The following is a 72089-nucleotide window of genomic DNA, read 5'->3' on the forward strand; positions in this document are numbered from 1 at the left end:
CTTATATTAATGGGAAAATAAGATTTGAATTGAATTGAATTCAGCTGAACTTCAATCCCTCTGCTGTCCATTTAACAAGTGTGTTATTTTTTAGGCGTACTGTTGTGTGGTCTGTATCATTCCCCATCCTTAAACAGGAAAAATAAAGATTTGATTGATTCTAATGTCTTTCCTATTCTCCATATCTGTCAGTCTGTCAGTGCGGCGTAGTTTTTCACCTCTCAGAGCTGTCAGTGCAGATGACTGTGCTGTTGTGAATTGCGTCACTCTACTCACCAGATAAATCTTGTCAAAAGCACAGGTGTGCATGTGACTGTGTGTGAGAATCTATGAGTGTATAGAGACTAGTGGCGTCAAACTTGTGACCCGGTGTGTTAAACTCATTTAGAAAGTGGGTGACCAGACCTGAATCTACTGTGTACTGTCTAACATAGTATAGCCCAGTTCTTGTATTCCTACATTTTGATTGATAAGGTTGAACTTAAGAACATTTTGTCTTTCTTCTCATATCTACATTTCTTTTCTTTCAGACCGACTCTTTCTATGTTTCACTCTGAACTTCTCTCTTCCTCTCTATTGGGACTCACTGTTTTCTTTCCTTGGTCCTGTCCATCTGCTTCTTATAACACTGGGGCAGTCTGATCTGGTTTGCAGAAACCCCCTCTGAAAAATCAGACATTTATTCACATACAACCAAAATAGTCCCTTTTTTCATCAAAATAAGCCCACTAAAAAAACTGTCTGAGCGCTGTTTCAATAGGGTGGTCAAATCTGGACCCAATTAAAATGGGGACCCCCTAAATTTCCTTCACACCCAGCTTGAGGAAGACCCCAGATTAGAGGAATATTTTCCTTATTGCCGACTTTACTTTTTGCGGAATTCCATGGGATAATAATTGAGCCCATGTGTGCTTGGTATTCTGGGGTGTTACCATTTTGGTGGAGTGTGGATAAAAATGGCACGTTGTTACAGACATCAGGGCAGGCACAGTTTTGACAAATCCTTATTTTTTTTTCCCTCTTCCTCCTCTTCCTCATCTGGGTTTTCACCACAATCCTTGGATCATTGCTTGGAATTAATAGAAGAAGGGGATTTTTTCCTTTTTTTTTTTAAAGTCTTGGTCAGATTTCCATATGGGGAAGAGGCGGAGGCTTAATTGAGATCAAATAAACAAAGTCACCTGTGAATGATTTCAGCTTATAATGAGACACATGTTCGCTTGTTCGCACGTGTGCACAAGGCCGTGGGCACCCATACGCACTTGCCACCTCGATTCGATGAGCACTAAAGCAGGTGTTTGTGTCACTCTCTTACTCAGTGAAATCCTGCTTGTACCATATGCCTCCACACAAACATACTGGCAGAACCTTCTTGTCTAAACACATGCACGCACACAGACACAGACACCAAGGATTAGCCAGGGCTTCTCATAAACTCCATGACTCAACAGGGAGAGCTTGTGTTCTGCTCCCCTATGCAGTGACCCATCATCATCCTGCTCCCTTCTGGCTTTGTGAGTGCTCTGTTCTAACCAGGAATGAATAGCCACTTGTTAAATAAACTCAGGATGCTGCTTAGGTATCATAGTTGTCCGCACGGTATTATTCTAAGTGGTAATAATAAGAAAAGCATCAGGATGTTGTCTGACTCTCCACTATCCAGCAGACGGTTCTCTACCTGTGAGTGGTCTGTGGAGCACTGTGGGAGTTGGACTTTGATTCATGTCTTCCTAATTGTAATAGACCTGAATCCTCTAAAAACAACATGTGGATAATTCTTATGACACACACTGACATGCACGCACATGGGCACACACACACACACACACGGACACACAGAGGCTTGTGTGCACTCAGGCTCAGAAATACACACATACTCTGCACACAGGTAATTGTGCCCACCTGGGAAAACATCACTTAGTCGGGCGCCCCTTCCTTCTACTAACACTGCTCTTACAGCATAGTGTGTGTGTATGTGTGTGAAAGAGTGACCTCCTTTACCCTTTGCTTGCTCTTTTGATCCCAAATTGCATTTGACGATCAACACTCCCCAAGCCTGAAACCATCCAATTACATTACTATATTTTATCAGTTTAGCAGTTCAAGGCTTTGAAGGAAATGGCTGTGCTTCTTTATGTAGCCCTAACAACCAATCATGTTGTCATGAAATTGACCATCCATCCTTAGACTCTGCTGCGACTCGGACAAAAGCACAGGAATTTGAATGTGCTTGTACTTACATGTACCTGTGCAAATGGCAAATAAACTCTCTAATCTAATCTAATCTAATCTGTGGTCTTTCAGATAGATAGATAAATACTAAGTACTGTCTCACTTGTATTTTTGGACCCACAGGACTCTGAGTGCCATCTCCAGCTCCATGTATATTAGTGATTTTAATTACTGTAATGTAAGCACCAAAGCTGACAACCACCATGTTTTCCTTCAAATTCCTTCACAGTCTGTTGAATGTGAAGTACAGCAAGCGACATAAATCTGTGTGTGCAAGCAACAACTTCAAGGCAAGAGACACAAACACCTCTTTGAGCTTATGTTTGGGTTTCACTGTAAAATTTATCGTTTTCCACTTATGCGCTGTATAATGGCTTAGGAGGTTGAGGAGGATGGTTAAAAGCGCCCAAGCAGGATGGATATTCATTTGTTCTACTTGTCTGCCTAGCAGCTATGTGTTTGAGAGTATGAGCGAAGTCATGTTTTCTGAGCTTTGATGTGACTGTGATGAGTGACAGGCTGTGACATCACTTTTACACATCATAATTTATGTTTAAGTGTTTTTCAAATGAAAAAAAATCATTATCTCATGTTATGAGCCCATATGCTGTAGGATTACATGATTCAAGGAATAGTTTGACATTTTGCTTTCTTGGTGAGAGTGATGATACAACTCTAATTTCTGTCAAATATGTTATATATGAAGCTAGAGCCAAATGAGAGCTAGCTTAGTTTAGCATAAAGGCTACAAAAGATCCACTTCCCAGCACCTTTAAGTCCAATAATCAACTCATGTTTTGTTTAAAATGCAAAAACCAAATCTTGCCATCTTGGGGGTGAGTGAGCACATTTCGTTCTTTCTTGTTATTTGTCTGACCTGACCCTTTAAGGCAAGTTTTAATGCAAAAGGCTGTTTTCTGAGACAAGCATGTGGGAGCCGGGGACAGAGAGTTGGCTCCATAGATGTCCCCAGCATTGACGTAAAAGCCAGGAGTCTTATGGCAGACACCTGCTGTGCTCCTTTTAATAATCACTAACTTGATGCCAACAATGACACACACACACACAAGTGTAAGCATGCCAATAAACATGGGTAGGTGATCTGGGCAGGCCCCAGCTATCTTTGGCATCTCCTCTGCTCTGGTGGCTGCTGTGCCAGGCTGCCCAGGCAGCGATGCCATCTGATACGAATTGACACCACTACCAGCTGTTCCCCAACCTCAGTCATGTTAGTATATGTGCCAATTTTTTAAATGCATGATGAGCATGGAGCTTTACATCATTTAAAGCGGCACACTGATGTCCAGCACTTAACTGTATCTAATTTTTTAAAAAGCACCAGAGGCAAATTTGTCACAGCAGTCAGCACTCTTTCACCAAAACATTTAGTGTTGCAGACACTTCTCTGCTGTGATCCTCAACAACCTCCCGACCCCTAGCTCAGCTCCAGCTGTGCTCCATTTAGTTGCTGTATTCCATCATCATCTTACAATATCCCTAAACCCCTTCAAGATCCATGCAGAGCCTCTTTATTTCTCACATTGCCCTCCTCTTACTGCTTTCCTTCACATTAACAACTATTAAGTATAGGGTGTCCTCTGCTGCCATCTACTGGTTAAAATTGATACTGTTAGCAAGTTCCTGAGAAGTGTTTTAAAACACATTTTTGTCCACAGTGGACATTACTAAATAGTTGATAATGGACGCTTGTGTGCCATCGTAGATTATGTCAAGCTACATGCCCATTGAGTATTTAAAAAGTTTGAATGAGGCTGAGAAAAGCTGGTGGTGGTATCACTTTATATCAGACAATATATTTTTCCATCACACGTTGTACTAGTATTGTAAGGCTGCCATCCACAGGTCAAAATATGAAACCAACGTTTCTATGTCTATGGTGAAAATGGGCTGCTGCTCCTACAAGACAGGATGGATGATGTGCAGGCTCAGACCACCGTCCAAGATACTGAACGTTCATCTGTAAAGTACAAAACAAACACTACTGAGCACCATGTGGATACTCTTACCAAACAGAGTGCAAAGGTGGCATTTTATGCTGCTTTGACAAACTCAGGAGATGTAGGGCCTTACAATACTGCAACAGTCCTAAGGTTCAGCAAAGTATTCACCAACATTGGCAAAGCATAGAGTCCAACCACCGGTTTCTTCACTGCACCTGTGAAAGGGGTGTACTTTTTTAGATTTACAGTATGTGGTCACAGGGAGGAGGGAATACGAGTGTAAATTTTCCATAACAAAAAGTCCATAATATACAATGTGCAGACCTGGCCATATAATTCAAAGAGCCATTTTGAGTACCAGTCCAATGCTGTTATTCTAGAGCTGAATGCTGGTGATGAATTATATTTGGTTCTCCCAGAATGGAACACCATGTTTGATAATCTTAACAATCACAGCACCTTTAGTGGCTTCTTGCTTCTCAGTATATGAAATCAATCCAATACAATCTGGACCATCTGATAAAATGTAAAACAAATGAAAAATAAAATATCAGAAATCTGTATCATTTTGCAAATTGTTGCTCAGACTGCAAAGTCATTGTAAAATGTTTACCATGTGCTGGAGTCATCAGCATGTCTTTATAATCCTCCAAATAAATATGTTTTCTTGATCTGTTGTGTGCTGTGAATATTTTTATTTGTGTTTTATCCAACAGTTGACAAGTTTTTTCAGTGTATTTTCCTCAACACATGTTCAAATTAGGTCTATTCTGAGCAAAGTTTGCAATATAAAATGACATGTCAAAATAACACTTCCATGAGTATTAAATAGATGCCTAGAAATGACTTCAAAGATGTTCCTAAAAATACCTTATTTGTCCAGGAGATGGCAGACTGAGGATGTTATGTGCACAGATAGATGCATTAGGGAGGAGCCTGTGGAGAGATGTGGGGGGTAATGAAATGTGATGTATTTAGTGATGTAACCTTTTCTGTAGAGGGCTTGAGGGGATTTTCAAAATCACCATTTCAGTAAGTTGTTAAAAAAAAAACTGAGCTATAAATATCTCTCCATAAGTTGAAATATCTGTCTAATATTTGTGTGTACAGGAAGGGAGAGATGTTGGAATGTATAACATAAACTGTTGATTGTAGCTTACACACTATTATACTGCATTGGTCATTTTACCACTGACAAACAGCCATGCCAATATAAAGTTAAATGATTTGAAGGAACAGTGAGGGCAGATGGGAAACATGATGGGATCAGCTGGAACACAATGTGATTTCTGTCCTCCCCTCAGTCTGTGGACCTTTTCCGCATCACAGTTTGGGCAGTTGTCCAACAAAACAATTAGCAAGTATGGGAATCCCGGCCCTGCTCTCATACAGACCCCTCCCTCCCTTCCCTATCTCTCGTCCTCTCTCGCTCTCTTGCAGCTGGCCCCAGGAGAGAGGCGGCCAAGTTTATTTTCTCCACGGTGGTCTCTTTGGGGTGGTGGCGAGGCCCCTGCCATGCTGCCACTGATGTATTGGGTGAGGGTCCTTTAAGAGATGTTGGTGGGACTCTTTTATTACTCTGGCACTCAGTCTTATTGGCCCTGTTGGAGGATGTTTGGTACTGCCCTTTTTTGCATGAAGTGAATGTTGTGTTAAGTCTGCCAGCCTCATCCCTCCTGCTAGTCACTGGAAAATAGCTTTAATGACCAATAAAGCAACAGCACAGTTTGACTAGACTTAGCACATGAGCCTCCACACTAATGTATATATCTGAATGAAAACGGAGAGAACTCCTGTTGGCTGAATGTATAAGTGAAGACCAAGAGAAGCTGAAAAAAGCTAATAAGTGAACCTTGAGGGACTATTTTCCACGGTCAAGAATGAAACGTCACGTTCAGTTCAAATGTAAGTGATGTTACAAACATGAATGACTGTAAGTGAATATGGAAAAATTCATTCAATTAAGTCTTTTTGTTTACCACTGCTGTCAGATGTAGTGAGTTTTTTTTTTACTTTGAAAAGCAGCAATATCTCAAAGTAAAAGTAGTGCTTTCAAATTTTTCTTGAGTAAAATTGCAGACATACTATGGGCAACATATCAAAAGCAAATACTCATTTAGAAGCAGATGGCTCAAGTAAGTATATTATTGGAATGTCACCACTGAGGCATCACTGTAAGCAGCAATTTAATGTTGTTTCAATGCACATAGGTGACCCAGAGCTGCAGCTGCCATTTACTGTGGTGATCTGGGGGGGGCAGTGCTCTCACTAAGGTAATTTTAGGCATAGTCTAGTAGAATATATTTAAAGTGAACCACATATATATGGATAATGTAGTCAGTTAAATATAATGAAGTACAAAATAAAAGTATCTCAAAACTGTACTTAAGTAATTTGAGCAACTACGTAATCATGACTTTTGCGGTGGTGCTGCATTTGCATGCACTCTTACATGCAAACTTATGCATTAGACATGTATTTCTTAAAAGAGGACAAATCTTTGTTTTTCATAGCGCATGACCTCTGAATGTGAGGTGAGTCATGCTTTCGTTGTACCAAACCAGAACATGCAACAGACGAGAGGGAGAGATAGATAGAGACAGATAAAGAGGAGGGAGAAAGGAATGGGATTCCGTGTTAAAAAATAAAAAAAAAAAAAGTTGATCCGCCATGTCCACACTTCTTTACTTTCATCCCAATAAACCACAACGAGAGAGAGAGAGCGAGCGAGCGAGAGAGGCCGTGTGTCAGACTGCATAAATAACTGTCGGCTTGATGTAAACACAGCGGTCATAACCCGAGCGAATTAAAACAACTGGTCTGGGCGGGATTAAAGCTCAGCGCGCAGTTTTCCTACGACTTAAAAAAGTAGCTTAAATGTCCTCTGACAGCAAACCCAGACGGCTCTCTTCTGATTGGCTGAATCTGAAATAGTCCATCCAATCAGTGCACTGAATGTCTTAATTAAACAGGACATCCATTTTTGTGATGTCGTTTTAGAGAATGTCTGTAAAATTATTAAGTTGTGTTATTGTTGTAATCCAATAAGCTTTACTCAACGTATGCCCTTACAATTAGATGCCATGTTAAGACATATTAAAATAGTATGATATCTCTCAACTTTGACTTGAATAAATTACAAGAGCACTAGCTGCCTTTTAGGGGCCCAAATCATCTTAGAAGACAAAAGTTTGTTTATATAAAGACAATCACGTCTACTGTTATCTGTTAGAAACAACAGAGAGAGACTTATCTGCGCTGGCGCTTTGTTGGTGCTCAGGTTCTGCTATTCTGAAGGAGTGGGGGTGATAAGAGAGGTTACTAAAGGTCAAAGCACTGGCCCACACACGAAAATAATAATAAAATAATACATTCAGTACACAAGGTGTAAAAGTGATACAAATATATTTATATACATGTATAATCTGTACAACCATTGGAGACAGTGGAGACGTGTCATGTGCACAGCCATCCATCATAACGCAGCCGCCAAAACAGGTCCTGCACGAGTAAAAAAAAAATGCATCTGCAGAATATAAAAAAGCAATTGAAAGCACGCAGTTTATCTTTGGACCAGCAAAGACAACAATGTGTGACAGGATGCATTTAAATAAAATTCAGCTTGTCTTTACGGGAACGAAGGAGAGAAGACGCGCTCCCTCCGTTATTCCCACTCAAAATCTGCGGAGATGAGACGTGCATTTCAGTCACTATCTTTTTTTTTCTCTTTTTTTTTTCTCTTTTTCTCGGAAAATTATTGTTCCCTCAAGAAAAACCGTGGCTTGTAGGCTAGAGGTGTTCCCGTATGGATGCATCAAGACGCCGTCGTCCCACATAGCCTCGTTGTGTTCAGCATCTCCTTCAAATCGTTCTCCGGCTTACCTGCGACCATGAAAGGCCACGTCTGCGGAAGAAAATACAGTCGATTAGACTAAACAGCTTCTTAAAACAAAGCAATGAAACCATCAACTCATCCAAAATCAATCTAAAAATTCAGACCGATGATATATCATAGAATCACTTGAATTCCAGGCAGCTTCCAGGAACAAGCATTAATACCAGCTCTAATGCAGTGAATTAAAAAAGGAGTTTTGCCTTTGCAGTTCTGAATGTTTTAACAGAGAATTTATTGTGTTGTTACCTTTATAATTCTAAAACATAAAGGTTATGTGGTGTTCTGCTGTGATATTTCAAATATTGCTGAATGAATTAAATTATTTTGATCCATCATGTGGTTGTGCATCAGCTACATTATTTTGAAATTATTCCCTGATAAATCAGATGCTTTTATTTCTAGGACTGTGTATTGATCGAAACATATTTAATCGTGCAACTCGTTGTTTTTGGCAAATGAGTTTGCATACATTTTGCATTTATGCACCTGCTTGTCATGGCTATCATCCATATTTGTCACCTTATTGGTGCTGCAGCATACAAGGCCTTGTGTTGCGTTTGCAGGCCAGAATCAAATCCGGATAACTTAAACTTAAACTAAAGTTTTGTTTTTTTTTCACATGAAAAGTAAATGGCACATATCATAAGGCAAACAATCATTCAACATCATTATGTTCTAACAAAATTATTCAATAACTTGTACTTTCATAATACTGGCCAACATTTCTTAAATTTAAAGAACTATAATTTCGTATGGTAAATTTTCTGTTGGGTTTTCCTCCCACTGGATCCCCAAATCTCACCAGGTTAACAGGGTGGATATATCCGTTTTCGTATTTGTCGTTGGCTAGTATCTGCCGGAGGTGCGCGATGTAGCTGGACGCCAGGCGCAGCGTGTCCAGTTTGGAGAGCTTGGTGTCCGGTGGTACCCAGGGTAAAGAGGTCTTCAGCCGGGAGAAGGCTTTGGACAAGACTCGCATCCTGGCTCTCTCCCGAGCGTTGGCCGCGTTCCTCTGCACCTGCTTGCCCTCCTGCTGTGCCACACCCTTGGGCGCCGTTTTCCGGGACGCTGTCTTCCTTTTCTTGCCCGGCGCGTCTCTCCGCTCGTCGTTCGCGCACGGGCCCTCGCAGTTGGAGCTTTCCTCTGTGCTCTCGTTGGAGTCTTTACCGGAGGAGCCGAACTTCAGGATGCCGTCCAGGAGCTCGTCGTCGACATCGCTGAGAGACCCGGTGGACATGGTGAACTGTCTCCTGGACTGGAGCGGGCTCAAAACATGGGAGCAGGGAGCTTAGGCTGGACGGGAATGGACAGGGTGGGCAAACGCACGCCTGGGCGATGTGCTCATAAACCGCTAACTGTGCGTGGAGAGAACAGAAAGAAACTGACTTTTTATCTCCATGACTAGAGAGGGCGTTACCTCATGCTGGGAGGAGACACTGGTACTGATCTCACTTGCTGTTTCCCAAAGGTTTCCAGGACCCCAAGGGACCTTAGATGGGTCTCCAGCAAAATATAGAATATATAGCTTATTTTAACACAATTCAGCTCTATTATTCTCTCATTCTATTAGACAGTGAATAATGAATGAATTAAAGAATAAAAAGATTTTCTGTTTTTTGGACCTCCCTGAACTTTTTCCAAGAAATCCAAGGGACCCTGAACCTAAATTTGAGAGGTTTTTGAATGACCTGTATATTTAGTAAGAATATATATGAAAAAGGAAAGTAAAAACATTGAAAAACACCAGCATTAAAAATGAGTAAAATTCAAATTTCTTGTTCTCTATTACATCTTATCATCTCTAAGAGGTTGTGTTTCTTCTTAAATTCAAAGTTGTAATTGTAAAATATTGTGGGAAAATTTGCTGTTTTTACTATATAATAAATCCTTTGATTCTTACACAATAATATTTTAGACAAGAGGGTTAGAGTGTTCAGTATTTAGCCTGTTGCGCTTACAGGGCCCATGTAACTTTCAGCACATCTTGCCCAGTTAACAGGATAAAGTGCAAGGACAGGGGGGTGTCATGTCTCAAATGGCAAACTGGCGCCTTAGTCCCCTCTGATGTAATGGATACCCGGCACCCCACAATCCCCTGTTTGGCCTTCCACATCATTCCACACCGATGCTCCATGTGCTGGTCCGCTCAGGGCCAAGTCCAAAGAACAAAGTCTCTGGAGCTGCTTTGAGTGGAAAAGGGTGGGGCGCACCAGGACAGGAGTTTATATTCGTGTGCACCTTGTTCACTTACCTTTTGTATAAATTGATCATTGTGAGTGATGCTGAGAGACTGAAACATGTAGTGTGGAAGCTGCAGATATTTCTTGCTGCGATACAGGATTATGTGTGTGTGTGTGTGTGTGTGTGTGTGTGTGAGAGAGAGAGAGAGACAGAGTGCCTTTGCCTGCACAGCTGAAGCGTATGCAAGGATAAGAGGTGTGTCTCTTGAGAGATGACCTTTAACCCCTTTGCTTCCGTTGTCACACAGTGCATCTAAACGGTCACCGCTGCTACGTTTTATCCACTAGAACGACACAGTGAAATACCACAATGTTTGTCGAACTGCATTGCCACAGTTGGAAAGCTATAAAGTTGTGACAAGAGTGGAAGAACAGATATTACAAATCTGAGAGTAAGACATTTTGCACAGATGTTCACATGACTGAGCTACAAAGGAGAAAGATAGCACCACACAGAGCAGCAGACATAAAGAGAGAAAGGAAAAGATAGGTGAGGGGATGGAGAAAGAGGAAAGAGAGGAAGGAGGGGCTTACTCTCCTGGGTGGGCTGGAAATCAAAGCACTTAGTGGAAAAGTAATAATAGAGTCTGCTAGATTGATGATCACCTCTGAGATACATGGATCCACCAGAGAGTAACAGAGAGAGTGAGAGAGAGTAAGATGAACTAAAATAGCTCATGAAAAAGACATGCACGGGCCTTTTTTTCTCTCCCTTGCGCTTCGCTAAAACACAGACCCTGATGTAATACCATCATTGCTAATATTTGTACTTGCTAAGACTTTAATTCTCATAATAAAAAGGCATGTTTCAATGTTCCCAACTGTGTCAAGCCTGTTTAGTCTTTCTGTAACCGCCCTTCATGTGAAGGATAAAACAAAGTACAGCAAGTGTGAAGGAAACCAGTTTTTTGGTGACCTTTTTTCCCTCTCAGAGTCTTGGTCACACACACAGTGACATGAGGCAACAGGTGGAGGGCGGGGGGGAGGGCAGAAAGATGGAGAGAGAAAAAAAGAGGGGACCCTGGCAGTTATGGAGGGACATGCTGCTAATTAGCCGGTCTGGGGTCAAAGGCTAGGCTGGTTGTGTGATGTCACCACAAAGGGACGGCTTCCAGATGTTGCTTGCAGGGCCACCGAGGGGGACACCTGATTCCTCAGGTCATTATCATTTCTCACACACATGCACACAAACACCTTTGTTAAATGTTTGAAGTGACTGCATGAAGTGACTGCATGTGTTGAGAAACAGAGAACTGCATTATCAGCCGTTTGAAAATCAAATGATCTGTTGTGATACAGTGATCAAAATGGACAAAATCTGTACACTTCCTCTTTAAGTTGTTTTGACTTGTGTACTTATTTAGTCAAAATTGTAATACCTGCAGTGACAGTGCCCCCTTCATTCATGCTGTAAAGGGACTGTCCAACCCATAATATCAGTACTGATTTTTTGTTTGGTGCAGTACAGTATGTGTGTGTGGACGAGCACTAAATAATATCACCTCAGTTGAACACAATGAACACAACAAACACAACTCCATGCCTTCACTGGGCAACATACAGAATGCGGCAGTCACAGGTGTACCTGTTGTTGTGAACTCTAGCCTCTGATCATTTGCTATCAGTATCATTATAATGTTTATTTTCTTACCAGAAAAAAGAGTATTCCACTTTCAGCTTGACTATAACATGTAAACAGTCAGCACATTACATGAGGAAGGATTGTGAGAGGAAATACTCCTTTTATTTAAAATGGAGCAAAATAAATAAATAAATAAAATAAAATAATAAATGCTGTCATTAATGCTTAGGGTTACTGTGTCTTCATTGTGACTTCAGGTTATCAAAAATGTTCTCCAATGAGCCACATTTAAGTTGGTTACAGAGAAAACATTTCACTTCAACTTCACTGGAAAAAGTTGACTAAGCCAAGCTTCACCTTCATGAAAATAGTTTTTCTCATTCCAGCTTTTTCCAATCATGTGAGTGTTTACTGAAAAATGCAAAGAAACATGGGGACAATACATTACATTGTGGAACAACTGACTAATGTTAGAGAAAGGGAGCATAATATGAAGGAAAATACAGTTTTGTTTACTGGAAAAACATTCCACATGTATTTTTTGTAACTCGAATGAAATGAAAAACAACCAATTTTTTTTAAAACAAGATGCTGGGTTGCTGTACAAAAAACAGAATGAAAAAAAATGTAATCTTGGAGTGAGGCTTAGGGTGAGAAAAACATCATCCATCTATGTCTAAGCACTCCAGTTCCCTGTCCCTTATCACAGCCATACTCCCCCAACACACACACACACACACACTCACTCACTCACACACGTATGCACAAATTGCTTTTTGCCTCAGTTCAAGTACCTCTAAAAAAAGAAGAAAAATCAAAGCAAAATTACTAAGAAGAGAGGTTGCAGAGAGTGCAAAGATACAGCGGGGAGTGGAGAAAGTCGTTGCAAAAGGATGTGGCGGACAAACCCCGGCAATAAGGGAGAATTATGAACATGTTTATGGGAGTGGAAATATCATATTATATTTCAAAAAGTCTACAATCCTTTGATATTCTGTGACAGGAACATCCGGGGGGAGGCAAACAGTGATTCTGCAGAATAAGACTGATATTCTGTCAAAGTGTAGGTTAACGACCTGGAAGTCTTGTCCTTACACTGTGAGGGAGTTGGAGTGTATTGGTCTCTGGAATGCACACACACATGCACACTTATCTGTGTAAGTGTGTGCATCTGTGTTAAATGCATTGGGTTTCACAATGTATGTGACAGATGGATATGGACGTTGTGGAATGGATGAAATTGTGTGGTAGCATGGTGGAATGGTGGAATCTGTAAAATGTCCATATGAGATTGGCTAAATGTTCTCCTCCGTCACCTCACCAGCCAATCAGATGAAACGGCAGCGGACTGTTTACTAAGACCAAATCTAGGATTCTGTCACTGTACTCAAAGAACTTGAGTTGTACCAAATAAAGGAGCATTATGGAGGGCATTTCCACATTCGTACCTATTCACACACCAAAGTTACATATGCTCAAAGTTAAATTGAATGCAAAGACATGCACCCACACTAGTATAAGTCTAAGTTAACAAGACAAGGTAAAAAACCTAGTAAATGACTGGAACATATATGGGTGTGTGGAGTGTCTCTACTGCTGGGCTGCTGACAGTGACATCAGCTGGTGATAGCTGTGGACATGATGCAGTTCTCAAGAGGCAGAACTCTGCAAACATCTGACCATGGAGTTGAAACTATCGGAGCGGGCAAACAGAAATGAGTTTCACTTCCGGATGACGCAACAGAAACTGTTTGTGTGAAATCATTTTGACAGAGTGGTGGCCAATGGGAAAAGTCCTACAGCTGGCTGACCATTGGTTTGACCCTATCACTCGCTCAGTCAGTCCTGGACATTTGAGTGCATAGGGCTGGTCCCACTGTTGCGGTCCAGCCAAAAGCAAAGTCAAATTTTATGCATTTTCAAATTTAGCCAGATGAGTATGTGAGACAAAGTCTTTGTGTGCTGTTCTTCTCTTTATTGGTCAGTTGCCTTGTAACTGATCGTTAAAGACAAAAGAATAAAAATAGTCATATCAGAACCACACAGATGGTGGTCAATAACAAATCAAGGGTGAGAAACAGACGCAAGTACACATTTACATAGAGCATCTTGGACTGAGTTTGGTGCTCAAATACCCATCAGGCCCTGCTGTCTTGATGGTTCTACCCAGAGTACACATACACACACAGTTACTTAAGTTGTGTTGGCTTGAAGTTGAATTGGCTTGGTGCCCAAAGTGTCCTGTCGGAAGTAAGTGAGATGTGATGCAGCTGCAGTTTGAGTGTGTTTGTGTGTGTGTGTGTGTGTGTGTGTGTGTGTGTGTGTGTTCATGTGTTCTACTCCAGTATACGACACTTCTTGAACCCCTACCGCAACCTCTGTTCTAACTTGTGGCCTGGTGATTGGATGAACAGATAAAAGCAGGGTGTGTGCGTGTGCGTGTGTGTGTGTGTGTGTGTGGACTGGGCAGTAGGGCAACATAGGACAGGGATTCAGAGTTAGAGGTCTGGTCTCTGTCATTGTGATTGAGGCTACAGTTTATAAACAGTGAGGGAGAGGGACACTGCTCAGCTTTCTATCTCACACTGTGGTACCGTTTGGATGTGTGTGTGTGTGTGTGTGTGTGTGTATATGTGTGTGTGTGTGTGGTTTGCCTCCAACAGGCAAGAGCTCCCAGCACCCTACTAAATCCTTCACAGCAGCCGTTTGTGCCCCCCACCCCACCCCCCACCTTCTTCCTCTCCTTCACCCAGATTTGCTCCCCACCTCCACTGTCCCCACTGCTGTTGTTGGATGTCTGGTCAGTTCAGTCTAGCCAAAACAAATAGAGTCAAAACAGTTGAGAAAAAAAACAAGCTATTTAGTGAAGATGCAGCCACACACTTAATGCTGATTAAATACTTGTATTTCAAAGTGGTATTCAGCTTTAAGTTTACCGTCACACAAAAAAGAGTAAAAGCTGCCACATTAATGTTAAGTACATTTATTCAACTTGTGAATTAATTCATTTACACCATCATTTATACAGTTTGGTCCAATTCCACTGTTTTTGCACTGGCGCCTTGTGCACACAGGAAGCATGAAGAAAAACAACAAGATTAAAGAACAAATGAAAAGGGTCATGGGGCATTTTCAATATAATGCACACACATAATAACCACCATCTCAATTTATCTTCAACCAATAACAAATTCTATTAATTTTTTTCCTGAAAGATAGGGTTATTTTGTGAAAATACAAGGTTGTTTTTATGACTGTGATTCATTTAAAATAAGGCTTCTAGCCATAACAACAGGAGAGACTATCCAAACTTTGTGTAAGACATTTCATTAAGTTGAAATTTAGATTAGAAAGGTTGACATTCAGGTTTAAATGTTTTCACTATGTATCAGTCCTTGTATTTAGTTGACATTGGATTTACCTCCTGATTGCTGCGGGCTTCCACAGACCCCAAAGCTTTATGTGTTGAAATAATAGTTTTTTGCAAACCAAGTGTTTTTCCTGTATTTTTTAATACCCTGACCTTATCTAAACCCAAAGTGTAGAGTATTGAGGTGGTGACCTTTCTCTTTGCCGCATTTTGGACTGCACATTCGATGAACCTCTCTGGAGTAAAACTCAAATAACAGAGCATAGGAAAATCCATAGTATTTAGCCATGTTGAGAAATAATGCATCACTTTTAAACATGTTAAAATTACATTAATAGACAAATTTCATAAAATCATGAAGGTGAGTTTTTTTTAGTTGTTTAAGATAACCTGGGGCTTCTGGATCCCAAAACAGAATTTTAGGTTTAAAATGAAAAATTAGAATTGAGTTGCCTCATATCAGATTTTAATGTGTATCCAAAGTACAATTTATTGTAGACCAAATCATACAGGTCTAATCTCTGACTGAATCTCTGTAAATCGAGGGAGATGTAATGTCAGGATTATCATTACACACACCTAATTAGCAGTGTAACGCTGGAACGTCGCTGATATTATTCACACCTGATTAGTCAGGCCGTTGTTAACATGGAGGGCGATGATGGAGGGGGATGATAAACAGTGCTGCACTCCTATTGGCTGGATCAGGTTCTCTGCTTTGATCTTCTTCCTCCTCATTACTCAGGGGCAGAGGGATGACAGGTGTGTGTGTCTGTTTATGTATGTGGAAATTTTTGTAGTATGTTAAATAAGGTGCACAAATTCCTAAGTTGTTACCAAGGCGGGAAATCTGTTTATTGAGCAGCCTGTGTTATATTTATTATCAACATTTTTACTCCTTGCAGATGCTTGAAAGTGCAGCATCTTTATTTTATTTTGAAAAATGAAGCCCCTGTGCTCCCCTCCACCTCTCCTGCAGATGAAATGATCTCACCCCATCATATCTCCTCTGTCTCAGCAGTCTGGTTAGCTCATAGTTGCACGCTCACAAACAGGCCACTGATACAGTCAGACACACACACTGATTATCTATAACTTTCTATGGAATTTGGTGGTAATTACTATATCTTATGGAGCAGAGGGATAGAGGGAGTATTATCCAACCTCAGGAAGAGAGATAGGAGCGGTCCCTGCAGACACCACACAATCAGGACTAGTGAAACACACCCAAACTCCACTATGGGCAGAGTGTGTGCTTTAACATTTATGTATTTCTTTGCATGTGTCTCTGCGGACAGAGCTGGGTGTCAACCTGCTCTTGTCTGCATGAACAAACTCCAGGCTTAAGCGAGATACACCCACATAACCTGCCGATATCTCTGGATAAACCGTCCAGAAACGCTGATAGCCAGGGACGTGTTGACTGCCCCCAAAAAATGCAGGAAAAACCTTTTGCCTTGCCTGGACGAAGACATTACGCATACACCCCTTCCTCCCTGGCTGCTTCCACTCCAGTCCTACAGTCTCCCTCCAGGTCCCTCAGGGAACCACGGCCTCTCAACAGACCAAGGATCGAGGCTCCTCCTGGGCTATTCCGCTGATACTCCCCCCTCTTTAGGAGTGGGTCTGATGCACAGGGAGGGAACTTGTACAAACATTGCACATTTGACTGATGTGCTCAATCCTTTACACACACCCTCACACACTAACATACTGTACACACACAGAAAGGCAAGCATAGAATATACAACAACAAATCTCCTACACTTGTAATATAAACATGAAAAGCCTTTGGTTATATTTATGACAGAAAAATAGGACAGCAGAGAAGGAAAATTGAAAGAAAGACAAAGGAAGGAATGTGAAATTATGAAATGGACCAGACATTCTTGGCTGTTTAAGACTTTTGATTTGGCATATCATTGGACTAATGGTTCTCTCTGTGTGTGTGTGTGTGTATGTTTTAAAATGGCTGACCTTAGCAGCACCTTCTCACATCTCATTTCAGCCTAATCTGTGTTTTGAACCAGCATGTGTATCAGTTCTCCCATGAGACACAGGCATAATGCTACCGGAGGCTAACAGGAGATGACAAAGAGGTGAGATGTGAGTTGTGATAAAAGTGCCCCCTCACACACACACACACACACACACGCACAGACGCACACGTCTAACATTAAATCTCAAGAGACCACTGAGATCCTCTGAACCCCAAATCCCAAGGCAGGAAGCAGACAAGTGTGTGTGTGCGAATTAGCTCATTAGGATGTGCACATGTTTGTTTGTGTGTGTGTGTGTGTGTTTGGGTGCGTATGTGAGAGAGACTCAGCTCCGCTGCAGCTACACAGACAGGTCCACTTAGTAGCAGAGGACAAACACAACAGCAGCTCACCTTTACGCTTTAATCACAAACAGATGTCTGCTTACCTCTCCATTAAATGCTAGCTAGCTGTAACATTTGACTATTAGATTTTCAGCCTAAACGCTGAGTGAAAGTGCATGTTTGTGCATATTTCTTTGATGACACCACGGCAGGAAGTTATGAGAAAACTCAGCACAAAAATATCTGTGAAATATTGCTGCCAGATAAACTGACATTTTAAACTCTTAGCGTGAGCTGCCGTCTGTTAGCATTTGAAGAGTTTCATCTAAAATATTGCACATCCATTGAGAAAAAGTAATGAAATCTATCTAACTGTAATAGAAGTTGTTGAGTCAGTTTATAGGAGCATCTGTGCAAAAATACGATTCATAGCTCTTCATCACCTAATGACACTTGGATGGTGCTTAAACATATTAATAATGCACCCACTGTTGCTCTCTGTTGCTTTTAACGCCTATACTGCAACAGTTCCTAAAACATCTAAAGAGCCTCTAGTCTGAGCCAAATAGCAGCATCACTGTTTGTATTTGCAGTGATTATTTCATGTGAACATTACTGTTGGGATTGATCTCAAAATCTTAGGGGATATATTTTAGAGTTTGTTTGATAGAAGCTAAAAGCTATGTCCTCAGTTGTTCTTGACCATCACACACAGTACAATACTAAACACAGAAGTCAGATGGACAGCTTTGCACCAGTGTCATATTCCAAAGAAGTGATGTTGCTTCTGAGACACACACACACACACACACATATGTTAACAGTTTGCACACATTCATGGATACGTGAATATTTCTTTTTCTTGCTTGTCCTTTCACTCTCCATTGTCAGACACACACACACACACACACACACACACACACACACAACACGATTACGCAAACTGGCTCTATCCCTGTGGTGTATCAGCTGTTGTCCAGCTGTTTGATGCATATTTACTTTTTGGCTTATTTATTTGACAGCAGCATCTGCATCTTAAGAGGTGAGAAGTGTGTGTGTGCCTGTGTCAGCTCTGTCTGCGTGGGTCTGGATTTGGGGATTCAGATCACTCAGTTTATAAGGAAAATGTTAGTCTACTATGTGTCATCACCATCACAGTCACTATAACCATTATCTTCCTTAATTATAAAAGTTTGTTGGCATGTGTTGACAGTGCTGACCTTCGGGGGATGGAGCATGTAAAATGAGAGGCTATTGTATCAGTTGTGTCTGCCTATCCACTTTTATCAAACCCTGCTTTGCCAGAGTATTAACTGTTCCATAAAAGAGATGCAGCATGGTTTGAAGTTGTGATGGATGTTGCTAATTCGTTCCATTGTGTCACTTACTGTCCAACTTGTGACCAAGAGCCCAATAAATCATTACAAGGTTTCAGCACCAGCTAATTCACAAGACACAAAAATTAATTTGTACTAATTTCTTGTGTGACTTCATTTTAAACATTTACTATTCACATGAATGCTCAGGTATGTATGAATAATTACACTATGTATATGTGGAGATTGCCATCCAGGCTATGGTAAAAAATAAAGGCATAAGTGGAGGCATCTGGGCTTTTCCACAACTGATGATACCTCGATCAGTCTTTCCTGCTTTTTAACTACACTGCTTCTTCTTGGTTTGGGTAAAAAACACAAGAGTAGATCCATCAGCGAAATGGTGGTCCTTATCTATCTCTTTCTCCCTGGATGCTAATTAAAGATAATAAACCTTGCAGATCATTTCTCTGCTGCTCCAAACTCACCGTCACCTCTGCTCCTCTCGCACCCACACACACGGTCAGCTAGGGTGAGAGCTCTCTCTCTCTCTCTCTCTCTCTCTCTCTCTCTCTCTCTCTCTCTCTCCCTCACACACACACACACACACACACACACACACACGTCTCAGCATATGTTGACTGGCTTTCCCCAAGGCGGCAGGTGTGTGTAAATTCTGCTTGTGTTTCTGTACATGGAGAGTTCACATAGGCAATACACTGAAATACATGTTTAAAAAAGCACTGAATGATAAAAAATAGTGTCAAAGGCTTTTAAAAACACACACAGCTACATCTTTCAAACATGTGCCTGCATCCACACACACACACACACACACACACAGATTCATTCCTCTGTATGTCTAAGTTTAAACCCCTCGTTTATCTTCAGTCCACGCCTTAAACACAGGTGTTTGGAGAGTTTACAGATGAGAGCCTGATGCCAGATATCATGATATCATGTAACTATGTTCAAGTCCGCTCTTTTACACTCACAATTGTTTCCCACAGAAAATTCCCCTCTGCTTCACTTATCAGAAATGAACTTTTTTTCCCACTCGCCAGCTCAGTCAATACACAGATATTTATTTAGCCCAGAGACAGAGAGTCTCATGAGCAGACTGGCCCTAAGATTTTTATTGAGACAGAAGATAAAAAGGCCGGTTCTGCTCTGTGTCCATTAGGGCTAAAATGGCCAGAAGAGCGTCTGATGAAATGGAATAAACTGTTGTGGTTATCTTCCTTGGCTGCTGCAGTGGAGGAGAGCCAGAGAGAATGAGAGAGACTATGAACTCACAGAACTGCACATTACTACACAGACGCAAAATCATTCACACACACACACACACACAAATCTATCCCTCCTTGGTATTGCCCAGGTCTGTATTTATCCCTAACCATAACAGAGCAGGCAGATAATGGCTGATGGGACCATCGTAAAAATAACCTGGCACAGGTCTGTTTGGATTAACCTCCTCTCCTCACCCCTACTCCATCCCTCCATCACATTTTATGGCTCTCTATCTATCTATCTATCTATCTATCTATCTATCTATCTATCTATCTATCATGAAGAAACACTGGTACTTAGGAAAAACAGACTTTGATTACACCATAATTTCCATGAATAACACATTCTTTTCCATCTCTATTACTAATATGTTGCATATTTATTTTGGAAGAGCATGAGCAGCCTTATCAACAAAAAAGCAACAGGGGCTGCTTATTTTCCCTCCAAACTAACCTCTTTGTTTGAGTAAGATATGAAATACTTGTCCAAATATGTTAAAAACTGAATCTGAGAGGCAAAAAACAAGGCAAACAGAGAACAAAGAAACAGCATATATCATCACAAGTACTTCCCAATTCACTCACATGCACCCACTGTGTGTGGGTTCATGTCCAAACGTCCAATATTCACTCTCCTTTTAGCTCTATTTTTGGTCTCTACCGACTCCTAGGAAAAAAGATCTAGCTGCTAATGCCACTGTGTTTGCCAACTAGTTGCTGACTTTGCCTTGACATTTGCTGTTGTGCAGGTAGAGTGAACAAAGGAAGTCAAAGGGAAAAGAAAACTTGCATGCTTTGAAAATCAGAACAGAAAGCTGAAAAACACTAAAATATCATTCCCATAGAAGGGAGCTGCAGAGTCAGGTAGTAATTCTCTGAGTGTTTGGTTTTTCATTAGCGACCTGCTTCACATCCAAATAGTGATGTGATCAATTGTTAACATAAAAATGTTGTTTGTAGCAGCTTTAAACGTAAATCAGTAGACACCGAAGTTGTCTTTCAAACCAAATGACAGAATCCAAATCACCAGAATATAATACCTGAAGGTCTGTCACACACACAGGTTACAGTTACAGTTACATTTGGACTTCCGCTCACTTTGATATTAATCAACTTCTTAATGTTAAAGCTGCTACTATAAATATTTTTATAGAATGGATGATGGATTAAGTCATAAGGGGTCGCTCATTTTGTAATAACAAACCCATAGAGAATTGATTGTGTCAGCGTTTCAGCAAGTTAACGTAATAGTGCTGTGTGTTTCATAAATATTCAGGCAATAGCAATTTTATGTTAAAATAACATCCATAATAATCATTTTGAGATATGGTGGGATGTGTCAGCTTGTTTTGATCTTTTTCTGCCCCCTAGTGGCCACAGATTAATTAATGCTGCTTTAAGTTTCATGTCATGGCAAATAAATAAATAAATAAATAGAGAAATCCCAGATTTAGCTTGTTCCCAAAATTGAATTATTTGTTCTTTTAATAGACAGAAAAGAGATTTTAAGACCCAGTGCTGAAGTCACTTAACATGTTCCCACATTTCAGTCCTTTCTTATGAGTCACGTTCATTAAAACCGGAAACAATTATGTTGAAACCCAATAACAAGACAGTTGATAACTTCAGGAAACTCTCTGAACTCCAAAGGAGGACATTGTGAGCCTGTAAAATGCTGATCCTCATGTCTGATGAGAATGGGAGGCCAATATTTTATAACTCTGTGGAGGACGGGGGGGATACAATATATCTGACACAGCTTTATTGGCCTGTACTCTTTGATGACTTCCTGCACAGAGTGAGGCTGAAGGAGACGGAGGGAGTCTAACTCGCTGAGAATTAAGATCTTTCTCCCTTTTTTTGTTTTTTTCCTCTTTCTCTGTTTTTGGACTCTTGTTGAACTATTTGTCGTCTTTACCTCGTTACCTGTGTTTGCTCCTCACACCAAGAGCTCATTCCTCATTTGTCTCTCTCCATCTACCACTTTTACTATCACTTGGAGAGACTGTAAAGCAAATGCCTCCCCAACATGATAAGTATATGACCTTGTCTACTGTATGTATTCCTTGGTGTACCTCGCTCTCTCTCTCACTCTCTCTCTCTCTCTCTGGATGGCTAAGATGGGGTTACTAATGAGCAAATGTTCAGATGATGAAGCCTTTTTCCAAGAATCTTTTCTCCCAAACGCCCGTGGCCTTTGGATGACTCCCCAAGGAGACCATTAATTTAGATATCAGTGTGTGTGTCTGTGTATGTGTGAATCTGTGTGCACATGTGCGTGGGCATTCCTTGTGTGTGTGGATCTGTATTGCTTGCACACAAGTGGGAGATTTGTGTTGCTTTGTTTTATGGCACAAAAAAACAAGACTGAGCAAAAAAGCATATCAATTAGAAAGTGCACACACATCTGCAAACAATGCAACAATACTGCACAGGCGCGCAAATTATATACTCCTAAACTCTAAGCAGCTAAAACACAACACCACCCCCCCTTATCACATATCCCTCCTTCCTATCATCATTCTACACCTTCACCCCAACTCGCTCCCCAAACGCCACCCCAAAACATCCTTCTATGTCAACACCTCCCACCCCCCCAAATCCACCCAAATGCAGATCCAGCGCAAAGTTTAAGAGAGTCCTTACACATACACACACACACACAGATACAGGAAATGAGTGCCAAAATCATGACTCTAGTTTTGGCACCCACCCTCAACGCTTACATTAACATACACAGTATACATTAAGACGTGCAGTGACAGTGATGCATTTCTCTCCCAACTGAAAACACACACCCTTTATCTCTGGGGGCAACCAGGTGTATAATTGAAGTGAGCTCCAGTGACCCTCCCTTCTGACTCCTGCAGTGACCAGCTAACTCGTGTGGTTTTCCTCCTCTCTTGTTGGGTGCCCTCTAGACAGACTCCTCTGCGCTCTTACGGCAGTTTGTTTTCAGAGCGCTCTGTTTTCTAGTGAGAGAGGAAGAACCCACTCCACAAGGCTTACAGCAACTCCTTCTCTATCCAAACACTGGCTGTCTGTCTGTCTGAGGTGCTGACAAAATGGCCAGTGGGCCCCAGTTCTGTGGAAGAGGCCACAGAAATAAGTTTTGCAATCAGAGATTTTCCATGTAATTCCTTCTTGAATTTGAGCTAATCCAAATTTTAATAAAAAAAAAAAACATGGGTTCACTGTTAATCAATGACAATAATAGCCTTTAAGATTGTCACATACTCCCATAATGTGTATCATGTCTGTCTACCTCAGAATAATCTTTTACCTTGCTTTTCCTTTCTTTTCTTTTCTTTATTTATTATATGTCAAACAAATGCTAAAGCTCTTTAGGATGAATCTTGTATGTAATAAAATCTTCAGTTATATAGAAAGAAAGGACTGAAATATATTCAATATATTACTGCTGAGTCATGTAAATCCCACCTTCCCCATCATGAAATATGAAAACAAGCCTTTTTGCACAAGTATTGATTTAGTATTTAATGTATTTATTAGTATTTAAAAACACTGTCACTGTCACATTGTGAACATTAAAAAAAGAAATAAGAGCCAGGCTGCCATGCCCCAGTCCTTAAATACATCCATCAACAAGAGACTTTGATTTCATGCTGACCTCATCTTCCTCAGCTTTATTCTTCCTGTCAGTTCTCTTATTCTGAAAATAGCAGGTGATTCCTCTGGGGACTTGAGCTGCACCAGATGATGCTCATGGCAGCGTCATCATTTTCCAAAACTAGTCTAAACACGGCTTAGGCAGGGAACTCCATAACATCTGCGCAGGTGTGTTAATGTTAGTCCAGTAAATCTGACACGATGAGCGTCAGAGTGATCGTCTCTCTGTCTGAGCTCAGCCTCACGTCTGAAGCTGTGACGGGAGGGTGAGAAGGTTTTCACCTCTCTGTAGAAACTCCTTTTTGTTTGGTGGAATGCCAAAGTTTTTTTTGGCCTTGATTGGCTCTGCTGTATATGTTAGACTCTTCAACATTTGGGTGAGTGACTAGACAGAGAGAATGAGGTCTGCTGTCACACTTCTGACTGTTTTGTGGTAAGAACTGTGGCACAATTTGAAGAGATTTAGGTAATATAATCACAAATAAAATCTGTATGAATCATGATCTTAAGGTATTTTCATTCAAGGATTGCAAATACATTCTATGAATATAGTATATCTAAAAACAGATGGGTAAACTGACTTTTTATTTCATCCCTGTCCAACACAATGCACACCAACATCACCTGTTTAATCTAATCTAAGGTCTACAAACCTGCTTACAAGTATCTCTGCATACATGTGTCTATACATTTGGGTGTGAGTGTGTATGCACATGAGGCCAGTGTGTTGGCCGTGCCCCTGATTCCTGACTGACTGGTCCCAGTAAGAATGGAGCTGATATAAACAGGCTTAGCCGTTCCCACGTCTCTGTTTACACTGGGAGACCCCAGAGCAGCACTACCAGAGCACTGGATTCCCTCTGCACGGCAAACTCACACACTATCCATATCTGTCTCATATAGAAACACTTATTCATAACTGCACACATACAGTACATAGGCATACAGATACATTCTTATGCACATTTATGTAACCATGTTAACCAGGACATGTATGAGCCCAAAGGTGACTGGCACATGGTCTGTAAAAGTGTACTCAATCTAATGTTTTTGTCTTCCATTTTCCCCCTCTCTTACCCACTCTGGTCTTTTCTCCATCAGCTCACTTTTATCTTTAAGTGTCTTTTTTGCATGCTTTTATTTTTGTAATTTCCAGCCTTTTCTGTCCCTGCTGAAGAAACTCAAATTGGTAAACCATTTGCAATCGTACACAGAGTTCCCACAAACCGGCGCTGACCTCAGTTTTACAACACTACCACAAAGACTCTCAAAGGCTTTAGCTTCACTCTCTGTATCCTTTTGAAATGGGCCTGTGATGTACGCCCAACATAAACAGAACACTGGGGTCCTGACAAACACGCCCAGTTTACAGGCAACAGTGAGGTCACCCCTGCAGCACATCTCTGCAAATACGCATCTGCTGACGGTGACAATTCCAGTTTTTAAAAGATAGGGTCAGTGTTTTTGGAAACAAAAAGGTAAGAGACTTTTTTGTAGGATTTTTCTGAAGCTTCTTCAAGAGATTATGGAGAAAATTATGTGACCTTGTCAAATTTCTGTAGAATACCAAACTGTCCAGGTCATCCACACATTCAGAAGAGAACACAACTCTTGGGGAAATATCATTTCACCCAATAGCAAATACATTAATTATGTCATGTTTGATAGGTGTAAACATGAAGGTAAAGCATTCAAGTTTGTCAATAGCTGATCAACCACAAGTCAGATCAGGACTGTCTTTAAACAGACATACATGTATGCACACACAAGTGAGCAGACAAAAATCACAAACACAAATCTTCCCAGAAGCAAAAAAACCCCAAAAAAGATTTATCTCTCACTTTCTTTCAGTCACTCTCTCTTTGACACGCACTCACAGTAATTACAATGATGGACCGTCTATTTATTCTTAGACATATCTTGCGTTTATTATGCCATAAGTGCTCACATCTGCATGTTTACATGCAGCATCTTATGACCTAATGAGAATAAGAGCATTGTTCCCCTGGGAATCGACTGCCCCAGTGATGTGCAGCCCCAACAAACTGTAAACACACTCCTTCGCCCTACGTCAGCTGTCTCACAACACACACACACAAACACACGCACGCCATCAATGCTAGTGGTCGGACTTTCCTAACCTGCTCTAAATCTAAACCTTTATAGTAAACATCTTGGGACATCTGAACAAGGCTCTTGTTGGAATGGATATGAATTACAAGGCTATATTTCACCAGGAGAAGCCCTGGAGGATTAAATGAGAGGAGGAAAGAGACAATTTGGTAACCAGGGAGGAAGAACAATAACAACAAGGCTGAATCATAAAGAAGCTATTTTTCTGTTTTGTTTGGGCACAAGCCAGGCGGGAGAAGTGTTTGCAGCGGTCTGAGTTGAAGAGCTGGTTTGCAATGCACAAACGTACATAAGCAAGACATAAGTCACTGATATTAACATGTACAAATACACATGAATTTGTGTAAACATAGACTCACGCACATTCAAATCTGTGTTTAGTGTAAGCAACTTTATCTAATGAGGATTATATGTCATTCTTATCAGTTTCATGCAGTGTTGTGCAAAACCACACAGACCAGATGAGCACAAAAACATGTCAGAACCACATAAATGCTCATAAAGTCATGATCAGTCTACCTTAAGGTCACAACTACAGCAGGATATGACAGCGCACAGACACTTCAGTACAGCATTCATTCACTAAATTCATTCATGAGCCACAGGAGCGGCTGTGAATTCTCTCATTGATAACACAAACATTCCCCGGGCCGCCTCCAAACTTTACTCCTTCTCCCCTTTTGTAGGCTGTCCAGAATTCCCAGTGGAGCATTTACCGACCAGATGTGCTCATTTTCCTTGGAGATGTTGCTAATCCACGTAGCTTAAATGTCAATGCACCATAAACAGTGAAAAAAGTTACACATTGTTGTCTGGAGATGGTGTTAACATAAGCCTGTTAAGTGTAATATTGGCAGACAAAGATGATTGCAAAGACAAATTTGTGGATACAGATTTTGGCCTGAGTCAATGAGCTTTTAACCCTTACCTGGACTATAAGTTTTAATGACTCCAAATCCATTCATAATAAGTTTAATAACAACATTAAGTTATCAGCCCATTCTGCAGGACATGATATTGAAGACTTGGGCTACTCTTACCTGAAAATATGTCAAAATTATGCTTTGTTTTTTTTCCCCAACAAGACAACCCCCTCTTGTCCACATGGTGGAGCAAGATACCAACTTCAGACCAACTTACTTGTTGCTGTGCAAATCCTTCTGAGTAGGCAGCCATGGCACAAATATTAGTCAAATTCTGGACCTCTATGATGAAGTGAACAATTTAAGAAGTGGACTTTATTTCTCATAATGTTTGTCTTTATCGTTGTGTTACCGGAAGTTGTCGTTATTCTGAAGTTCACAAGGTCACTAGGTTTTATTTTGAAAGCGGAGAGCGGAAGTGGCTCGCGTGCTCGTCAATTGTCTGCGGAAGAAGGGGTTTGTCTACAATTTTTACCGTTGACTGACTGACTTACTTGTGTCTTGGGGTTACAGCAGTGAGATAACTGAAGAGGTAGCTAAAGAATTAAAGCAAACATTTCAGATACACACATTTTATTAACACACAGAGCCACCTGGAAACAGTGGAAATACCTCGTTCTCAGTGTAACGTTTGACTACTAGCATGCTATGCTAGCGTAGCTAACAACTTTTCATTCATTACTGCCTGTGCACTTTTCTTTGTTGCTAGCTAACGGATAGCTTTCTTCACAACATTAGCTGTGCAGTAGTGAGGCAACGTTATTCTTTGTCTTTAGCCTTTAGTAGAATTTTTGCCACAGCAACAAGTAAGTTCATGCAGTTATGCTGAAGTAATTTACAATTCACCGCTGACAGCAGGCTTGTTGTGCTGGCAAGATTTGCTAGCATCATTTTCCCTAACATACTTATCAGTTGCGTTACTATGCAGCAACACATAGACCACTGGGATGAGCAATGCATCAGCTGCAACGCCAAAAAACTTACATCATGGATAAAACCGCGACACCCTAAACCGTACGCTCTCATTTAAGTGATAAATGCATTACATGTAGCGTTTTACATCTTTCTTTTTCTTTTATGTTATTTGATAGTGGCAATAGAGAGTAGCTAACGTATCAGGCTAACGCTATATCACTAGCGGTAAGCTAACGTTATATGGCCAAAATAGGGAACTTATACATTGGAAAAGAAATGATAAATATTGCTCTCGGAAATGTTTAAAGTGACTCCTCTGATGTCCTGCAGATGCCCGTGTGATTCGTGATTTGAGCCCCAATCCCAGTATCTGGAGTAGAGAGGACCTACATAGCTGGAGAGCCTGATGAACTGGTGATACAGATGAGGTGAAAGCATTTTAACAGTTTGACGCAGGTGTTCAGCACCTTGAGCTGGCACATATCCAAACACAAGGACTATCTCTGTATGCTAGTTGATTGCAGTGTATGTGCAAGGGATAATATGTGGGAATACATCGACTACAGTCAAATTTAGAATTTCCAACTTAAAATGCTAATATATCATGGGCCTTTTTTGTTCTTCAGTGAATCTTGTCTCCCTGTCCGTCCATGAAGTGGTGGTGATGGTGGTGTTGATGATGATGAATGTGTGAGGAGATAACCCGTGGTCCCCTTGCTGCACCGCACACTTCCTCATGGATTCCAGCAATGATGAGGCACTTGATATCATTGTCACCAATGTGGTGGCGACCTTCAGGACCAGGTGCCACCTCAACTTGCGCACCATTGCCTTAGAGGGAACCAACGTCATCTATAAGCCGGAAGTAGGGGTAAGGAAACCAAAGTCAGGGAGGGAGGGAGAGAGATCACAAATTTAAATATTTATAACCATTACCACATTATCAAAGGTTTGTGCTCATTCAAAGAATGGAGAATGGACAATGCTGAAATTTGGCCACTCTTTTTGTTTTCAGAAAGTCCTGATGAAGCTTCGTAAGCCCATGATAACAGCCTCAATTTGGTCCTCAGGGAAAATCATCTGCACTGGAGCAACAAGGTAGACACACCCACGCAAAACACAGTAAATGGAGGCTTTGGTTGCCAAAGGGACATTAATTTTCTCAGACTATAGAAGTGTTTGCTGCTTTTGGCCTTGGCTTTCTTGCTTCTTAATCATTGGTGCAGTAATGTTGGCTTTAGCTGATGCCCCATCAACTGCCAGTAATGCAATGGCATTGCCATTTGCCTCATCAGTCATAGATACAGTGCTGACATCAGAGCTAGTAATTACATCTACTGCAAGTTCAGCATAACATTAGAACAGCAATGACTCTGATTGTTGGTGCCCAGAACCTAGAGTTACTCTTAAGATTGCCATTTAATATTTATGTGTTATATCTCTTGCATGCCAGACCATATACAGTATGTAATCCACTGTTAAGTCAGTTCTCACTCTTGCTCTCCTCCTCTGTTCAGTGAGGATGAGGCAAAGCTGGGTGCTCGCAGGTTAGCACGCTGTCTGCAGAAACTAGGCTTCAAGGTGAGAATGATCACATACAAGCTGTTGGTTAACAGCATTATAACAGATGTATTCTTCTTATTCTTCTTTTTGAGGCACGAATATCATGATAACTAGATAACTTTTCAATGCAGGTTTAGAGTTTCTAATATCTGTTGAGGTAATGGATTTCTGGTTGTTCAGCTGATGCTTAAGTCTTTTATTGAAGTGGAACTGTCCTTTACAGTTGACATTCACTGGTATTTCAGAAACAATTTCAGGATGAAATCTGAAAGAGCAATTGCTTTGAATTGTGTATCACAATTCACTATAATGTAAACCTAAAAAAACACAATACGTTATGAATGATATACATGAATCTGTAAATGTTTATTTAATTCATAGGCCTTGTGATCGGGCATATGGTTTGTCATTACCTTTCAGGTGAATGTTTTACAGCATGTGTCTTACTGTCAGAGTTTTGTTAATACAGCAAAAGGTTAGCATAACATCCTAGTCATTATGATGATTGCAGAGATTGTGGAAATAAACTCTGACACTGTTTTACAAGAGCATCAGTTTTTGCCAGTGAGGCACAGATCGTAAACCAAGTTATTTAATGAATAAAAAAAACCTCTTAGTGCTTCATTTCACTGCACGTCTACATTTTGTTTGTTTTCTCACTTGTTTTAATCTGGTCGCTTCTCATTACTTGCTGTAAAGAGGTTGCAGGTTGACCCTTAAGTACAGTAGCTCTGTAGTGTAACATAGCTGCTCACTGAGGTTTGTATTTACTGAAGTTAAAGCTTTATCCAGTAAATCTTTTGTGTCCTCTGTTTCTGCAGTAACTGGGTTGAGCACAAATGAGGATAACCTTTAGGAATTCTTGCCAACACTATGGCTTGAAGACTAAAAGTGAAAGACACAAGAGTTTTCCTTTAATTTGAGGGGTGAAAAGTATGTATGTGTCAATATATTAATAAGTGTGTGTTGTCTGTTCAGGTGAGGTTTTCAGCCTTCAAAGTTGTGAATGTGCTGGCAGTGTGCTCCATGCCCTTTGCAGTCCACCTCATAGACTTTACAAAGAACAACCGACCCATTGCCAGGTAATACAATCCCGTGTATAATATGAATTAGGTGTAGTTTTAATTTGTGATCCCACTAGCAAAAACTACAGATCACTATCATGAATAACCTATCATTGTCAATGATTATGATTCAATTTTGAGACACATCTCATCACACGTATGAAGCCAACAGTCCAGTTTAAAATCCTTCACAGGTTTTATTAGTGATTCACTATTTCACTAATACAGGATGACCTCTAGTGGTGAAAGCACTCATCAGCGCACTCAGCAGAGAGATGTTGGTGTAGTCAGCCTCTGATTCACTTGTTTATATGACAACATACTGTACAGAGTGCTGGCATATGGCATCATCATGTACTTCATTTTTAGAGTGTGTGCAAAAGTCTTTGGTGTATTTAACTGTTTGTGTGTGTGCGTGTGTCTGTGTGTGTGTGTGTTAGTTATGAACCAGAGCTCCATCCTGCTGCCACATACAGGATCAAAAACCTCAAGGCCACTATACAAGTGTTCTCCACTGGCAGCCTCACAGTTACAGGTATACATGCACACAAGGACACACTTATTTCTCACTCCCTCCTTTACATACAGTGAGAGGGAAAACCAGCTTAAAGGATTGGGGTCACTATGTTGTAATGCACTTTTATACTCTGTTACAACCAGCAAAGTAGTTTGTACACAGTCCAATCCCTCAAGGAATTTTGCCTGAGTGAAATAGTTTTTGCTCTCTTTCTATGGCATGGCATGCTTTAGGCTCGGCTTGACCCAAAGTTTTGCTGTTTGCTAGTTTTGACAACTTTTGACAACGTGATTTTACTTCTTTTTATTATCCCAACTAACCCCTGTTCACTGATTTAGGACCAAACGTGCAGAATGTGGCCACAGCTGTGGAGCAAGTCTACCCACTACTGTTTGAGTGTCAGAAACCTCTCTGCAAATAAAGGAAGAAAAGAAGAATATGATAAAGAAGACAGAAAAAAAAGAACGGAGGAGAAGGCAGGACTGTGGGAGCACCATTTCTGCGGATTTATTTGCTTGATTTTATCACTAAATGGCAACAGCCGCAAACGTCTGACATAATTGACGGACCAGATATCACCTGGATGTTGGATTTTCTTTTTTTTTTTTAACTCTCAACATCCCCACTTGGAGTCTTAAAATCACCCTCTCACGAAAAATTCTGTGTCATTGTGATTCTGTGGCTCTTGTGATTTTAACAGCTTAAACATGCAAATGTCTTCCAAACTTCATATCCTTCAGCAGAAGCTGCTCCTCCAAACCTGACTTACACTGGAGGGGGGTGGAAGCTATTTGCTCTCGCTCTTTTAATCGCTCTGGGTGTTTTTGCATGGAAGCAGAAAGACCAGTTGTCAACATTCTAACTCTTTTAATGCTTAACAGTGGTGACCATTTTGAATAGTCTGTATGTTAACACTGAGAAGCCTCACCTTTAACCCTATATAAAACGACTCGTCCGATTTGTCCATTTTGTCTGGAAGAATCTCCGTCCATGACTCGTTTGTGGAGGTGTTAACATAAATACAAGGCACCGAGGGTATAACCCACATTTCTTGGTTTGAGAGAAAAACAGCTGTTAAAACAATAGACTAGTCTGAACCGTCCTTATGCAGATATACATATCTGCTCGCAACATGCATTCATCTTTCATTTCCTCATTTTGTTTGGTTGTCAGTTCACTCTAAATTTATTGTTGTTTTTGTGAAAGGGTCAGAATGGACACACGTTATGTCATTAATTTCTTTCTCTAATAGTTTTTCACACAATGTAACCTTGCAAATATTTAAGTTTCTTTTAGGTTTGGACAATGTAGAGAGCAAGATTGATGTCTTAAATGTTTTGGAAGTCATGAAAGCTTTTGAAGGGTCAAAAACATTTTATTTTTCAGGTGGCAAGTTGTTAAGCCATTAACCTCATGTTTGCTTTCACTTAACACAGCTTGTGGTACCTGGTCAGTAAAGGCATTAGTGGCATTGAGACAAAGCAAAACTCATAACTTTCAAATCAGCTTTCTAATGGATGGAGGGGGAAAAAGCTATTAAACACTGTCCAGAATTTGGTTTTGGCAATTAGTCAGGACACAGGACAAAGACACAAGAACTCGTTGAAAGAAAGGATCGCACTGTTTAGGCATCTGCTCTCTTTAATCATACAAAGTTGTAAGGCAGTTAGCACAGTCATCTGTTTGAAAGTTTGGCAAAATGGTGAATTAGTTTTTTAAGCAACATTTGTGATCAAAGACAACATGTTCAAATCTTGTCTTATGCTCATACCAACTGTCTGAAAAACAAACCCTTCTCTTAAATTTCAGTGGGAAGAAGTGCTTTTAAATTGAAACTGCAATCTTGTATTTAACATGACTGTTGACACTTGCGCTGGATATAACATCCATAGTGGTAACATGTATGTATGTATGTATGTATATAATAAATGCATCTGATGGAAAAGATGTTCACAAAAACTGAAATGTTGTCTGAAGTATGTGGGATGGAGTGCTTTTTGAACCAGTGTTAACTGAAGATTTGTGACACTTGTTCAGAATTTTGTATTTTGTATAAGATAATAAAGGTTAATGATAAAATTCTAATATCTACTTTTCCATCATTCTTCTCATTTGTCCTTCTCATTTGTCCTCATTATGTATGAACCAGTTTCAACAGCATTCCCCATAAAGGGTTTTCTAAGGTTTTCAATGCGACAGACTTTGCAAATACATGTCTACATTTCACTGTGTGAAGAAAGGGTACAGATTAAAAAATGTATTTGTGAAAAGGTCCACACAAATTGTTCTTTTCTTACAGTAAAACATTTCACTCATTAATCAATTTATAATTTTGGCATCACTGACAGAAGTAAAAAAAAAATCCTTCCTACTCCACAACAGTATTAGCTTCTAAATTATTTACATTACTACAAGACCTGATGGGTTTAGTATTTTGTGCTTGATTTTTTGTTTTTGAGGATTCAGCAGCCAGCCCAAACACAGTGGAGCTGAATCTGTTCATTCATTATCACTGTCTTGATTGCTTGTTCCCATAAAATGTCAAAGTGGAGAGACAGAGCTCTTACTGAGACTACTGTGGCCTGCATACATGTTTTTGCCATTATAGATATAACACAACTGGTATAGACATAACTGCTATGACTGATTTGAGCTACACTGGTGTTATTACACTACATAGGATGAAGAAGTCACATTACATTAATTATTTGCAGTCCAGAAAAGAATCAGTGTTGAACATACTGCCATTTGAGGTTATTAGTGTTCATTGTTCTAACTAGCAAACATTGTTCATCATAATGTCAGGTCAGAATGGAAGAATTCAAATTCATATGACTAAAAGTCTGTAGTCCAGTTTAACCACTAATGTAAAGGGCTTGCTTCTGCTCTGCTGGCTGACAAGGGGTCAGTTTCAATCCTAAACCAAAGATGGAAAATGTCCCATTTCTGCATTGGGACACTGATTAAAAAGAAATAAAAAGAAAGAACTTAAATAAATCTTGTATATATTCTATATAATCTCACATTCAATCCCAGTTGTTTACCTTTAGTTATTGTTTTTTAACAAGCAAGAATGAACCCTGAGCTATCCTCATTTGAGCAAATGCATCTCCATTGTTTACTTATTTATTATGTGTAACTTCCACCATCCCTAAAGTTTTCTTCCTTCACATCTGTAGCTAGAAGGAATTAGACATCATTATAGGAATGCTGGACCTGCAGGCATGTAAAGATGTGGGTGAGATGATATGAGTTGTACCCTAATTTCTGAACAGTACTACTACAATGTCTTTCTAGATGCTTGCTCTTTACTCTCCTTCAGGTGAGGTGTACCGTTGTGGCTGGTAAAGAAGTCAGTTGTGCGCTGACGTCTCTGCAGACGAGCTGCCGGCGATCAGGCTCTCCTGAGGCTGAACCTGCCTGCAGAGCCGCACCTCGAAATGCTTCCTGATAAAGCAGAGATAGGAGAGACAGAAGATAAAGAGGTTTCTCAAACTAGTTCACAAGACAAATGGATAACATTAAGACCATGTGCTAAGCTGACACTCACTTCTTAGCCAGCTCTTTTGATATCTCCTCCAGTGTGCGACCTTTGGTCTCAGGGACGGAGAGGATGACAAACACCAGTAGAACAAAGCTCATGGCAGCGTAGAGGAACATCACATTAGGAACACCAATCTTTTCTAGAAACACAACAGCAAAATTTTGTTGTACATAACAGAAAAGAATAAACTGTACAAATCATGAGTGGTAAACCTATGCCTTGACTTGCAGATGCTGCTAAACCTTAAAGAATCATATAAAATATTTTATATTTGAACTGTTTTAGTTGTTAATCCCAGTTTTATGACTCTCGCAACAGTCTGACTGACCAGTAGCAGTGAACATGGTGAGGCACACCTATGTTTTTCTTTGGAGAGTGAGCCAGTGTATACACAGTACAGAGTTTGCTGGCTGTTGTCACAAACATTCAACTTTCTTACCTTTCCTGGTCAAAAGATGAAAACACTAAGGGGAAAAAAATGCATAAACCTGTGTCGTGGGTTAAAATGTTTGTTTACAAGACAGAAACACTTGCTTATGTACTACTAAATTCTTGCCTTTGTTGTCAGACAGCATCAGTAAAATTATAGCTCTACCATGGCTGGCTGGAACCCACGGTTAATAAATTATAACCAATAAAACACGCACCTGTCATTGTGAGGAACGTCATGGAGATGAGCAGGTTTGTGGCCCAGTTTACGGCTGACACCACAGACACAGCCCTGCCTCTGACTCCCATTGGAAAGATCTCACTGAGAACCACATACACCACTGGTGAGAAAAGAAAGACACATACATAAGGATGTAAGGTGTGATGGTTAATAAGGTACAAAAAGAAATAACACAGTCCATAATAATCTGCCCAATTTTAATGTTTTTGTGTGGGGAATTAAAGGGAAGGTTTGAAGCGTTAAAGTCAGGGTTCACGCTGCTTTATTTGAGGAACTGCAGCATTCTCTACAATCTATATTCTACCTAAGCCTAGTTATTAGCCACCGTTGTACTTTGTTTGAGCTATTAGAACCAAATACAGTAGATAAATTCTCTCAACATGTGAGTGCATAGATGCTCCTCTATATTGGGAATAAAGCAGAAATGGCCTGCTGTACTCTTTGGCAATGAGTGAAAATAAGGTCTTGCTGTCCTCTGCATTTCCTTCTTGGTTAACAACTTGTAATACAGGGTTGTCACAATTCTTATTTTAATTATAAATGGTCTGAAGGGTGACTTCCACCTGCCAGTTCATTTTAATATCAGTGTGTGTGCAAAGGAAGTGGGTGAATAAAGCTGAAAGAATCGGTGCTTACTTGGCCCAAGGCTAATGGAGAAAGCTGCCACATACACCAGCAAACTGATCAATGATGCCCACTTCAGTGAGGAAGACACTTCTACACGAGTCCTTCCTCCTAGCGACTCCCTCACCCCATCATCCTCTCTGTTAGTCCTATGTGCCTCCTCACTGTTCCACTGGCTGGGGAGGCGAGTAGAAAAAATGTCACTAACCTCCAAGTCTGTGGAGGTTCTGTTTATATCCCACGGCGTATGTGTGTACTGGGTCTGGTTTAGTATAGTGTGACTTTTACACAGGCTGGTGAGGTGAGTGTGGCTTTGCAGTGTCAGGGAACCGAGTACAGCTAGCGACAATCCCATCGCAACGGCGCCCACGCACAAAAAGCTCTTGGGTCCCACACGGTCGACCAGCAACACAGCAGGGATGGTGCCGACTACTTTGACCACTCCGAACCCTGTGGAGGCTAAGGTTGCTGCAGCATCGCTGTTGAAGCCTACGCTGCGGAGAAGAGGTGAGGCATAGGAGAGGATGTTCGGCTGACCAGTAGCCTGCTGAAGGAAAACTAAAGCTACACCTGTTAGCAGCCTGGAACGCAGGTTAGCCTTGGAACTGAACAGCTCCCAGAAACTGTGCTCTGATTCCTCTTTTAGTCCAGCTTGAATGTCCCTGAGCTCCACCTCAACATTCTCCTTAACCCCGCCCCTCATTCTGGCCAGCACTGTCTTGGCCTGCTCCACTTTACCCTGAGTGACCAGGAAGCGTGGGCTGGGTGGGAGGAACACGAGTGCACCTATTTGCAGCAGCGCCGGGGGGATTACAAGTCCAAATGTGTACGCCCAGCCATGAGGCACAGCAGCGAAGGCGTAGCTACAGCTGAATCCCAACATGACACCCACAACCAACATCAGCTCGTACAGCGTCACCAGCAGACCCCTCCTCTCCCTTGGAGAGATCTCCGCAATGTACAGGCACGCTGCCGTGCCCGACAGCGATGTCCCCATGCCCACTATCACCCGGCCCAGCGTCAGCGCGACAAGGGACGTCACGGCAATGAGCACGACGGTCCCTGCGACCACCAGGGCGGCGCTCAGGAGCAGGGAGCAGCGGCGGCCATAGCGATCCAGGACGGGACCTCCAGCAAGGCAGATGAGGAGAGCGCCGAGCAGGTGGGAGCTGACCAGCAGTTCCTGTTCCCGGCAGGAGAGGGAGAGGAGGCCGCGCAGCTGCAGCAGCACCCCGGAGGTCAGGCCCATTTCATAGCCCAGCATCAGGCCACTCAGAGAGGCTGCTACAGCTGCTACTACCACCAACCAGCTGCAGCCTGGAGAGAGGAACAGAAACAGATTCAGAGAATACACTTGAGGACATCAGCTGTCCTACAAAAGACTTAGGGTGGACACTGGCACTGGGCACTGTGAAGTGTTCCTACTTCACATCACAGACTAAAAATTTGCTTTTTAAATTTAAATCTAATGTTTCCCACTCAAACACCCTTTAATTTGTATATGTTTATAGCCTGATGGGCTTGTTGAGTGTATTTCCTCACAAGTATGACATATGCCAGGTGGATGTTTTAATGTTTTGAAACCTATATTATTTACATTGGCAAGTCTCAATATGCTAAATTGTGTGAAACTGAGGAATAGAGGTGCTGTCCCTTTCATTTGAAATGGCCAGACTTTCAGTTTAATTTACAAAAGCTAAAAATAACACACAGGACTAACCAGCAGAAAATGAGAAGTTTCAATTCTGAGTAAGAGTTATTTTGTTATGTAGCTGACCCCTATGGTATGACCTCCCTGGAGTGGGGTCAGCAAGATGACTATTTGTTCAAACAAGTACTGTGTTCTTGTTTACAGCTACTCAGATTTTAAAGCAGCAGATGATCTCATGTGCAGCAGTTATTGACGGACTCTAAGGTAACAAAGCTCCACTGAAGGGGAATAAATTGCAGCAGAACTAATTACATAAATAACACTGGATGACATTAGAAAACTGAGTGAATTCCATGTTTGGACACATGGCATCCACATGACGACGCTTGGACTGAAAAGTACAAATGAGTCAGTGATAAGTTAACAAAGACAAAAACTGTAAAACATAAGGAAATGCATTTCCATTCTGGAAGAAAAGTGCAAAAAAAAAAAAGAATAGAGGGGAATGAAGGATTTGGTAACTGCTACGCTACTGACTGCATAATGTGTGGACAGCGTAAAAACGCCAAATAGCAACAATAAATGATTCCAATATTTTGAAAAAAAAAAAAAGTTTTCAAGGAACTGTGTGCCATAACTTTTGACTGGACCACAGCTTTCCTCCCTGTAGGTTTACCCCCCAGCCATGAAGTTGCCTTAACAGTGCTGACTGTGTAGAATTAGAGGTCAGAAGTTCACAGGAAGAATGCTGAAGCAGTCTTGTAAGCCATTGTATATGTATGTGCTTGTGTGTGTGTGTGAGGTGGGTTTAAACCTACATGCATTGTCACTGCATGTATCACTGTGAGCTAACAGACGTTCATTATCATTGAATGGATAGGGAAGGAACAAATGGAAACTGATGAGCTCAGCATATACACACAGATATGATCTTTTTCAAACCTATGAATCCAAAGTAGTTGTAATATTCAGAACACAAGCCGTCACTAACATCACCATTAATAATCCTTTTGACTATTTTGCTATTCTGCTAGAAGCACTGCTGTTGACTTACACATGCATTATTCCTTCAACTGCTCTTCATAAAGGACGCTACATTTGAATTACTGTTATTATTTAAACCTGCTAAGGCAGCTTTATAACAATAGGCTGTTGACTTAAATGCTAGTTAACTGCAATTCCACTGACAGACATGATAGTAAAACTTTTTTCTTTTTGCTCTAATTTAATTATCGTAGTGCAACATGAAAGAAAAACAAAGGCACAGCTGCAAACTGCAGGGTCTTGTAAAGTTATTTGCCTTGACTGTTGCAGTACACCCCTCTTTCAGTTTGTCTCCATAAGCAACATTATTTAATATAAATAAAATGTCCAACTATACTTGCTTGTTCTGAATCTTTCAGCTACTGTGTTATCTGCTTGTAGTTGCATTTCTTTATCCTCCTGAGACCCGGCCCATTCATTTATGTCCTTTATAATGGACATTTTGTTCACCTTTATCTTTCTTAAGTATTTGGAGTTACCCTTCCAAGCCAAAGATATAATCTGCTCCTTTTTTCTTGTTTTCTAAATTTAGTTCTATTTTCACACAGATATCGTCCTGTTGTCCTCTACAATGGACATGCTGTGAAATTAAAATAAAAAATATATTTAAAAAAATTGTAAGGTGTTTTTTTTGGTCCAAATAGGTAGGAAATCACAAAAAAACAGAAATTGTAAGACACTTTTTTCCCTTGGTTCTCAGGAGGATATCAGGTTTCTTCCTGAAACCTTCCTTTAAAATATGATTTATATAGATATACATGTACCAGGCACTTTCTTACACCTCTACACCTGCTTATACATGCAGTTTTTCAATCAGCAAATAATGTGGCAAGGATTCAGTGCTATTTGTACCACAGCATTCTTCACACATTTTACACTGGGTCTCAATACGGTGTTTAATCCATAAGGTTTTTGGTCTGATAGTGTACCTTAAATTACATAAACGCACACATTTACTGTATTTACCATGGCTGGAGAGTTTGGTAATGTTGACCTGCTATGACTTGTGAGGTTATAGGTGTCTCATCATATTTGCATATTAACGCTTGACAACTGAGCCTAAATCTGACAGTAGTACAAACAACTTCTATTATGGTGGCCTCTCCCTGCTGCACAGGGCAACAATGTGCAGAAAGATCCATATTTTCAAGACAGAGGGGTGGGGTTCTTGTATTTTGCCATGCAGATGCAGTTGATTTATTTAAATCCTGATCACAATTATTGGAATAAGTATATAAATAAATAAATGATTAATTCATAATTTAACAGTACAGTAATTTGATTAATAGTAGAGTATTTTCAAAATGTCGCTCTGCAGATGAACAGGCTTTCACCCAGAAACGTTTTTGCCACTGGATAGTGCAAGGCGAGTAAAACCACCCAAGCCATCTCTTCAGGTCACACTGACATAACTGGTTAGATGAAGTTAGCGACAGGTACTGTTTGATGAGTAAGTGTCGGCACCAAGGTCAGAGTGACCTGCATGCACAAGCATAAAAGTTAGTCATAAACAACGTTTGGCTTTATCATTAATCAGAGTTGATATGTGAAGAGGCTGTATACGCAGAAAGCCACATTTTGGTTTCAACTGAATGATCGCTATTTTCATACTTCCAGGAAGCAGGTTTACTGTGTTATCTGGATAACTTTGCTGAACAAAACTCAAGATCCAAATTTTTGGAGGATGTACTATGTTATCTAGATAACTCAGTTAACCTGCTTCTTGGATAAAGGCCCTGAGGTTAGTATTTAAAAAATGCTGATTTTCAGTATGATCAAGTTTTATATTAGACTCAAGTGTTTATGGAGGCTCAGTGGTGGAAGCCAGAGAATGTAAGCTGTAGGGAGGTGCCTGTAACTAATCAAAGCCACCCTCCATAGACAAGTTAAGCAATATAATAAAACACAGACACACCTATGGCTTAGACCTGGATTCACATTAAATTTTTTAAAAAGCATGTTGCTCTATCTGATTTGATTTTTCTGTGTGTACCTGGGTTTCTGGGTGGGGTCAGTCTCTCTGTCTCAGAGGACGGGCTGCCTGGGAGGTACGAGGTCATCTTCTTGGTCTCACTGTTGGGGTCCATTGCCACCAACAACAACAGTAGGCCTAGATTTAAAAAAAAAAAAGATACACATTGAGCTCACTCATTTTGCACCAAGAGACTACAATAATATCATAATACACCTGAGCTTTGTGTTGATGGATACTGCACCATTCTTCATGAGTGAAACTTTCCAGTTCTTTCAGGATGAAGAAGGTGGAAATCTTTTTCTAGTGCCATCAATTATACTTTACATTGAAAAATACCTAAAAATTAAATATATATTTTTTTCTCTTTTTATTTAATCAAAGTAACTCAAGTTCTCAGATGTTAAATGTAGTTTTACCATAAGTACCTATACAAGAACTCTGCCCAGAAACAGTCCAAAATAAATGGTCACAATTTTGAATTAAATATATTTTCCTGATGAAAACGTATTGTTAAGATTAGATACCCAGCTCTTGTCATGGATGCAACAGATGCTTGTCCAATAGTTCTGAAAACAGGAACATCATGGGGGAACAGCATGTGGTTCTGCCTTGATTGAGACAATTAGGCCTAGTTATTCTCATAAAATATCTTCAGCGTAACCACCAACACATTCAACAGGACGGTATGTCTTCACTTTTTTCCAAGTGACAGCATAAACCAATCTTGGTGCAGAGGAAAAAAGGTCAAAAAGTGTCACTGTCAGATCATATCCCCCCCTTTTCCGTCTCTCGGCAGTCCTGGGTTAACCTTACACCAACTTATGCCTTTTGGTGGCCAAAGATACAAGCAAGCCTCCAAATGGAAGCTGTGTCATAAATACCAGCTCTGTGAGTCTCACAATGGACACTTGCAGCTGGTTCTGTGACACAGAGATGTTTTTGGAAGTGCTTTGCAAAGCTGTAGTTTTGTTTAACACTCGTCCTGCTGGGTTTCTGATAAGCTTGGGCTTTCAACTTCTCCTCTGCTTTTTCTTTTTCTTCTTGTTGCTGGATGCGTGTTTCGCATATTGAAATTTGGAGACTGTACCCCAACTGTCATCCTGAGTGCACTTCCCTACACCTGCAATAGCATCTTATTGGTTGTCATAATTTAGATAATGACTGAAGCTACAGAATGGGGCAACTTCTTTTTTCATATGTGTTTGTTTTTGTGTTTCCTGCAAACCCATGACTTCGGTTAAAATGTAGCAAAGTCATTTTGTGGAGGCCAGAAACCACAGACCCCCCAAGAAAACAAAAGGTCTTTATAGCAAAGGCCAAAGCTAACAGTTTTCTTTAAGACACTCACTTCAAGTATGGGCTTGTCCACTATTTACGTGCAAACTAAGTGTCTTTCGCTCCTTTATAGTTTGAGTAAACACGAACTGAAGTTGTAACAACTGTACACGGCGGCACTGTTCCTACCTGAAGCCCCAGCTGTGTTTCTGCTGTTAGCTTAGAGTCGTATTTGTCGGTCCATTCACTTTCTTCACCAGACTTCTCTGACCGGACAAACTTTTCCTCTGCTCCCAACGCCTCTTTTCGCTCGTGTCGGCGCACGCACTCAGCTTGTTTTGGTGAGGCACTTACTTAACCCCGCCCACGTCTGCCTAGACCACCAATAGGAAATGTGTATTTTGGCTTTAGAACGCCCAGCATGAAATTCTATTGGTCACGACATATCTATCAGGTATTGCCTATGGAATAATGTGTTTATAATGTTACAAAGTGTTCTTGTAGGGTAATATTTATCTATTGTTATACTCTAATCTATAATGAGTTACTAAGAAGCTTATCCTGCTCTGTTCTGCAATTAGCCCATAACACATCATGAACTTTTTTTTTCTGTGATCATCACTATAAGTCGACCAGCAATAAAATACACCTGTATCAATAATGCTCTTTCACTCATACTACATGTGTAAATAAACGGAGTGGCCACCTGCTGTTTTGCTTGGCTCCCATGCCCTGTTTCTACGAATGCTGCAGGACTGGCCTGACACACCTGCCCCTGCTGCTTCACATATGACAGAATGTAGCCTAGTGTGCTTGTAATGCTCCATTAGTGCTTGGCCTACTTTCCCCAGAGATGTATTTAGATGTTATGACATGGCCTATAGAAGCCAAGGTTTGACCCACTGTCATGTGATCCTCAGTTGAGTTTACCAATAGGTGTGTGTGTGTGTGTGTGTGTGTGTGTGTGTGTGTGTGTATGAGAGAGTTATGTAATCACTCAGTAACGGAGATAAGTATGGGTGGCCTACTCGTCGGACAGTGGGCTTCACTATGTCAGCAAGTATTTACCGTGTCAAATTGTCCTTTGGAAAGTCAGTGATTTCTTATCTAAGTTTATTCCTGTTCCATATTGGAACACAGTGCCACAATTTGAAATTTAAAAACACAATCATCCAACACAAACAAGGCTTCTTTTTCTTAATGTAGAGCAACCATTTGTTTGATGGTAGCCTTTTCTATTAAAGTACTTGAAATGGCTCTGTTGAAAGAAAGTTTTACTCACCAATCTAGCAGCAGGAAAATATTAGCAGCATAATCACTACACACATACTGATAGTCTAAAGGTCACTCTTGCATATTGTTTGTGCAAATAAAAATAAATTTTTGAAGTGGTCAGATGTAGAGGAAGTATTCATTTACTAGTAAAATAAAAAGTGTACCACAGTGTAAAAAAACTCAAAGCGTCCTCAAAGGATCAATGTTACATATTCATTATGCAATAGAATGACACATGACAGTTATGTTATTGTATGCATTATATTAGATTATTATTATTAATGGATACAATTGCAATAAGCATTTTGTGTTGTAGGTGGGTGAGGTGAAGCCAATTGTAGTAACAACATCAGCTAAATGTGGTGGAGAAAAAAGTACAATATTTCAATCTGAGATCTAGTAATAGTGATGTACAAGTACCTGAAAATACAATGCTTCCGTAAATGTATATAGGTACATTCCACACCTGCTTTTGTATTCATTTATTATTTTACTGATGGGGTGTACACACAAGTGTGCCTGAATTGGGTATAACACAATAACATCCCTCTTTAAATACACAGAAGCATCTATATATACTGTATAAACTTTGTACAAGTAAACTTTGTACAAGTCAAGACACAAACCAATGAGTCAGCTGTAGCCATCATGACAGATATATGGAAGCAAACCTTGAATGATTCAGGCTATTTGCGATAAGTATTTCCTGGAACCTCTTAGAGACATGACTTAATTGCTCATATAAGAAGCATCGTCAACTTGCAACTATACATACTTGATAAATACACCCCTTTTATGGCCATAGTCCAGTGTTTCAAAGGTTAAACTCACTGCTTTGGTACACGCAGATAAAACAAATTCAGTCTAATAGAACAGTCCTCCGATAAATCCTCCCTTCATGAAGGTTATAATGTTAGGTTTGTGTTGAAAGTGTTTTAGAGAGATGTTAATTCAACTGTATGGTCATTTTGTAGGCTGCAGTTTGTGATGTTGCTGAATTGTATAGTGTTAAAGTTACAGATGTTTCTATTATTTTGTCTGCCCCATTTAGATCAGTGCATGTATGCTAGATAACAGGAACACCTTTCTAAAAGTTTTAACAAAAACTGAACATTATAACCTTTATAAAGGGAGGATTTCAGGGCTGTTCAATATCAATAACATATATTGCTATGTATTCTGCAAATTCTACATTGCAAGTAACACTAAGGATCCAGCTGTGAAAATGAAGGATTTTCAGTGGAAGGAAGGAAAATAGTGACATCTTGTGGAATCCCTGATGCTTTGCATGGAGTGATTAAGAGGTAGACAGATTTCAACTTCAACTTCTTTTCTGTTGATCCCCATGTTGTGTTGTGTTGTCTTGTCTTGAAAAGTGTTTCATAAATAAAGTTCTATGCACTTCTCCAGACAAAAGCAAAACCTGTGACATTGGCTTGTAAAGTTCCTGTCAAAAGGTCTGATACACTTTCTTTTGATTCAAACACAACATCACAACAAAAACAGGTGAACCCTGCATTTGCTAAGTAACTTTTACCTGAGCCATTTTGTTGTTGTTGCTGCTTTTATCACTGAGGATGAATTCTGCGGTTGTATTTCAAACAGCACTACAGTTAGGACCAGTAATATCATGTTTCTATTGCCTGCTCTATAGCAGGTTTTTCCAGGAAACGGCACCAAGTTACAATTACAAATTCCCCTTGCATGCCTTTGAAGAGGGATGTTTTGCCATTATTATTATTATGAGCTTTAATGTCTTGTGTTTTGGAGGTTTAACAGCATTAGCGTTTGAATTCACTTCTCTCATTTTCATCATCGTCATCGCTTCGCCTCTTGCTTGGGCTTCCGGGCAGGGATTCTTCTTCGGAGTCACTGGCAGCAAACTCATCCCACCAACGGAAACGCTTGCTGCTTCTAGTGTCCTCATCTTCATCTTCTCTATGCCTCCTTCGGGATCCTTCCAGCAGTGGTGTCTTCCTCAGCTACCTCTGCATACTGGCTGACTTCCATGTTAACTGCAGCAACAGCACCAGCATCCTCAACTTGATGATTGTTATTGTTATCATCATCGTCTTCGTCGTCATCATGATTGTCAACATTGTCATTATTATTGTGGACAACACTATCATTATTGTCAACACTGTCAATGTTGTTAACAATGTTGCCAAGATCAAGAATGACAATGTCCTCATTGTCATTGTCATTATCATCAGCATCATCTGGATTTTCATCCTCAACCCAAATTGGCCTCCAGAAGAATACAATTACATCAAATCCAAGAGGCATGAGTGGGTGTACAGGAATTACCAAGATGAAGTGCTCCATATCTCCATGATCAACTTCCAGGACATTTGGTAGCTCTACAAGACCACCCAGAAAGCAATGTCACCATTTTCATTCATAGAATTAAACTGAAAAGCTGTACAAAGTGAATCTGTGAAGAAATCTTTTCTTTTCTTTTGTTTGGTCATTGTCTTTGTAAACATCCTTGGGTCTCGTGAAAGGTGCTATATAAATTTAAGATATTATTATTATTATCATTATCCAGACTGCGGTATTTTTTAAGAGCTATATGAAGGCAACTGGATACAGATAGAGGGTAAGAGGACTTAGAAATGCAATAACAAGAAACAAGAAAATAAAAACTCTTGTTGACACTTGTTCAAACTTTTTAAACTGTACATCACAGAATGTGATCTTACCATCATTAGGCCCAACATGCGATCCATCACCCTGTTCTTCCATGTCAACTAAAAACATCACAAATACACAATTAATTTGTGACCACTCTTCCACAAACATTTAGATTTTTTTTTTAATTTTCACAACAGAAACCCTCAAATTGTATACTGAGTTATGATATATCCCACCAGTTGACTGTTGGCAGTACCTTTTACCAGTCTGTTACATGAACACACAGCTCATTTAAAAATAAAAATAGTCCTGGTTGATTTGGCAACACCTGTAGTCACTGGTGGTGACAGCACATGTAGCTCTTGTCCATAGGTACAATTAGATTCTAACAGTGACACTAGCACATAGAGAGATAAATATGTTATTTGCTATTGTTGAAAAGTGACAGCCATAAATAGTATCTATATCTACTCTTGACAAAACCCAAACTGCCTCAAACTAAATGTGAGGTATTGTTGAACACTTTGAGCTGCTGTGACAGAATCATAAAAGTCAATTCAAAAGTAATTTATTGTTATCAGTTTTAAGAGAACAATCAATATTTTTGAACACAAAACTAAACTAACAAGTTAATGTAATCACTGCCATTCATTAAATATTAACACAGATGATTTTGTAGGAATGATACAATATAATAACTCCACAGACCTACCTTACTTCGAGGGAAATACAATGTTAACACAATATTACACAATTTACTTAGCAGTTGAAAGGTTGTGGTGGTCTGTAGCAGCAAAAAAAAAAAAGGCCTCTTTTAAAAATGTGCAGTTGCTACAGAGAGTTGAGTTGATTGTGATGTCATGAGAATGGCTGAGGTACCAACCAGAAGGAGCCGAATAATAAATATCAATCAATTCATAAACTTTATGTTTTCAAATGTGAGAAAGGTCTAGAGCACCTGCAGTGTTCACCAGATTTTTTATTTTTTATTTACTGATGTTACACATTGTTCTTGATTTCACGTCATCATAAAACTAACATTGTCTTTAAATCAAACATATATCTATATACATAGCAGAATTTTTCTGTATAATGATTATAAGAAAGGAATCAGTTCAAGGCCTGGCCAGCAGATGGTAGTGCATGATTATAGCTGCTGAGCAGATCTGGGAATATTGCGGCACATCCTCAGCCCAATACAATTCTAAAGACAATGAAAAGAAAATGAAGCACAGGAGAGCTGATAATATGTAGTACACTGATGATGTCCAAAATATTCCTCACTTTTTTTTTGTTTGTTTCGATTGAGTCTCTATCTTTAGGGTCTATCAGCAATAAGTGTTATATTTTTTATAACTTAGTTTTCCCTTTCAGAGATCAAGAGCAGTGGCCAACAATGAGAAAGACGATGATAGTAAAACCTACTGTGACAGAGGCTAATTCGGTGTTTAAATAATGATAGGGCACAGATACATGTTCAGCTGAGGGTAGTGATTCGAGGAGTCTGTAATCTCACATACAACACATGCAGGCTTTGTGTAGATCATCATTTTAGATTAAGAAATAGCACAAAAAGCTCAAAAAGATGTTATCAGGATTTTCTCATTCTGAGAACCACTGATGTTCTATGATGACTTTGAAAAACAACATTCTGCACAATTGCACTTAAGCCATTTTGAACTGGATTTGAACTCTATCAGAAGGAGCCTCTTTGTTATCAACACACCACTCTGCTGGTATCTTACAGAAGACATCATATATATTATTACTGCTTGATTTATCATTCATGCACTTGCAGCTTCTGTTCCTCTGGTGCAATGTAAAGGTTATCTCCTGAACTGGGTTCATTAATATCTTCTTGGCCTGTAGTGGCCTTATCAGTCTATCTGACACCAGCCAATAATTTCCCAGCAAAGAGATCCGTCCATGCACACAACCACACATGTGCATGCATCACAATGATTGTTGTGTAAGGCTGCTGACGCATGGAGAGTGGTTAAAGTCTATTCTACACTAATGTGGGATGACTGGCAGGGGTCAGTAGCTCAAGCCACTTCCAGCCAGGACTGGTAAATGTTTGCCATTTTAGCTTCAGTCTTTACATTTTTTACTTTATTCTATAACTTAATTAATGTGATGTGCTAATTTTCTGCAGACACTGTTGGATATTCGCTGTCAATGTCAAGACAAAATTCTATAAAAATTACTACATAGAACCTGCATATTTCAGAGTAAAAGAAAATGAACATGTAATCAGTTTATCAATAATAAAAAAACTGTTTTAAGGTGTAATAAAGTTAAACTTTTATTGCAAACCAAACATGGTCACATAAATCTTAAACAATTTTACAATTTACAGTACATTTAACATGAATTGTTACATATACATATTTAAGCATACCTTTAGTCATTTTTTGTTCAATATACATTAAAACTAGTACACATAACTCCAAATATACAAACAAACTTAAATACCATCAAACTGCATTACAGCAATATTAAAATGGAATGTTCAGTTTCGATTTGTCAGCCCGGCTGTAGGCCGCCGTTACATTATTATGAGGCGAATGGAAGACTATATGAGGGGGACACAGTTGGCAAGCAGAACTACACAGACGCCTCTGAACACATTACTCTCTTTCTCGCCTAGCAGCAGCAGTGCTCTCTCTTTCCCTCTCTCTCTCTATATCAGCATTACCGTTATTGTTTTATGTGCAAATGAAGATATGAAACATCAGCTGAGTTCCTATGTCTCACGTGTTAAAGACAAGACAGGTGTATAAAATTTAGTGCTACATCGATCCTCTCTGGCGACTTCAAAAGGGAAAATAAACAAGGTGAAATGGCGACACTGACAAACCCCCGAAAAGAGGTGAGTTCTGATGGAGAGAAGAAAATAAAGGCACCTTTGAGAGAAATAAAAGGTCCCCCTCTGTAACATTCAGCTTCAAATGACTCCCTTTTCAAACACACAGAAAGAAAATGAGAAGAAACTAAAGCACCAAAGAAATGAATGTCATCTCCAAGCTACTCATTCAGACTCAACAAGCAGGTCCCCGTGGGTGGTAGACAGAATCTCAAAAGAGAGAAGATGTTTCGCTACATAGATGAAGATGGAATTCCTTTTCAGGGCTGGTACAGTACGGTCCAGCCTTCCTCTTTTGAGAAAAGGTGGAAGTTGGTGTGTGTGTGTGTAAGTGTGTGCTTGTCAGTTGTGGCTTCAGGGTCGAGGTGGTGGGGGCTTTTAAGCTGCCTGAGCTATGTGCAAACGACCTCCACTATCAGGTTAATGGTGGACAATTGAAATCTGAAGTGGAATCTTGGTTTGAGTCCGCTGTGGAAGGTTTGTGCGTCGGTAAATGATGGTAAGGTGGATTACAACCCCAATGAGTCATTTTAATGGCAGGCATCCTCTTGTAGCAAGTCTTCTTAAATGCATTCAAGAGCTGGAGAGATTATGGCAAGTACACGTGTATAAATTTTTGTAGATGCAGTGTTGTTGCAGGGGGTTGGTTCGGAAATGCCCATCATCCTGATGGGAGATGTAGGGTGGGGGTCAAGATGCAGATCCACGGACATGCCACAGTTTATGTCCTGTTAAGTCTAAACCTGTGTCCGTTGAGTGCCTGTGTTTAAATCCTATAGGTAAGAGTCCATAGAAGGGGCATAGGAGAAGCCCACGAAGGCCTCGGCAGCCTCTTTGATGCTGGCTGTGACAAATGCGCTGTCTGGGGAACAGCCGATGGAGCTGGGCACCGGCTCGTCCGTGAACTCAGGATCAAAGTGCCGGAGGTCGTTGGGTCCCGTCTTGGGGGCAGGGGGGAGAGAGACAACAGGGGATTAGTCAGGCTGTATGATACCAAGCCAAAATTGGAAATGTTTGCCATCATTAGCACTTGGGAGTATTTGAAAAGGAACATACCACATTAGGGTTGAAGGGAGGGGTGATCTTCTTGGCATTGAGGTCATCCCAGTTGATGGGAGAGAAGAATACGTGGTTCTTGATTTCAATCTGGAAAAGACAGGAGTCACAATTAATTAAGCAATGGGCTTTAATAGAGACACCATATTAACAAGCGTACAGATACACACAAGGAATCACATTATCAAACACTTACAAAGTCTTCTGTGCAGCCAAGCCTCTTGGTGCGGTCCTTCTGCAGCAGGCCTTCCAGTAAGTGTCTGGCTGCGTTGGAAATGTTGGGTTTCAGCTGCAGCGGCTTGTTCAGGATGTTGTCGTACATCTCCTGCTGTGTTACGGCTGTAGAACGGAGGCTGAGGAAGGACAAAAGGAAACGATTGGCATCTTGGCAACAACGCAGAGCAAGGAATCCATGTGACGAACGCTGATTGTATCATTTTTAAATCATGCACACATTCCTGTGCAAACACGTGGAACACAAATGATGCCAAAGATTTGTTGTTGTTCGAGGTGTACAGTATAACTTAGTATAAAATGATGTAAAGTGAATGTGACTGTTACTCACCAGGCCATAGAGCATTTCATAGAGAACAGCTCCTAAGCACCACCAGTCTACTGTCCTGTCATACGGCTGCTTGTGTAGCACCTCAGGAGCTAAATACTGTGGAGGGGAAAAGGCAAGGAGAAGTGGTGAGAGTCATGCACTGAACATTACAAAGTGCCGTCAAAACACAGAAACAGTAGAGGGCCACTGGGGATTTCATCCTTACCTCTGGCGTACCGCAGAAGGTCGACGTGGTCCCGTTGGGTTCGATGTTCTCCTTGCACAGGCCAAAATCTGTGAGGATGATGTGTCCCTGGGAGTCCAGCAGGATGTTCTCTGGCTTCAGGTCCCTGTAGACGATGTTGAGGGAGTGGAGGTAGCCGAGGGCACTGGCAATCTCTGCAGAGTAGAACCTGGCTCTGGGCTCGAGGAAGCAGCGCTCTCTCTGTAGGTGGTAGAACAACTGGAAGACAGGAAAAAAAGAGAGCAAAGGTTATTCATACATGTATAACTTTCTGAAAAGACAGAGAGACATGCATAGGGATCAGAAATTAGTGCAAGAAAAGGACAGATACAGAGACAGAAAGGAAACCGGATGGGAGGAAATAAAGAGGCAGGAAGGCAACGGCTTGAAAAAGTTTGACAAGGGAAGACAGATGAAACGAGGGCCAGAGGTTGAGCGGGGAGACCAGCGGAATGGAGGGAAGAAAAGAAGGGAAAAAAAGAAGGGAAGAAAAGAGAAAGGGCAGAAGGAGAGTAAATGCGTCCTGTTTCCTGATGAGGCCCATATTTAATCAGCACTGTCTTCTGCTCGTCCAACAATCGCAGGAAATTAGCTCGATTAGACGCACACTGAGTCTGAATGGCGCTGCTAATTTTGGCCCCCGCGAGTCTCTCCCGCTGCCCCCAAACCCAACCCGTGATTTCCTGAGAGGTGTTTCCTTTAGTGAAAGAAAGACTAGAAAAAAAAAAAGACATAGAGCGATGGCCTCTATTCTGCTTCTCATGACAGGATATCCCCTCTGTCTGTATCTGCCTCTGCCTCATCTTTATGTCAGATTCTGAATTTACAGTCCACTATCTCCCTTCCCTCCTTCTTTCTGCTTAAGTTTCCCCCTTTTTTTTCCCCCTCATTCAATCGGCTCCTTCTCTAAATAGCTCAGCTTCTCCCTTCTCCTCTTTCATCTCTGCCTCACATCCTCCTTCTTTGCTGGCAAGCAACTCACCTCTCCTCCGTTGATGTAGTCCAAGACGAAGTAGAGCTTGTCGGCCGTTTGGAATGAATAGTGCAGACCCACCAAGAACGGGTGCTTGACATTCTTTAGCAGCACATTCCTCTCTGACATGATGTGTTTCTCCTGAGGCGCACAAAGAGCAGAGGTTAGAGAGGTTGACAAGGAGACACTTTTTGCTGCATGAGTTCATTTGTGTGCATTTTTCCAGCTGAATGCCTGCGTGCAAGAGCGTTTACCTCCTTCTTCTTGAGAATGGCCTTCTTCTGTAAGACTTTGACAGCGTAGAATTGGTCATCTGTGCGGTGGCGCGCCAGCAGGACCTTGCCGAAGCTGCCCTTGCCGATCACCTTGAGGAAGTGGAAGTCGCTGGGTTTAGCCGAGGGGTTGGAGGACGGACCGAGGTTGATCTGTTGGGATGGGCTGGGCTGTGAGAGGGGGAGCGGAGAGACAGAAGGATGAGAGAGTTAGAGCCATAAAATAACTCCAATATATTAGCAGAGGAAATGTTTGTGCATCTCCACCTACAAAGGAAGAAGTGCACAATTCACTGTTTAGTATACTTACAGGAGGAGAGGGGTTTGTGTTCATGAGCTCAGCATCCTGAGGTGGACTTAAGTTCAGAATAGACTGAACCTCAGGGCTGGAAAAAACAAAGAGTTCAAAGTTAGTTCATCTAATAACAAACTGTGTGTGTGTGTGTGTGTGTGTGTGTGTGTGTGTGTGTGTGTGTGTTTTAAAGTGAATTAGCTGATCTGGGAGTCACAGAGTCACAAAGTGTCTCCTGAGGACAGATTAAGTGGCATTTCTGCTTGTGTTTCCTAATGTTTGTCCTCCAGTGAATGCAGAACAATAACATGAGTCAGATGGTACTCACTGCTTGCAGGCGTAGGAGTTTGTGGCGAGCCTCTGAATGAAGTCGTTCAGACCCATCCTTCTCTGTTTCATAAAAGCTGCAATGCAAAAGAGAAGAAAACAGAAAAAAAAAGGATGTTTAGATCTTTGAACAAGAAAAAGTTGTCCATCCATGTCACGAAGAATCAGCTTTACTATATCCAGTTGTGATTCCATACCGGTGACTAAAGCCACTAGCCCTCTAGATTTCGAGTAAGTCAGGGCAGGCTTCTCTGTTTCTGTTTTGATCGTCATGATGTGATGAGTTCAACAGCAGCTCTGCACTCGTCGGCTGCCCAAAGCCAAAATATAACTTGTCTTGCTTTTGGCTCTTGTTTTATAACAGGCCAGACAGGAGGAGGGTGGAGCTGCAACCCCCCTCTCCAAAACACACCCACGTACACCCCCCCCCCCCCACCACCACCCCCTCCGGTGGGCGTGACCCCCCTTTCGTGCAAACATTCCGTCCTGGTAAAACAGAGCAGGAGAGAATGATCGATTCCGTGCTCGACCAATCAGAGGCCGTTGCGCTCCTAGCGCGTCATAGCCGCGCCTCAAGAACTGCTTGCGTCAAAAACATAGGAAAAAGGGAAGGAAAAAAAAGTTCTTTACCACCACCACCACCAGTCAGCTCGCTGAAAGACTGGGTTGTACTATTTGAACACATGTTTGTGCAATACCATAGCAACTTTGCTTAACATCCAATGTGTCACTCAGGCTCAAACTGTCACCAGGAACAGGGAATTTCCAGTCAACACAAAGCTTCAAAGACAAATCTTAAAGGCTAATGTAATGGCATCCAGCTGTGTCCACTGAGAAACATATGGTGTCACTTAATGTTCCAGGGGATACAAATAAACTGCAGACAGTGCATGTGAAGTGAAAGTGCTCGAGAAAGTTCTTGAATGTAAGGGTTATTCTCCAAGATCGTGACTATTTTTGTCACACAGTATCCATGCTCCCTGGGCGAAATCGCCCCCTGGAGTCTTCAAGTCCTGTACAAATAATCTGATAGCCTCCTAACTGGGCCTATCAGCTTCGCTGTTTGGCCGCTTCTCAATTAAAACGGCCGGGGAGTGGCGCATATCAGGCTGTACAAAAGACGAGAGGGGAGAGCCTGAGCCGAAGGAGGCCCGGTGCCAAGAAAAGCCGCCGGTAGTGGAAAAGTACAGACTGACTGAGGAACTCTTGAATACCATCCAGCTGAGGTTTAAAAAAAGAAGACGAAACCCACTGTTTTAACCTACCGGCGAGCCCTCTCAGAGCAGCCAAAACACATCAATGTGATGATCGAGAATAAAATTATGTGGAAAAACGCCACTCTGCGCTGCGTTTTGGCCGCTGGCACGCGCAAGAGGACAAGGCTAGCTCGGTTAGGCACGGTTATGTAAGGCACCTGGTTCAGGTTTTATCAACACCCCTCGGTGGAATGAGAGTATGTAGGGGGATATCACCTATAAAGGCCAAATTAATTCAAACAGACAACTGATAACCGTGCGTAAAAAAAGAAAGAGCCACATTAAAAGTCCCAAATGAAGCAACCTGCACAATTTTCCAAACACTTAATGGAAAAAGCACCGTGGGAACAATGTAAGCAAACAGCTGTACAATACAGTAGCAATGTAGGTAAACTGCTGCACAATGCAAACTGCATTCTCCAACAATAACCCTGCGTAAAATCACTTAAACCTTCGCACATCCCATTTAATTGCGTATTCTACACCCCAAAACCACATCAGATTCAGTCTCCATGGAAAACAAACAAACTTTTGAGATCTGAAGGAGTTCTCATTCTGACGCCAGGGTTCAACAAGTTGCAAAAAGAGAGAGTCGTAAAGGTTTTCCTGGCACTTTTAACGGACCCCAGTTAGGCATTACCATAGATAACAGCATCATAAATCCAGGTCACGGGATTATGGGGTGAATGGAGCGCCCCCCAAGTATGTCTGCCAGTGCTTTCTTCCCAATCACACAGACACTCCACACAGACACACTAAGTGGGTTAGGGAGCTATAGCTTCACTCTTACAAAAGAGACTATAAATATCACAATAGGCCGGTTACTGCAGAAATGCCATTAAGTTTCACTATAAAATCATTATCGACCCACAGTCTTCCTATAGGAGTATTATGGGATTATTAAGATTTCTCTCCATTGGATAAACCCATCGCTGATGCTTTCAAATGAATAAGCAGCCTACTTACACGTCAAAGCGGTCGTTTTGTCTTTCATATGGATGCTTTATTTCCCGAATCACAACAACACAGGGAGAGGCGTTAGGCTCCTCGGCAGGGAGGTAATCGAACTACACCGCATTCTTCTTCTAGAAGAGTTTCTTCAAGCTGTTTTTTTTCCCCTTTTCTTTTCTGGGCGGAGACGTCCCGCCTCTTATTTCCTTCCACTCTCTTACAGTTTTGTGTGTTTCATGCGATGGCTGGATGAGTGTTCCTCAGGGCGGGAGAGGGGGGGTGCTGCATTCAAATACTCCTCATGAGCTCCTACTTTCGAGTTCAGCCACTGAAAATGTTGCACTGAGCTTTAATTTAATAACAAATGAACAAAAGCAACAAATACTATATTTATTTATTTATTACTGCAGCTACCTCCCATTGAACTGACATGGATAGAATGGTATAAGCTCATGCAATTGATGGATTTTGAACCAAATATTAATTTTATGTGCCTGTAAACTACAAGCAAATACCTGAAGAGAAGTTTTTTTTTAATACAAACATAATGTCAGTGAATGCCTGCATTATCAGATTGGCTCAACACTTCCACATTCATCTGTATTTCACTTGAAACTGCACTTCTCTTTAACTGGTACTTCAGAATTACACAAAGCGAAAACTTGGATTATTGAAATTTCGCCTTTTAAAGTTGGTTTCATCTTCACTACACGGTATGCAGTTTTTTTTTCTCACCATAGCCACCATGCTGTGGCCATTCACCCACTGGGTTGGGAATTAAAGAGTAACCTGGGTTTGGAAATTCACAGAGTTCACATTAATTCCAAGCTGGCAGCTCCCAAGAAGTCAGGGCCGTAATAAATCACGCCCGTCTCTTGATAAATTGCTCTCCCAACTGTTTTGTGCCTGTGTATACACCCAGGTATTTTCACAGAATAAAGCTTGGTTTACTTTAATTCAGTTTAGTCGTAATCTGCCTTTATATTATTGTTTGGATGTTTTACAAAGAAATGTATTATGTAGTATAGTTTTATGTTTTTATATCTACTCTGCACATTCCCTATGTTTTGGTTGATTAGGAATGGAGCAATATTATTTTTTAATTTTTTTATGGATGAACCTTTAAACCTTTGGATATAGAAAAAAAAAAAGAAAAAAATCTTTATTCATTCTGGGAAGTTTCATTGCTCTCATTTTTAGGAATGCCTTGATCACACTCCCACAGTTGCACCCATTCACCCCTGGAAGTCACCCAGCTCCCCCAGTACACAGCCACAGTTTGATCCACCGGCCACCAAGCAAGAGCAGTGGGGGTTTAAGGGCCTTGCTCAAGGGAACCTCAGTGGTGGTAATATGAGGGCAAGTTCTGCTTCTTCACTTTCCCCCCTGAATTCAAAGTTGAGCAAGGGCGAGTGTGTGAAAACGTGTGCGACAGCTACCCCGGAGCGTAATTGCTATTAGGCTGTAGAAATGCACGCAGAGGCAAAGACAAGCAGCGATTAAGACTCATCTACAAATTACACAGAGTCACGAAGATGGCTGTGTATGTGTGCGAGAAAGAGTGTGTGTATTCTTTTTGCTCCTGACCTCCCCCCCTGCCTCTCTCAGAGAAAATCATTGTGCGGCTGCTTGTATGACTTTGCAGTTTTTAAATATAGCCTCAACTTTGTTACTGCTGTCTCTGTTTCTCCCTTGACTCAGGTCAAATCTATTATTAATCTGTCCCCCACAGACACCTGATGCACACACACATTCACACATACACACACACACACATATACGCAAAGCTGGAGGGCAAAACAAACCTTCAGGGAGACATGAACACACACACACACACACACACACACACACATTCTAAAATAGGGAGAGAAAGGGCACATCAGGTACTTCCTAAAATCCCTCTAGGTGTCCAACACACCCCTCCCTCGCTACACCACCAAGGACTTCTCGGAGTTGGTTAGAAAAAGATATTTCTCCTTGAGACAGTGCAGGTTGCAGCGCCACAGTGCTTTCTTTCCAGAGTGCATTTAATCTACGATATCTCACCACCAACACTACAGTAGCAGTCCGTGTGGGACACAAACCGATGTTTCTTATCAGCACTTGAAAGCATCATGAGCCAGACAAGCAAAACCTTGTACATCACACATTGTTTCCTAAAGGAAGAGCAATAAGAACATAAGGAAAGCACAGAAACAGTGCTAACCTTGAAAAAAGTTAGCATAAAGACCTGTCCTAGAAGGAAGCACTAAAAAAAAAGCAATGTAGTTATGAATACTAAAAAAAAAAAAAAAAGAGGCAATGAAGAAGAAGCTACAGTACCTCTGCTGGAGTGTAAGCACTGCTCTGCTGACTGCATCTGTGGTCATAGCCCAGAGTTGAATGAAATGAGGGGAGAGGTGTTGAGAGAAAATCAGGAGAGAGGCAGAAAGAGGGAGAGGGAGCGACAATAACAAAAGCCCCACACAGTGTTTTTCCTTTCTGGCCGTCTTTCCCTTTCTGGATTTACAGGCTGCTTGAGGCTCGGACCACGAACAAGAGGAGGCTCCACAATACTCAAGCTGTGTGATTGCCGCCTCTCTATGATTGTGTGTGTGTGTGAGAGAGAGAGAGAGAAAGAGAGATACTTGTACGTTATGTAACCCCCACTAGTGGCACTGTCATCGTTGCCAAAGCCAGCATTGACTCACACAAACACACACTCCGGGGGCCATTTCGTGAAAGGACGGGAGAGGGGTTCACTGGAAGGCTGAGGTGCAGGATATTAAAGTTATAGTATAAACACAAACAAACACACATACACACACGTGCTTCCCTCAGCCCACCCACCTACAGCTTACCCACACATACACAAAGACCAGCACATGCCCATAGTCACGCTGTCTCCGGCAGATGACATCCATCCGTTAAGTCACGTCTGTCGTCACTCTCCTGTTCCCTCCATCTTGTAATGTCCGCTCTCTGTGCCCCTGTGTGGGGGATGATGAGTGTGTTTGTGGCTATAGTTGATCTGGTGATGAATTTGAATGAGCCTCGGTGGTGAGGAACCAAATGACACTGTTACATAAAGGCCTCGGCTATTCAGAGAGGACAGCCAGGCTTTTATTTTGCCACTGGATACGGTATGTGTGTGTGTGTGGCCTGCTTGGCAAGCGGGGGCTACCAGAAAGTAACCTACTTATCCCTTCACATACCACTGTAGACGGTCATGGTGTGGTTCACTGAGGCTCTACCTGGTTTGACTTAAAACTCTTGAGCTTGCTTGCTAGTCTGTCTGATACGTGTGTGCGTGTTTTAACGAGTGTGTTCGGTAACACTTCGTTGTGTATGTCCCAGAGTTTCATAATAATTTTCTAGAAATTAACTGATATGTAATCAAGTAATTGTATACTCATTATAGGGAAAATGGAGACAGAGGACAGCAAGTATGATTCCAATTAATGAATCCCAATTAACAGTGCAGAGCAGGTCATAGAGTACAACTCATCAGCTGCTTATAGACTCAACACAACCAAACAGTTTCATGGCTCTTGCCTCTTTGCCTCTCTCAGGAATAAATTTCAAATTGCTTCTCTGTCCACGAAACACTGTACAGGTTAAGGAGATTACAGTTTAAGGCATTACAGTTTAAGGCACTTACAATTCCATAAAACAAAGCTTTTCTGTGTGTTCTACGACTTCCATCTTCCATTAAGTATTCTTTGGGGTATTTTATGCCTTAATTAGATAGTGACAGCACAGAGATGACAAGGGGAAAGACAGATGGAGAATGACAAGCAACAAAGGCCCCCCCACAGCCTGCAGGACATGAACACTGTATTTTAACCTCTACAGGCCGACAGGACGCCTGAAAAGTGAGAACATTTCTGCAAAGAGTGGGGCTGTATGAGGGTGAGGATTTGGCTTTTGGATTAAGGCTGGAATTAGGGCAGGGTTGTGATGGTTGGAGATGGGTTTAAAAGACAGGACGTGAATTACATCATTTGCATGTATACTGTATGTGTGTGTCCCTGCATAGGTGTGTTTGCCTGTTTAGCTCTGAAGGACAGGTTGACACAGGTGAGCGATGCGTCATAAATGGTGGGAGAGAAGAGTAAATAACAGCTTCACAAAAGGATCCGTTGATAGTATTTTGTGCAACTGAGAACAAAAAAGTAAAGTTTGAGGACACACACACACACACACAAACTCAGGCTTAGTAATCACATGTTATATAAACCTGTTGGCATTTGAGAAAGAAAAGCGTTTTAAGTTAGTGGGTAAATGCTGATTAGCTACACTGCAGCAAGTTGATGAACATACTAATGTGGTTTAATAAGGGTATCCTCGGCAGATGCTTTGTTACATAAGACAACTCTGTACTTTTTCTGAAAGAACGCAGACATCTTTTACTGTTTGTTCCTCAGTAAAACTATAATTATTATTACTGGATCTATACCTAACTCTCCATTGCTCTCTAGTACTCTTTATGTCACAGCACATCACTGCATCACTATAAACCACTGTGATATGTGACATCCCTCAACCTATAAGTGCTCCTAAAGCCACTAATTGCTGAACTTGGAAGGGCAGGGTGTAACAGCATCACGTCCGAGGTCACAGGAACAGCTTGTCACCAGCTCGGCTAATTGCTCGGATTTCTCTCTGAAAACTCCCATAATTAACAGGCAGACAACTCCCAGTGAAAAACATTTTCATCAGAATGGGGTTCTTGTCGCATTTCTTTTTTGGAGATGTTCCAGCAGACAGCAGGTACCTGCAGATCTGCCACAATATGTTGGACTGTTTGACAGTTCTTGGGCTTTGAGTATTTCAATTTCATGCCTCTTTATACTCTTTATACTGCATGTAATGTTATATAAAATATGTTGCCCTGTGATAGATATATAAACTATACATAAAACAGTCAAAGCTGGCCACAGTGGTAGTAATAACAATCCAATTATATATTGTCTAATATTATAAAACGTAAAGGGGCAAGACTACTTTTGATTCTTTATGTATATTTTGCTGATGATTACATACTTCTATTTAGGTGACATTTTGAATACAGTATTTTATTTGTCATTGAAGATTTTTATATTGCAGTATTACTAATGTAACTTTTGTAAAGAAGAAGAATACTTTTGCCACCACTGAGGATAAGATAAGGATGTGCATACTGTCCGAGAACAGAAATGAATGGTTCCTATGTTGAAAAGCAAAATAATGTTATGCCAATGCAAAACATTAAATCACAATATGTTAATGTTAGTTTTCAGTAGCTAATTATGATTACAGTTTTTAAAAAAAGTCACAGAATTTGATCATTTTTTGAATCCAAAGGGAAAAAAAGTCAGTTTGTTACTAAAACTGGGGTACTGGTAAGCTCATGCACATGCACGTGCACACACATTAATACACTCACGAGAGGAGCTCATGTCTGCAAGATTCCCAGCAAAGCTAAAGGTACCAATAAAAAAATGTAATACTGTAGATAAGCTCTATGCCAAACTGTGACACACACACACAGGTTGTGCTCTTTGGATTGGACTATGATTTCTGGCACAAATAATGGTCACGGTGGAAAATTAGTACAGACTCTTGCCCAGTGGCACACATGCAAGCAACAAGCACAGAAACATACGCAGATGTCTCAGCTGCAGTGAAGTTGTAAACAGAAAAGGTCACTGTGTCATGTGTGTGATGATCAGTCCTGTGTATCATGTCTGTAACTACTGTTTTGCCAGTTTCCACAAAACAACAAATAGTAATCTTGGTTTATGGACAACAGTTATTAGAGGTGGATTAGGGGACGAAGTGGTGAGATAAGGTAAACTTGCAAAGTGTGTATGTGTGTGTGCAGGTTGAATCATGTGGCCACACACAACCATCAGACCCTGACAGCAAGGAAACAACAAACAAGAGAATGACTGGTAGAAGATCATTTTGGATTGATGGTGAAAATAAACCAAACAGAAGATAATAAAGAGAAATGACCCGGGAGTGATGGAAAGAGGTGATGGAGGAAGATAACAGGAATGAGAGTTTGTGCACCAGAGCCGCCTTGTGAAAGATGGATGGAAAAGAGGGAGAGATGGGAGGAAGTGGAAGAATACAAAACAACAGGTTTAGCTGGCGGTGACTTACTGTTGTCGCCAGGGCAACAGTAGCTGTCTGCGTCTGACTCATTGTGGTAGTACAGGTCCATCGCCTAGGAGAGAAGTATGGCATTAGTTAGTAAAAACAACACAAACACTCAAATGACAAAGACAAGCAAATGAAAAGTTGGACATAATGTTGTGTTCCATTCCGTGTTATAGTATATATATAGAGTTAAAACAACTTGTAGAAAACAAAATACTCAATAAAGTGTATTCAATCGTGCATAAATTACTTATTGATGCATTTCCACTGACATTTCAGATGCTGCAAATCCAGTTTTGGCAGTTCTCTTGTTTCAATTCAGTTGAATGGTAAGAGGTGTTGTATATCTTGTGGGAAATGTACAGCCCTTAGGCTCATAACGCCCTTTCAAATGCCCAGTAGATAAACTCAAAAACATAAGCTGAATAAGACACAATCTAGACCAGTTATTCCCAATGTGGGGGTTGGGACCTGGGGGGACACAAGACAAATCTAAGGGATCACTAGATAATTTACAAGACAGGAAAGTAGCCCAAATTATATGTAATTTGTCTTTTTTCCCTGTTAATTCACTTTCTTTTTGGAGAGAAAGTTTGCAAAGCACAGATTTAAGCTGCTTTTTCTTTGCTCTTGAAAAGTTTTGGTGTACTGTGACAAAATGAGTTATGACCTCCTTGAACGGCAGCACCCTAAATCAGCATTTCCAAAACCACTGGTCCCCGAGCCAGACTGGTTCGTGGCCCAGTTTTAGTCGGTTTCCCCCACGTGAGTTGTTTTAATAAGGCTGAGTTTCCAGGGTGAGACTGCTGAAAGTGTGTGAGAAACCCCTGCTCTATAACATGATGAGATTGTCCTTTAGTGAGACTTAGCCCCAGTTTGAAGCTGATCTTACTCAGCTTGGGCTTAAGGTTGTACAGGACACCTGCTTCATGAACACCACAATGTGCTTATTTACTCCCTATATACTCAATATACTATATATGATGAATTGTATCTTATCATGTTTCTTTATCACTGCGTGTGCATGTAGAGTTGTGTGTGAGATTTGATCTTGGACTTGCCCTATTTGATTATAAAAGTCAATATAATGCCTAAATGGCTAAATGGCTCAAAAATATGCAAGTAAATAACATGCACATATGTCTCAATAGCAGCTACTTACTTCTGTCCCACTTTTCCCTTTCACATATACTAAGAGAATAACTGGCAGCTGTCAGCGGACTGGTGGTATTTGCATCTCAGGACATTCCCCTGAAACTGCGCCGCTGTGTCAGATATTAGTTTTTCACGATGTCGTTGTCAGTCATGAGCTTTTCAAAATGGCTCTGTTAAATACAGTCTTAGCCTAGTTTACTATTCCACACCGCAGCTCTGAAAACTTATCGCTGCTCTCAGTATTCTCCCATGGGTGTTTTCTGAGAACAAGACAAGCTGAGGCATGTGTGTGTGCGTGCTTGTGTTATGTTGCAGGAGTTGTTTCAATCTCATCAGTTTGTTTATTCATTCAGAGGCCCTGCTTTCAACCGTCTGCCTATCATGCTGGTCATTTCATCTCTGTATCAAGTCTTAATATAGCTGACAGTAGCCTCGCCTGTCCATCTTCTTCTCTAAGATACACTCACACTCACACACACATGCACACACATCACTCGCTGTTCTTATCCCCTTATACTGTCAATGTGTCTCTACAGTCAAAAGCATTTTACCATTCATGCCCCTTTGTCCTTTCCCCTTGAGTTTCCCACACATCTGTCGTGTCCTTCCCCTCTCTCTCTTACTTCAGGTTGTTTATTGATTCAGTAAAGAGATCTGATGGAGTTGTATCCATAGTGATGGTGAATCTAGGCTTTCTGTTCATTAATATTTCATGGCTGATTTATTTTTCCAAAAGAAGATAGAAAGTTTTGGTTGTTCCAGCAGAGGCAAATAGGGTCAAGGAGAGGTAGAGGCCTGTATGCCTTGACTGTGAGTCACAAGATAAAGCTCATTGAACCGTAAAAAGGCTAGAAATGTTCAGATTTTTCCATTAAAGAAATTAGAACATTTCTCTGGGTGTTTTTGCCTTGCTTAGTATCCATGAAAACACATGGGAAATAAAGATGCAAATGTAGAGAGAGAGAGAGAGAGAGAGAGGTGCGATATTTATTAATGTCAGTGTGAAAAATCTTGTTTTTTATCCATATTTTTGAATGATTCTGTTTTCCTGATGTTACATATTTTGATGTGATATTTTAGGAAACAGTTGAATTGCTAAAATCAAGGTGAGTTAAGCCACTATACTGTTGATGATTTACTATGTTGTGACATAAGAGCTTATTTTCCCAGACATGTTTTTGGCAGTTTTGGTGCCAAACACCTCAGACACAGAGACAAATGTTAAAATATTACTTTGTGCTAATGTTAGCTTGTTAGACAGCTACAGTAAATCACATCATCTTCTTTGCTCCTTCAAACCTCTAATAACAGGAAGAGAAAGATAGTGGAAAAGATGGCAGAAAGCTACAAGGAAGAGAAGCTGCTGTTTAATGGACCTTTCTCTAAGCTGCTTGTGGAGTTCCCAAACTTTTATTTACTTAAATGCAGAATCATTACAGGTCCTACACTGTGAAATAACCTCATGATAATTACAAGTACTGCTGCAAAGGTGGGTCATGTCATGTTGAATAGCAATTAGCACTATTGGTCAGCAGTAAAAGTGGTGTGGCAGTCAGCACTTTGTATTGGCAGTGAACAGAGCCAGTTGATCTGTGGCCAAACTGTAGGTGAATCAGGAAATGTTTATAGAGTAGCATTCTCTACAGTCATGACAACATGCCACACAAAAACTGTACCACCCAATAAGATCATAAGCTGAAATGAAGAGTTAGTGAATGACAAATATAGAGCTGTGCATAGTGTCTCCATTAAGTTACTTCAGACTCAAAGTCCTATGACGTGTTTTCCTTTAACATATTTTCATTATTTTGTCAAGTGCCAGTTGGCGTTATCATATAATTAACATCATATGTACACTGCTAACATCTGCTGCCTCATATAACAAAGATGTTAACAATCCACAATGTCTCTAGGGGTTTCCTGAACTCCCCCATGAAGGACACCTGGAAGTCCCCTGCTTAAATTAATGTTTGCTAACTGTAATTTAATTAGCTGTGGACAGAACCAACTCGCCTGTGTGCGTTGCCGTGGCTGCCAGGTATCCTCCAGGGTGTAGCTGATGTAGGGTCCGCTGCAGATGGAGCACTCCAGCATGACAGGACTGGCCAGGAGGGGCGAGGCGTGGATCCCCCAGGACTGACAACCTCCCAGGTGGACGTCGGACTCTGCTTCCTTCTGCTTGCCCGTGCCGTCGCCGTGATGGCGGGCCAGCATCTTCCACTTCCTGACCTGTGGGAATAGGATCAATTGTGTTTTTGCATTAGGCCAATAAAGCTTAAAACCAAATACGTGGAATAAATGCTTCAATATCTCAGAGAAAGCAGGAGCAAAAGCCCCATTCTTGAGTATTTTGTCTTTCCCTTATAGCTTTTGAACATGGAAATAATCTTTAAGCAGTAAGACTAAAATGCATGTGCCAATGGGGTTCATACTATCTCAATACTCATTTATATCTTAATACAATAAGGCTTTTTCAAGGCTAACAGAGGCAATTTTAATTAGAGTTATTGATGAACCAATGCAAAATATAAAAATAATTTGACCTACAAATAGGTGAAATTTCATAGAAAGAAGAAATCAAGCTCAGCTAAGGAAGTCCTTACAGCTAAAGTCAACACCATCACTTTTAGAATAAAACATTTGAGGCTCATATTTGCATTGCACAGGAGGCAGTGAGTGAGTCAGTCCAAGCCTCAGCAGTAATCTCCTCACATGTGACAGCTGCAGTGACACACTCTCCTGAGAACAATCTTTTACCACAAAGTGTTCCTCTCAATCATCATCTAGCATGTGACTCCCACCACTGACAGAGCACATATCATGCGCATAAAACATAAATACCCTTAGAGCCACTAACACACACACACACTCATACAGAGAGAGGAAAGAGAAATGTAAGATACATGGAACAATGGAAGGTAAGGTCAAGGTGCACATAGTTCTTGAGAAAGGAGAACAGCATAGATGGATGTGTCAGTGACCCAGAATGGCTGTTATGTAAGGTAAATGGTGTCCTTGGCACACAGAGCGGACAGGTTCAGTGACTGCAGCCGTTTCAAAGAGGTCTTATCAAGGCCCCTATCAGTGGCTGCTGCTCCACTGGGCCTCTACCTTACCACAATTTGGCATGAGGAAATGTGTGTGTTTGAGATTGTGTGTGTGTATTGGAGTCCAAACTTGCAACTCTGCAAAAAACTTTCCCAGTGTGTGAACAGTCTTTTCCCTTGACTATGATTATAGCTTGCTGCTGGAAGGACAGTATGGATCCAAATAATTACTGAGGGTGTCAAATACAATATGATACCATTCTATCGTAACAGTGTGTGTGTGTGTGTGTGTGTGTGTGTGTGCAATATGGAGTCTGGTTTAGTCATTGTAGACCTTTTGGTGGCCTCTTATTCTCTCATTTTTAGCGCTGGTCTTAACAGTACACTCAGAAAAATAAAGGTGCTAATTGGAACCAAAAAAGTTTTTTCAGAGTGATGCCACAGAAGGGCTATTTTTAGATCCACAAAGAACGTTTTAGCAAGTGTATTTTATTTTTTAAAGAACCTCCAGAGGCCTCAAAGAACCAAATTTGTTCCCTGTTATGACTTTTCTGATTGAGCAGTTTTAACATTATCCACACATCCATCCACCATTTCTACTCATCCTTCATTTCAATTTATTATCTTTCTCCTTGGTTGGTAGTTGACAAAGCAATGCATAGGGTCAAATGCTATCTCTCACTCTGTGTGTGTGTGTGTGTGCAACCTTTATCTGTGTCTGTTTATTTGGGAAATACTGGAGGTAATACCAGCACCTCTAAAGCTGATTCTTTTCTTAATTACTGTGCTTTCAATTTATTACAACACAAATGGTATATGTATGATATTGTTCTCCATAATTGTTGTCTTCTTTTGAATTTACATTGCCATATTTTTCATATCTTGCATACCAATTTATATATTTATAGTTTCATCTCAAATGCATACATGCATTTACATATTTATTGGCAACTTCAAATTATAAACAAGAGAGGCGTATCTGTGTGTGTTTGTGTGTGACGGTTGTAAAGACTCTTAGTCTTACTCCTTACTTGCTCTTTATTAGGCTGAACTGCACATGTTTATCATGCAGTTTCTCATCCTTTATTATGTGGCCTCTTACTGAGCCTTGTTCCAGAGAAGGTGCTTTCTCTCAGTGGGTATGAAAATATGTGAACAGGAAGTACAACACACACACACACACACACACACACACACACACACACACACACATCTGTATACATACCATGTCCAGAACCCCCCTCCTTTTAACCCCTTTTCCTGCCCTTTGACCTGGTTTTGTGCTACGTCCCCTTAAGACAACAGTCGTCTTGCTATTATTTAGGTTACATAAGACCTCAGCTGTAAGACCTGCCTTTTCACCTCATAAACCCAGGATGTCATATAGCTCAGGGAAATTCTCATACTAATGCCAGGATGTACACATCACCCACACAGTCACATAAATCAAGAAATAAAAACATCACATGCACCATATCCAGACTTCATCAGACCCCTTTCCTCTGTCACCACCTCACTGACCTCCTTAACTGCCCTTTGCTTTCTCTTGTGTTCTATATGGATTATCTTTGAAAAACAACATTTTAGTCACTGTCAAGGTTATGTAAACTTTCACTATATACTTGCCCTTTACTCTCATAACCATAAACATAAACAGTACAGTATAATAAAGCTACGACTCAAGATAGTTTTATCCTATCTCACTGTTCTCTTGGGGAATCACCACACAACTTACACTTGATCAACACATCAAAACATCAAATCTACTGGAGAGACAGTTGTAATGTTGCTGAAGTGTAGTGAGACAACTGACTTTTACGATTATGATTTAGTATTGACTTCAGTTGAGTGTTAGAGTAATGACACCCCTAATACTTAGGTCAGAATTAAATCATTTAGCACCTAGATATGGCCTCTTTTCATCATACATGTTCATCCTCTTTGTCAAAAACCTGGAGCCTGCGTTATCCAGAATGCAATTTGAGTTGGGTCAGAGATTTGATGCGTTATGGTAGTAGTAGCTAACATAGCCTCAAGTGATTAGCCTCAAGCAGGAATGAAGAGTGGGCTACAGAGACCTGGTAATTTCACAGTTTCTAACTCCACAACCTCAGATTTTTTTCATTTTCAAACTTGTTGTATTCAGCCTCCACTGATGCTGACTCATGCGACATCACCTGAGGAAATTTGTCAGACTTTGTGTCGCTCCCTCTGGAGCAACAAAAGGCTTTATGCAATGTTTGTTTTCACACATGCAGACAAAAACAGGCTTTATAACTGAGCAGTCCTAATATATTGAAAAAAGTAGAAGCTTACATACTGCTAATTAGTACTCAACATGACTCAGCCTGTGTAGATCCTTTATAACTGTGATTTACAGTCAGAAAAGTACTGGGTCATCTGAGAGACATGTAAGAGGATATTGGTACACAACCAATCTGTCAAAAATATCATTTTGAGCTTCACTGAACTGGTAATTGCAGCTGCTGTGCTTGTATTGCAAAACATTTCTGTTATTTTGTCCATTCCACAAAGTGTAAGCAATATCTCTGCTTAAGGTCCTTTGCACAATACACAGTAGACAAAGACAGTGTTCATAGCAATGCTATTAGCCAGTCTGTGGCCCTCTATCCTGGTAACCCCCTTTCTGCCTTGTCCTGCTTATTCCCGTCCTGTCCTCCACCAGCTCCCCTTGGTGTATTACTCTACCTCTAACAGGCTGTGTGATGTCCCACATATGTCTGAGCGTCAAAGAGTAATGAAATGAGGGGGAAAGCGAGAGTGCAGTGGAGGGGGGCAACGATAAAGTCAAATGAGGGAATAAGGTGCAAGCAGAGATGTGGAGACAAAAAGGAATATGTTTGAAAGACAAAGAAAATATAAAGATAATCAGACAGAATGAGTGCAAGATAGTCTTCCATAAGCCATCCTATTCTCTGTCAGAGATAAGACTTGCTTATTAACACCAAGGTCACTGCTTTTTCTTCTCTCTTTCTTTTCCCCAGCTTCTGTTCCTAGATCACAAGGATGGTTCTTAAAATGAATGAGTGAGGGGGAAAATCAGATCCCAGTGGGTAGAGAGGCAAAGAACTATGATTCAGGCAGTCCAAATGGAATACAAACAGCAAGTATACAGTATCTCCCATGGGAGATTAAGCCTCAGAAAAACTGTTCAGAGCCAGCAACAGAGAGAGAGAGGGAGTGAACCTGAAAAGCGAGAGCAGGCATCCGAGAAACAAGACAGCAGGACGGAGAGAACTGTAATATTATTGTTAAACAGGGAACCAGACCAAGGGGTAAGTTTGGGATTTCAAGATTGGGATATTGACCCTAAGCTGCTTTCGGGTTTGCGGCCACTTTCATCCTCTGGCATCACACTCGGACTGTTTTCATCTTTAAATCCTGAGGAGAAAATGAGACAAGGTCTCTGAACCCTGACTTTCTGGCAAAGCATTAATATTCATGGTCATCCTACTGTGCCTCAACCCATGCAAGTCGTCTTGGAAATTAAAAAAGCTGCTCTCCCTGGACTTTTTTCCGACATCTTAGCCCATATCACTAGCACTCTCTCTTTCTTGCTCTTTTTCTCTCATTTCTCCGAACAGAAAGAGGAGAATATATCCATGTGGCACAGAGCCTATTTACTGACTGCAGGGGCTATTATGAGATTTGGTTCAGTTTCCTTTGTTTTTACATTAAATCTTACCTCCTGTCTCACTGAGATAGTCATAACAACCCAAACATTTCACATTGCACGAGCACAGTTTGACTATATTGGCTAAAGGTGAAAACATGAGATCACTGCCTTTAAAAACATTGCAAAACATGTTCGCAGAAAAGGCTTGTCTTATTTTAGACAAACAAGCATATACGGATATGCAGTAGTTGGCAGTACTTGGCCTGTGTTGACCGATATCCAACAGGCTTGTTCAGTCCTGAACTGAAGAAGCCTCTTGGGTAATAGGTGAAACGTCTGCAAGTATCAACAACTGAGTCCAGATGCCAACCATTCAACCATTCTTGGTTCCCTCAAAACCAAAAAGGTCAACTTTCTAGTGTTGAAGAGTCAGGAACTCCTCTACGGAACATGAATGTCTGTAAAAAATGTCACAGACTGGTAGCTGTTGAGCTATTTCGGTGACAAATGACCGACTCAAAGGCAATGCATCTATACCTGTGATATTGATGATATTAACATTAACGTTAGGTTCACTGCATGCTAATCTACTAATTTTATATCTTCACTTTGAATGTTAGCTTGTTCCGCTTTTTTGTTGCTACACTCGTTATTTGCTCATGGACTTTCAAGGATTCAGTACGACAAAACCACAGTCTTTAGGCTGTCTAAGACCAATAGGCCAGAGCTTTTTACAGTACAACAGAATATGTAGCAACAAAGTGCAACCACAGTAGCTTCTTGTTGTTGCACTCGTAATGGTGTGAGTCAGCATATTGTACAAGTGGAAGCAGACTAGTTTAACTTGAAGCTCAATTGTCAAGAGTGTGCCATAAGCCCAAAAACATCAGTGCACACAGCAGTTCCAACAGAGCTGGGTATGTCAATGGGATCAAAAAAAAAAAAAAAAAACAGGAAAATTACGCTGCATAGTCAGGGTGCTGCTGAGCCTCAGTAGCACAGTAGTTCTGGCTTTAGCTCTGGAACATCAAGATGGAAGATGGGATTAGCCGAGTTCTCAGGGTAGATTAGAACAACAATAATTCCCAAATTCCCTCACAATGAGACTCGGAAGGGAGGGTGCTCCCTTTTTTCTAGTGGGCCAAGGTCAGTGGAAAGAAAGGGGAAGGGAGTGAGGGAGGAGAGAGGGGGAGCATGACCGAAAGAGGTATTGATGCCGGTGGATCTCCTAGATAATGGAGGGTCTAATCCGCAGGGGGTGGAGAAACTGATTTTTTTACCTTCCTTTCGTGTCTTGTCAACACTCAAGTCACTGGTTATATACTTAATATATCCTACATTACTGACATTTAATATCAGTTAATAGATCTAAACTTATATTATGACCAGGAAAAGAAAAACTGTATAATGTCTCAAAATTATAATTTCTTATTAGTTTCCCTTATCATTTATCATCTATCTAAAATCACTCTTGTATTGAAACCCTGATATGATTGAAAATAAAGCTGTTTTACTTCCTCAAATTACTTCCCTTACATTTCACCATATGGTATGCAGTCATGCAGATGTGTATCTCTCATTACAACACCTTCTCTCTCCCACGATTTCTATCAAATCTGACACAGATGAGTCAGGATGGTTCCTAATCACAAAAAAACTGCCTTACTTTTTACCTCTCTCCCCCTCCCCTGCCCACTGTTATAGCTAGGGTTGGGTGAAACACTACACATCTCATTGTGTAACGACAAATAATCTGGGAAACTGCAGCCAAGGTATGAAGTACTACCACCAGCGCGATGGAAACAAATGCACTGCACCATTTCAGGGATGTGTATATACTGTGTACATCTACTGTGAGCAAAGAGGAGATATCATGCAAGGAAAGCAACTCCAACTCCAGTTTATTACTCCAACCACATTCTTCCACTGTCAGAGTACTTGGCTTTGGAACAAAAGCATAGCAGAGGATTAGCAGTTTTCCATTGCAAGTGTATGCTAAACACTGGTAGCTTAGAACTGCTTTCCAAACCATGAGAGAGCTCCCTCATTTAAATGCTGCTTAAATATGTTTAAATCAGAGGAGAGTCATAACAACAAAGAGGGCAATGGATGATCGAGGAAAATATCAGGGCTGTAAAGAATATAAGACATGATTTTAATAGAGGGACTTCAATGCAGGAATGTAGTGAAAGTCAAGGTTTTCAACAGACAATCTACTGACTCTATCAGGTATTGCCAAGAGGGCAAGTAGAAGCTGGAAGCTGGCCAAACTGATACAAACTGGCTTTATACCAATGCTAAGCTGGCAGCTCACCAGTTTCATTACTAAGCACAGAATCTGAAAGACTCAGGGGATTCTGACTCTTGGCATTTATATGGAGCGAATGTGAATATGTGCTGAGGTCTTTAACGAGGAGGAAAGAAAGTTTTGAGTCAATTAGCTGAACTATTCAAAAGAGGACAAACAGAAGTTTGGAGTGAGGGGCATTTCTCCCTGGTATTGGTACAGTATGCATGACAAGCCAACTACTTGGAAAGGGATTTTGGCTCCCTGTGCTCTAAGTGTAAATCCTTTGTATCAAATATAATTGGACCTTGTGGGCTGTTCCTCTTAATTCCTTCGTATCCCCAGTGGTGACTAAAAACCATTTTGACAGTAATACAATTGCATTCATGGCAAGTACAACTGAAGCTTTTTGCAGGGCTGTGTAACCTGTTTTGTAAATGTGAAGAGACATGGGGCGACAGTGTTCACCACTTCACTGGGTGTACTTAGCTACATTTAATGCAATCGAATAAAACAGCCCAGCAATAAATCATGCTTGTGTTTTTTTTTTTTCCTTTGGGCGGGGGGGTGGTGGCTGTTAAGACTGTGTCAGAGAGTCTATAGTCTATTTCATCATACTGAAATATGTTTCTAATATTAGCCTAAATGTTGGTGACAGCCATTAACTCCAATTAATTTAGTTGAATCAGCAGCGAATGAAGACTTTCCATCCAGCGTTCACAGTTCAGGCTTTAACAGCTGCGTGGGAGATGTCTGCAGTCCAAAGATCATGTCCTTGCCTAGCAGACGTCAGTCAAATGCCAGTTAAAGGTCACTGGCAAAGCAATGCGGGCTTTGGCTATGACACACTAGTCATTAACCATTAGCTGCATCAAGAAGTGACCTGCCTGAGGTCTGCTGCTTCTAAGAAAAGCCAGTCCTCAGATAAGACAATATCAAGAACCAAAGGCTGGAGTGCAAAGTCCAGAAGAAATATAATTTCCTACAGTACATTACGGAGAAAACTTAATGCACCATAAAAGTGAGAAGTGTTTTTTCTAAGAAGATATTGCTAACAGCTAATTTGTAGTAAGGTGTGGGCATTTCTACTTCTACAGTCAAATTCCCCTGACCTGTTATCTGATGAAACACCTGAATTGCGTTTCTACTTGTGATCGACTCACAGTCTCACTTGACAGGATCTTTGAGTGAAATCGGTCAACCGTCGATCGCCCTTCCTGGTCTTGCTCACCAACTCAGGCACGATGCATTAGCATCGCCGTGAACCACAGCTTTAGCCTGGCAGGGCTTCGTCACTGCTGAAGGAGAACAAGAGGAGTGGATTTGTCACACTCATCTCCTTCTGTTACAGGATGGAAATAGGGGGGCCAAGGGTAGGGACACATGGTTAGAACACTAGTGACCCACTGAT

The 72089-nt window shown here is 40.9% G+C and overlaps 4 protein-coding genes across 7 annotated transcripts in view; 1 reads left to right on the forward strand and 3 right to left on the reverse strand.

Moving 5' to 3' along the window:
* Nucleotides 1-7581: 7581 nt before the first annotated feature.
* On the reverse strand, nt 7582-9465 carry tcf21 (transcription factor 21). The gene is made up of 2 exons (XM_018696011.2): nt 8891-9465; nt 7582-8097 (listed from the first exon to the last, which is right to left on the reverse strand). Exons 1-2 carry the CDS (start codon nt 9323-9325, stop codon nt 8008-8010), a joined length of 525 nt encoding a protein of 174 aa, XP_018551527.1. The 5' UTR covers nt 9326-9465; the 3' UTR covers nt 7582-8007.
* A 17817-nt stretch (nt 9466-27282) lies between these two features.
* On the forward strand, nt 27283-33038 carry tbpl1 (TBP-like 1). Of its 2 annotated transcripts, none has more exons than XM_018696153.2 (8): nt 27283-27426; nt 28140-28237; nt 28436-28680; nt 28825-28907; nt 29327-29390; nt 30351-30454; nt 30877-30971; nt 31292-33038. In XM_018696153.2, exons 3-8 carry the CDS (start codon nt 28546-28548, stop codon nt 31372-31374), a joined length of 564 nt encoding a protein of 187 aa, XP_018551669.1. In that variant the 5' UTR covers nt 27283-27426; nt 28140-28237; nt 28436-28545; the 3' UTR covers nt 31375-33038. The 2 variants fall into 2 exon arrangements, with proteins under 2 accessions (XP_018551669.1, XP_018551671.1); XM_018696155.2 differs by having other exon boundaries at nt 27306-27350.
* Nucleotides 32553-46451, reverse strand: slc2a12 (solute carrier family 2 member 12). 3 transcript variants are annotated; one of them, XM_018696150.2, is made up of 8 exons: nt 46358-46451; nt 45902-46042; nt 45714-45761; nt 40480-40596; nt 35804-37108; nt 35145-35267; nt 34504-34636; nt 32553-34400 (listed from the first exon to the last, which is right to left on the reverse strand). In XM_018696150.2, the coding sequence occupies exons 3-8, from the start codon at nt 45754-45756 to the stop codon at nt 34307-34309; spliced, it is 1815 nt and encodes a 604-aa protein (XP_018551666.1). In that variant the 5' UTR covers nt 45757-45761; nt 45902-46042; nt 46358-46451; the 3' UTR covers nt 32553-34306. The 3 variants fall into 3 exon arrangements, with proteins under 3 accessions (XP_018551666.1, XP_018551667.1, XP_018551668.1); XM_018696151.2 differs by lacking the exon at nt 45902-46042 and having other exon boundaries at nt 46358-46441; XM_018696152.2 differs by lacking the exons at nt 45714-45761; nt 45902-46042; nt 46358-46451 and adding an exon at nt 41926-42079.
* A 1473-nt stretch (nt 46452-47924) lies between these two features.
* sgk1 (serum/glucocorticoid regulated kinase 1) overlaps nt 47925-72089 on the reverse strand; it is a 36463-nt gene continuing 12298 nt past the window's right edge. Inside the window, 12 exon segments of the mRNA XM_018696122.2 lie at nt 47925-49452; nt 49568-49657; nt 49764-49892; nt 49894-49920; nt 50133-50228; nt 50338-50574; nt 51338-51469; nt 51583-51771; nt 51911-51986; nt 52221-52296; nt 60556-60619; nt 63721-63936. Coding sequence (XP_018551638.1) covers nt 49285-49452; nt 49568-49657; nt 49764-49892; nt 49894-49920; nt 50133-50228; nt 50338-50574; nt 51338-51469; nt 51583-51771; nt 51911-51986; nt 52221-52296; nt 60556-60619; nt 63721-63936 — 1500 coding nt within the window. The 3' untranslated portion in view covers nt 47925-49284.

Source organism: Lates calcarifer, linkage group LG7_1 (genome assembly GCF_001640805.2).
Source record: "Lates calcarifer isolate ASB-BC8 linkage group LG7_1, TLL_Latcal_v3, whole genome shotgun sequence".
In the NCBI taxonomy this organism is placed as follows: Eukaryota; Metazoa; Chordata; class Actinopteri; family Centropomidae; genus Lates; species Lates calcarifer.

Coding starts and splice junctions, on each gene's coding strand:
- tcf21 (XM_018696011.2), bottom strand. CDS start 9,325: ATGTCCACCGGGTCTCTCAGCGATGTCGACGACGAGCTCCTGGACGGC. Junction 8,098..8,890: donor ATATCCACCCTGTTAACCTG/GTGAGATTTGGG, acceptor TTTCTTCCGCAG/ACGTGGCCTTTCATGGTCGC.
- tbpl1 (XM_018696153.2), top strand. CDS start 28,546: ATGGATTCCAGCAATGATGAGGCACTTGATATCATTGTCACCAATGTG. Junction 28,681..28,824: donor TCTATAAGCCGGAAGTAGGG/GTAAGGAAACCA, acceptor TTTTGTTTTCAG/AAAGTCCTGATGAAGCTTCG. Junction 29,391..30,350: donor TGCAGAAACTAGGCTTCAAG/GTGAGAATGATC, acceptor TTGTCTGTTCAG/GTGAGGTTTTCAGCCTTCAA.
- slc2a12 (XM_018696150.2), bottom strand. CDS start 45,756: ATGGAAGAACAGGGTGATGGATCGCATGTTGGGCCTAATGATG. Junction 37,109..40,479: donor GACCCCACCCAGAAACCCAG/GTACACACAGAA, acceptor TCCTCTCTCCAG/GCTGCAGCTGGTTGGTGGTA. Junction 34,637..35,144: donor GACGTTCCTCACAATGACAG/GTGCGTGTTTTA, acceptor TTGTGTTTCTAG/AAAAGATTGGTGTTCCTAAT.